General features: G+C 35.2%; 5 protein-coding genes and 1 non-coding gene across 7 annotated transcripts; 3 read left to right on the top strand and 3 right to left on the bottom strand.

Annotated features, from left to right (window-relative positions):
- Positions 1-9,397: 9,397 nt before the first annotated feature.
- On the bottom strand, positions 9,398-12,121 carry LOC143628152 (uncharacterized). Its single transcript, XM_077097812.1, has 5 exons — positions 11,669-12,121; positions 10,950-11,526; positions 10,196-10,452; positions 9,703-9,832; positions 9,398-9,648 (listed from the first exon to the last, which is right to left on the bottom strand). The coding sequence occupies exons 1-5, from the start codon at positions 12,119-12,121 to the stop codon at positions 9,398-9,400; spliced, it is 1,668 nt and encodes a 555-aa protein (XP_076953927.1).
- A 6,148-nt stretch (positions 12,122-18,269) lies between these two features.
- On the top strand, positions 18,270-19,972 carry LOC143628170 (uncharacterized). The gene is made up of 2 exons (XM_077097821.1): positions 18,270-18,479; positions 19,227-19,972. Exons 1-2 carry the CDS (start codon positions 18,320-18,322, stop codon positions 19,970-19,972), a joined length of 906 nt encoding a protein of 301 aa, XP_076953936.1. The 5' UTR covers positions 18,270-18,319.
- A 10,798-nt stretch (positions 19,973-30,770) lies between these two features.
- On the top strand, positions 30,771-35,418 carry LOC143628171 (calcium/calmodulin-regulated receptor-like kinase 2). Its single transcript, XM_077097822.1, has 7 exons — positions 30,771-31,096; positions 31,172-31,325; positions 33,548-33,674; positions 33,821-33,906; positions 33,998-34,069; positions 34,171-34,374; positions 35,093-35,418. Exons 1-7 carry the CDS (start codon positions 30,771-30,773, stop codon positions 35,387-35,389), a joined length of 1,266 nt encoding a protein of 421 aa, XP_076953937.1. The 3' UTR covers positions 35,390-35,418.
- Positions 35,419-37,195: 1,777 nt separating this feature from the next.
- Positions 37,196-48,952, top strand: LOC143628189 (uncharacterized). Of its 2 annotated transcripts, XM_077097836.1 has the most exons (16): positions 37,196-37,291; positions 38,087-38,205; positions 38,406-38,451; positions 38,672-38,744; positions 38,824-38,881; positions 38,976-39,071; positions 39,172-39,289; positions 39,363-39,629; positions 39,711-39,812; positions 41,155-41,512; positions 41,583-41,696; positions 42,351-43,170; positions 43,253-43,472; positions 43,557-43,676; positions 44,432-45,199; positions 45,919-48,952. In XM_077097836.1, exons 1-16 carry the CDS (start codon positions 37,196-37,198, stop codon positions 48,922-48,924), a joined length of 6,381 nt encoding a protein of 2,126 aa, XP_076953951.1. In that variant the 3' UTR covers positions 48,925-48,952. The 2 variants fall into 2 exon arrangements, with proteins under 2 accessions (XP_076953951.1, XP_076953952.1); XM_077097837.1 differs by lacking the exon at positions 44,432-45,199 and having other exon boundaries at positions 37,199-37,291.
- A 71-nt stretch (positions 48,953-49,023) lies between these two features.
- Positions 49,024-52,541, bottom strand: LOC143628172 (amino acid transporter AVT6A-like). Its single transcript, XM_077097823.1, has 5 exons — positions 52,115-52,541; positions 51,327-51,479; positions 51,039-51,242; positions 49,907-50,372; positions 49,024-49,180 (listed from the first exon to the last, which is right to left on the bottom strand). Exons 1-5 carry the CDS (start codon positions 52,539-52,541, stop codon positions 49,042-49,044), a joined length of 1,389 nt encoding a protein of 462 aa, XP_076953938.1. The 3' UTR covers positions 49,024-49,041.
- A 10,886-nt stretch (positions 52,542-63,427) lies between these two features.
- TRNAR-ACG (transfer RNA arginine (anticodon ACG)) lies at positions 63,428-63,500 on the bottom strand. Its single transcript has one exon. It is a non-coding gene; the product is annotated as a tRNA-Arg (tRNA).
- Positions 63,501-72,089: the final 8,589 nt, after the last annotated feature.

Here is a 72,089-nt window from a genome sequence, read left to right on the forward strand (position 1 = left end):
TCCGAAACAAGTCACTGCGTTTTCCTTCAGAAAGCCATTATGTAAGTTTATCCGTGTTTTCACCCCGAAAACAAGTGTAAGCAAATGTTTTGTGTTTTCAATCCATAAAACAAGGAAAATATTTTGTGTTTTCTTTTTGGAAAACAAGTATACGAAAATAGTTTTGTGTTTTCTCTCTAGAAAACAAATAGTAAAAAATTATGAACTCACCTTGTTTCGCGTGTAATAAACTTTTCTAAAACCAAAAGGATGCACTTGACTCGCTAACTGTTACCTAGTACAAGTGTTTAAATTATGAGAGCGTGTTCAACAACACATGACTCTAAGACCTACGTACGAACTCATTAACAAACTTGACCTGATGACTCGTTGGTGATAATAAGTAATGTCATTTGTACCAAAAAGTCCTAGCAAATATATCCACACATCATATCATGGAAAATCAACCAAGCAGTTATCATACAACTTAACTTATGATCATTTAGTTTACCATACAAATTCTAGCATGTACAAACAAATTTTATTCACTAATAAAATCATAGAAATAAATTTTACAAAATTTACCACAGTATCATATATGAATTAGATTTCTCAAACAAACTGTTCAACAGATGGCGCTGCAAAAATTAGTTTAATAGTTCTTTCACCTCATTTATCCAAATTATGCAATGCCAATTAGGTTGTCTTCTAGACTCATAATTCTAAGTTCCAGAAGTGGAACCAACCTATTTGGCTTTGTCAATCTCATGTTATGATGTCGGGGAAATTAGGTCAGAAAACATATTCCCAAATCAGATTTGACATCCTGTTTTGTATAAAGAAAAATACTATGATCCACTCATCCAAAAATTACAAACTATAGCATTAGGGAAACTAAACTCAAACAAGAACATATGGAACCAAGAATCGAAAAAACCATAAGAGTGTTCAATTCTGTCAATAATCTGATTTCAATTAAACCCTAACAAAATCATATATACCACAACCCTAACAATCCAAATCATCAAAAAACACCCACACACGTCTTATAGCATCTAAATCATCAAAAACTTTCATGTTATGGAATGTTTTACATCAGGAGATAAGAAACGAATCAAGAAAACTATAGTTAATCGACGAGTACTTACAAAAAATGGTTAATTCACATATGGACAATCTCTAACACTTCAAATACCATCCAAGACCTCCAAATCACCCAAGGAACTCTAGCTTTTCGTCCAAAAACGTCTTAGAATGATTATGGGGCATTTAGGGTTTCAAAAATCTTTTTTAAATAATTTTTTCGATTAGCCAGTCCCGGGAGTATTGCGGCAGCCGTGGCTACGCGCGACAAATTTTTTTAAATTATAGTTACCTAATCATGATATAATAATGTATGCACACATGCCTGATGTGATTGAAGTAGTTTAATATTTATTAACTAAATTAACTAAAAATAAACACTAAGTAATACTCTAGACTCTCTAAAATTCAACTAAACTACTAACCGGCAAGTCAACCGATCGACTCTAGTAAAGCTAAGTAAGTCCGGATATCGAACCCACGAGACTCTTTAAATTACGTTTAAAACAAGTAATTTAAACGAAAACAAAGTTTGTTATTAAAATACGATGATGATGAGAAAACTACCTAGGCTAGACTCCCTTAAATTTCAGTAATGACGTGACTCGGGAAAATATTTAGTTATGGACTGTGATCGTAAAATAGACACTTAAAAGAAAACCCGAATAGTACCCCTGACCCTTCTCAAGAGAAAACCTATGGATTTCTAACAAGTTTTAACGCACACCAGTATTAAAAATCAAGTTCGCTTACGGTCACCCAATTGTTTATAATTTAGTTCCTTTATATGAAATCCTACCTTACATCGCGGAAATCAAAGGCAACTTACTATACTTAATTGATTTAATAAACAATAATAAATAATCAACTCTAGACAGACTCCTTACGAAGAACTAAATCTAGCAAGATTAAATAGTAAAAACTTATCAATAATGTAGCACTTTACAGATTTTAGATTAGCAGCACACTTAGGTTTATTTAACAATATTATTCCTATGATCTTATCACGAAATCAAATCATAAAATAATCAAGAACACAAAGTAATTGACCTAGTAGTAATCATATCATATGACAAACAATAATCAAGGAAAACTATGGAATAAAACTCATCAAACAATCCTAAGCATCCATACGCATCAATTAATTATAGACAATCTTTTACTAAATCATAAAAACCATAACGTAAATAATCCCAAATCAAATCAAAATGTCAAGATAAGTTCATCATAAGCCTAGCCAGTCTATAACGTTTAGCATCTTAAAATTAAACGAAACAAACAAGTAAGAATTCATAGCGATAAAATAATGAAAACGAAAGAAATAACAATAGAACCCGTATTCTTCGCCTTCAACCAATATGCGCAACACCAGCTGATTCTTCGACTCCAAAGCTGCCGGAAACTCGTCTCGGTCGCCTCGGAACTCACCAAATTCAGATGAAAGATTAAGGTATGATTAATGGTGACTTTAGGGGTCTTTATATAGGCAACAAGGGTCCAAAAATAGGTTAAGACGGTTACGAAACGAAGATTCTGGAAGTCTGGACACCGCCACACCACGCCGCGCTGCGCGGCGGGCCTCCCCCCCCCCCCCCCCCCGTCGTGCGGCGCACCGGCCTAAGGGGGGATCTGGTTCGTTCTGCTGGTCCGGTTCACTTCCTGGTTCGGTCCGGTTCGTTTCCTGACGCGTCGGTTCTCCGTTTTGGCTTGTTTTTGCTTACTTTTTCTCGTTTTTCGCCCTCTTTTCACAAGAATTATAACCCGAAACCTAAAACCTAAAACTAAGTTAGTAGTATACAAATCTTACGAGAAACCGACCAAAACTAATAAAATATACACGGGATTAACGAATGATAAACGTTATATCAAATATTCCCACACTTAACCTTTTTTCGTCCCTGAAAAAGTCTCATTGCAACGGGATCAGAATCGGAAAAATACAGTCTAACAAACATATAGATTATCTTAAAAAAATTTTAGAAACAACGAAAAAAACTGCGATCACCGATATTGTTTTCCAATTAAGCCCATGACTTTGTCTTTACCGGGATAAGTAAGATCCAACTATTATTATTATTATTATTATTATTATTATTATTATTATTATTATTATTATTATTATTATTGTTGTTATTATTATTATTATTATATAATCTAGTGGAACCCACAGTCAAGACCCGCTTTATTTTAGATTTTACCGGATTAAACCACCCCAACTTGACTTAAACCTCATAATAGCAGATTAAAACATTGTTGCACATTTTTCATAAATAGCTAAGACGATCAAGGATATTGTTTATCCACCTAAATTTAAACATCAGAGTATACCAAGCAGCCATTAGATATGATTAAGGTTCAATTATTCAACTAACTAGCAAGTGTTCCCCACTAAATGACATACCCCCGTTATCAAGCAACACCTCGGACCCATTACCACACGTGATTTTACAAGTTTCCATTTGTCGGTTTACATACGTCGTGTCTCTAGTTGATCCTATTCTTAATAGTATGGGACACAAGTAAGAGGACCAGGTATGACTAACAGCAGGATGATCATTGGATCATCAAGATTTTACTTCACTGTAATTGATGTAAGTGAGTGTAATGATTGCAGTAAACTACGGGTTTATGCTTAAAAGCTTTTATGATTTAAATATCCGAAGATACCCAGATGAACAACCGTAAAAAGACCAGTGGTTTCCAAACCCGAGGCATCCCATCAATACAGGATTTAAGGCTATAAAACCATACGCCTATGCAGTGTTAACCACTAAAACTAGAAGTGCAAGTTTTTAAGTTTATATCACATGCTACACGGTATACTTTAACGTTTAAACCTACCCAAGCATCGTATGATAGCGTATTCAAATTTTCTATAAAATTCATAATTTTCTACAATCAAACTAAAAATGAGGCTTGAGTATGGCAGACTATTCATCTCATATTTTATACAGACTCAACATGTATCCCACTAAAAATCATATTATATCGTTTAAAAATCAACTATCAAACTGCCCTTTCATTCTCAAGGCTGAGCCTACCGACACATCCCAAGTTAAGTGCGTTTTCTTTAATTATATCTTATTATTAGTAGTTTGAAAAACCGATTCCCGATAAGTATCCTCATCTCTCATTTATAAGCAAAAAGAAACAAATTCAAAGGACATTTTTCAAAACTTTTTTTTATATAAAAACAAGTTAAAAAACATGTGTTAAAAACATGTGTTCCTATCCCCACACTTAAAATTTGCATTGTCCTCAATGCAGGAACGGAAACACGACTCAAAAATTAAAAAAAATAAAACCTAAAAATACAAAAATAAATAAGAACAAAACAAAGTAAAAAAAAAAAAGACTTAGCTGGTAATATGTGAGTGAAGTATGACGCTAAAGTCTTCTTCTAAAAATGCCCTCCATCTCCGAACGTGCTCAACACCCGGCATCTCTTTTCTCTCGTACACGAACGGAAGCGGCAACAATACAAACAATATCTAAAAATTCATCTTATCAACCTCGATAGATATTAAGCATTCAAAGTATGGAACCGGACCGACCAATCAAATATATAAATATGAATATAAGCAGCAAATAAATAATCAGAAAAGTATATTGCTCTAGCTGCTTCATCCCCACACTTGTATGTTGCATTATACTTCAAGGAGATCTTCACACCATCTTCCTGCAAAACTTATAAAAACTTAAAAATAAAGAAAAACTACAAAAACTACGTTAGTGACTCAAGGAAAAAATAAAAATAAAATAGAAATAAAAATAGGAAAGAATGTACAAACTCTGCATTTGACTTCTCACTCAAGAACCACGTGTGACAAATTAGTGCGACGGATCGAGGGGAGTGTCCTCCCTCTCGATTGATTCCTCCGGTCCTCCAAGATAGTACTTTAAGTGATGACTGTTCACTTTCCAAGACGTTCCATTATCTGGATTTTCCAACTCCACCACTCCATACGGGAAGACTTCTTTTACCAAATACGGTCCCGACCACTTCGATTTCAACTTTCCTGCAAACAACTTCAAACAAGAGTTAAATAATAGTACCTTATCTCCTTTCTTGAACTCTTTTATGCCTTTTAAACGTCGACCGTGTAACGCTTTCGTCTTTTCTTTGATGTTCAACGATCGAGAATATGCCGCGTCCCGAAGCTCTTCCAACTCATGAATCTGAAAATACCTTTTCCTTGCGGCTTCGGTAAGATCGACATTCACCGTCTTCAACGCCCAGTAACCACGATGCTCCAACTCAACCGGAAGATGACAAGACTTATCGTAAACAAGAATAAACGGTGTAGTACCCAACGGAGTCTTGTACGCGGTCCGAAATGCCCACAACGCATCATTTAAATTCTCCGACCAATCCTTCCGACTTGCCCCAACCGTCTTTTCCAAAATCCTCTTCACCCCTCGATTTGCATTCTCGACTTGACCATTCGTTTGAGGGTGATAAGCAGTAGAGGTACGATGAGGAACCCCATAACGAGCCAACGCCTTCTCTGTGACAATCGTCAATTTCAGGTTAACTCCGTTAACTCAACTCCGTCAATTCAAACTTAAAGATTACTGAATCTATAACGCACACCTCATTACATTTAAACTAGGGTTTAAATGACGCTTAACACTTACTACATGTGTAGTCTTTCGGGATTTGCACCGAAACGCAAACGAGTTGACGCAAACGATTGGTGAAAAACGAAAAACGTCAAAACAATAATTATGTGATGATTATGTGTTAGACTTATGTGTTATGTGATAACATTGTTATAAACGTTAATTCAATGTGCTAGATATAGTTAATTAAGTTAGAAAAGTAACATTTGAAAGTGGAGGGACCTAGATGTAACATGTTATTATTATTAATAATAATAAACCTAAAACCCTAATCTCCCTCTTTCCCTCACTAGACCGATCGGCCAGCCCCCCCCCCCTCCCCCTCTCTTGCGATCGCCATTCACACACACACATACAAGCAATCTTTCAAGCTTTTGATTGAAGATTAAGGTGCTAGGAAGGTATAAACAACTATCCTATGCATCCTCTATGCTTAATTTTCGATTTTCAACGGGTTAATTATAAACCCTAGGTCCGATTTCTATATGTTATTGTGTTCATATGATTTTTTTTGATTTGATGGTGTATTGATGATGATTTGATAACTAGAATTGATATTGTTACATGTTAATTGTTGTGTCATTGATTTTGAGATCAAATAAAACCCTAACCATGTATGTATGGTGTAATTGATATGCATGGATAGTGGTTATGGTGTTTAGAGTGTTATATGAACGGATTATGATCCATAGATGGTTAATATATTGAGTTTTGTTGCAAACAGTTTCTGGACAGATTGTGTTGTTGATGTTCAATTGACTGTATCTGGGTGTAAATGTGAAAATTGGTTGAGATTATTGATACTACAGTAAACTAGGTTGAGTCTAGTTTCTAGAGAATATAATTTGCAATTTTTGGACGTGTATAAGTTAACCTTTATGATTTTACAAAAACGTTGTGCAAAGCTGAGTTGTTAGACCTGCTGTTAGGTTGTTTTGTAAATGTTATATCTCATGAAATACGAGACCAATTGGGTTGGTTCCACTTCTGGAAGTTGACTTGTTGAGTTAGGAACCTAACCCAAGTGGTCTTGCACTTTTTGGATTTTTCATTTAACGGGAATTTCAAATAACATTCTGTTGCGCATAAATTTGACTATTGTGAGTTTGCTGTGGTAAATCGATCATTGTGAGAAATATATGCGGAATAAAAATAAAATAAAATATGTTCTGGAAACCTAATACATATATGCTTTTGTGATGATTTTTGGTAAATTAATTGAGATGCTAGGATCGGTGGAATAGACTAGTTTTACAAGTAGAATTCTGTCGTTAAGAAACTAGTTGCTGAATTTTGTAAAAGTTGCATGAAACATGGTATTTGCTAATTAATTGTCGTGTTTTGACCAAATTGCCCTTGAAGGGAATGATTGCTAATTAATTGTCGTGTTTTGACCAAATTGCCCTTGAGGGGAATGATTTCTAATTAATTGTCGTGTTTTGACCAAATTGCCCTTGCGGGGAATAATTGCTAGTTAATTGTTATGTGTTGACCAAATTGCCCTCACGAGGAGTAATTGCTAGTGATGTACATTATTAATACATGACACGTAAATAATTGCTCACACATGTAGTGTATCACAAATGTACTTGTTAAAGTCACACACGATTCACAAACGAAACACGAAACATATTGTGTGCATAGGTATTATGTGCCGAGTCTAGAGACTCGATAATAGTTCTGATACTTAGAAAAATCTCTTTGTTATTTTAGAACGCTAGAGAGAGTTTTTCTGTGACGCGCATCCTTTGGTGATTTATTTTTGGGAATTCTTCGCAAACAGTGAGTTTCACTTACCCCTTTTAAACTGTTTTAAACGCTTTTCACTTGGGGGAGATAACATACTCCGATAAACGCATTTAAGATTTTGTTAGTAAATTATATATCACTTGTAAAGGCTAAGTGGCAAACGAAACATTTGAAATCCTACACATCGAACCGGTTAATATTTGGAATAGCGAGTCACCGTTGAGTAGTACTACTGGGTTTGACAAACCCCACCCAACGCTAAACTCGACTGGAGGTCGAGCGGGTGTAATTTTGGCTAACACGTACCATGGTCTGGATGACCTGGTGACAAGGCACTTGATAAACAGTCAGCTTCGGTGTCGAACACTTAGTAATACTTGTTGCATAGGCTAGCTACCTATCGATATATAATTGATTTAACACTATCTGGTAACGCAAAACGCTTAACGCAAAACGCTTAACGCAAAACGCTGAACGCAAACGCTAAACGCTTTATTTTATATAAACTTGTGAACTCACCAACCTTGTGTTGACACTTTTAGTATGTTATTCTCAGGTAGCCGAGGCGGGCACGCGGTATAGGATCATGCATGGTTTTTGAACATTCTGATATGCAAACATGTTTTTAACTATTATTACTTGGGTTTTTAAGTCGTCCTGCGTGACGCAACTTTTGTCTTTTGGTTTTACGCTTCCGCACTTAATTTCATTTAAACGTTTTTATGGTTTGATTATAACTAATGATTCCTATCCTGTTAGTTCACACCCTCTGACGGTAAAACTCCGTTAGTGGAATTTGAGGGTGTGACAGATTGGTATCAGAGCCATTGGTTATAGTGAACTAGAAATTGCATGCATACTAGACTATAACCGCGACGACCCATTAGTTATAATGATACGCACTGCATATGTTTGTGTAGTCTTTGTTATCTTATCTCTTTACCTCTTTCACTCATACGCGCGCATACACGGCTTACCTGTAGGAATGTCGACGCCACCCTCATCATCATCCGATCCGATGACTCATGCTCATGGGAAGGAACCGCAGATACCTACCTCATCGCCACCTCGTGTAGTCCCGGAACTCGAATCTCCCGCACCGAAGAGGTATCGCTTATCCGGAGGCATGTACGAAGACGAAGTTAGCTGGGATGGGTACCCTAATATGATTAGGCGTATGGTTTATTGCGAACAAGTTCCCCCGTTACCCCACCCGAATCATCCTGCTTACCCCAACACCCTACCACCTATAACCGAACCTGTGGAGCGAGTTCTCGCAGCTGTTGTTTCTTGTTTGGAGCGTGATGTTGGTTACATGCGCTATACGAGAGCGAACGTATCCGGACTGTTAAAAGATGGAACCGAAACTAAAGAGGAAATTTCTCGCATGACAGCAGCAATGAAGGAAATGCAAGAGGCTAGTAATCAACAGATGAAAATTATGAGAAAGATGCAAGCCGAGATGATAGACTTGGGTTTTTAAGTCGTCCTGCGTGACGCAACTTTTGTCTTTTGGTTTTTACGCTTCCGCACTTAATTTCATTTAAACGTTTTTATGGTTTGATTATAACTAATGATTCCGATCCTGTTAGTTCACACCCTCTGACGGTAAAACTCCGTTAGTGGAATTTGAGGGTGTGACATTCTCCATGACGGTATTGCAAAAATGAGTTCCCCGATCACTAATAATAGCTCTCAGAATACCGAAACGAGTAAATAACTTCTTAAGGAACTTCACAACGACTCGTGCATCATTTGTGGCCAATGCTTGGGCTTCCACCCACTTTGACACATAATCAATCGCCATCAAAATATACTTATGACCATTCGATGTGGGAAACGGTCCCATGAAGTCGATGCCCCAAGCATCAAATATTTCAAGAATTTGTATGGGGTTTTGAGGCATCTCATTCTTGGATGAAATATTACCTGTTCTTTGGCACGCATCACATAGCTTCACAAATTATTCAGCATCTTTAACAATTGTCGGCCAATAGAACCCACTATCCAGCACCTTCTGAGTGGTAGCATGCGCACCATGATGACCTCCAGTCAACCCCTCGTGAACATGCTTTAAGATATCCCAACCTTCCTCTTTTGTCACACACCTCCTCAGAATCCGATCACCACCAATCTTAAACAAGAACGGGTCATCCCACACATACCTATTCACATCCCGGAAGAACTTCCTCTTTTGTTGCGTAGTCATACCCTCTAAAATAAAACCATTAGCCAAATAATTAGCAAAATAAGAGAACCATGACATACCTTGCTTCTCGGCCGCAACAAAATCGATCGACTCGTGAGGGAATGTATCTCCAATCTCCTCCTCACGCAACTCTTCTCTCCTCGAGTCCTCTAAACGGGATAGATGATCGGCCGCTACGTTCTCCGCACCCTACTTATCTTTGATCTCGATGTCAAACTCAGAAAGTAGAAGAATCCACCGTATAAGACGAGGCTTCGCATCTTTCTTCTGAAAGAGAAAACGCAAGGCTGCATGATCGGTAAAAATGGTGGTCTTTGAAAGCACGAGGTACGAGCGGAACTTGGCATATGCAAAAACAACGGCTAAAAGCTCCTTCTCGGTGGTGGTATAGTTCTCTTGGGCATCGTTCAACGTCTTGCTAGCATAATAGATGGAGTGCAAATGTTTATCTCTCCTTTGCCCCAAAACCGTTCCAACCGCATAATCACTAGCATCGCACATGAGCTCGAACGGCAAACTCCAATCGGGAGAACAAAGAATAGGAGCACTTACAAGCTTCTCTTTCAAATACATGAACGCCTTCACACACTCATCATCAAACACAAATGGCACATCTTTCTCGAGGAGTCGGGTCATCGGGCAGGTAATTTTGGAAAAATCTTTGATGAATCGCCGATAGAACCCTGCATGGCCCAAGAAACTCATGATCGCCTTCACATTCGTTGGTGGAGGAAGTCTACTTATAGTGTCAATCTTTGCCCGATCCACCTCAATACCATCTTTCGAGATCTTATGCCCCAACACAATCCCTTCAGTCACCATAAAATGGCATTTTTTTCAATTTAGCATCAACTTTGTCTCAATGCACCTCTTCAACATTTTCTCAAGATTAGCCAAACAATGATCGAAAGAATTACCGTAAACCGAAAAATCGTCCATAAACACCTCATGGATGTCTCTATCATATCTTGAAAGATGGCCACCATACAACGCTGAAATGTAGCCGGAGCGTTACATAGTCCAAACGGCATGCGACAGTACGCAAACGTGCCATGGGGACATGTGAAAGTCGTCTTCTCTTGGTCTTCCGGTGCAATGGGAATTTGAAAATAATCCGAAAAACCGTCAAGAAAACAATAGAACTGCTGACCTGCCAACCGCTCCAACATCTGATCAATAAACGGCAACGGGAAGTGGTCCTTCCGGGTGGCATCATTCAACCTCCGATAATCAATACATACACGCCAACCGGTAACCGTACGCGAAGGGATTAACTCATTCTTCTCATTCATCACCACGGTCATACCTCCTTTCTTCGGGACAACTTGAGTCGGGCTCACCCATGGAGAATCAGAAATCGGGTAAATCATCCCAGCATCCATCAACTTCAATACCTCCTTCTTCACCACCTCTTGTATATTTGGATTGAGACATCTTTGCGGTTGCACCACCGGTTTGTACTCGTCCTCCATTAAAATCCGGCTTGTGCAATAAGCGGGGCTAATACCTTGAATATCGGACAATCGCCATGCAATCGCCCCCTTATGCAACTTCAATACGTTTATCAACTTCGTCTTTTGTTCTTCTGTTAACTTGGAGGACAGAATAACGGGCAAGTTCGAGCCCTCATCAAGATAAGCATACTCTAAGTGTAACGGGAGTACTTTCAATTCTAACGGAGCGGGTTTCTCCACGGGACCCGCCTCACTCGCACAACTAATCTCATTTACCTCTATCATCTCGGGCAACCCCGAAATCTCAGTCAACTCATCACAAACCGAATCGTTCTCACATAACTCATCCTCACCCAAATCATCACAATCGACCAAACCATTAGTTCCCACGAGATCCGCACCACAAATGTAATCAAAACTTATCCATACCTGCAATAAAAGAGTTAATAAAATAAACCGAATGGCATGGACCACTGAAATCATCTTGATCACTTGGGTGCTTCATCGACCTCGCGACATCATAAGTAACATTCTCATCACCAACCCGAAGCGTGATATTCCCATCATACACATCGATAAGCGCCTTTGCGGTTCGTAAGAACGGACGACCAAGAATGATGGGAACCTTCTCGTCGGCTTCCATATCGAACACCACAAAATCAACTGGGAATACAAACTTATCCGCCTTCACTAGCAAGTTCTCAATAATACCTCGCGGATACTTAACCGAACGATCGGCCAACGATAAAGACATGCGAGTCGGTGTGAGCTCGCCTAACTCCAACTTCTCGTACAAAGAATACGGCATCAAATTAATACTCGCGCCCAGATCTGCCAATGCATGGCTCATCGCATCACTACCAAACAAAACTGGAATTGTAAACACACCCGGATCTGACAACTTCTCAGGTACACGGTTCAACACTACCGCCGAACAATCTCCCATGAGGGGAATCGATGACACCTCCCCCAACCTATCCTTCCTCTTCAACAGGTCCTTCAGAAACTTCGCGTACTTCGGCATGTGTTGGAGGGCTTCAATGAATGGGAGGTTGATCTTCAATTGTCGGAACATATCAAGAAAGTGCCCGTACTCCCGCGTATATTTCTGGTGTTTCGCGTGAGCGGGATCTGGGATACGAGCATGGTCAATCAAAGGTGATGGCCGGAGCTTCAACCGGCTTCTTCTCTATTGGCGGTGCAACTGGTGTGGTGTTCTACACTTTTACTGGTACTTCCATCTCGATCTCTTCATCCATCACCTCTTCATCTTCCACTTCAACTTCATTCCGTCGCACCACGGGACCCAAAATCCTACCGCTACGAGTAGTAATCGCCTTAATTTGAGCGGCCGGATTCTGCTGAGTAGATCCTGAAAGCTGTCCCTGAGGTCTTTCATTCAACTGTCGGGCAATATCACCAATGGTTCGCTGCATGTCGAGCATAGCTGATTGTTGATTCTTCAAAAGTAGATCATGGTCGCCAAGGGTCTTTTGAGTGATTTGATCTCTATTTAGGATTTGCTGCATCATTTCTTCCAATCTTCCCATACCACCACTTGAATCTTTCCCATTACTCGAACTTTGCTCATTAGAACTTCCACTGTTATACTGACCTTGATTTCGATTATAGGGAGCTTGGAAGCCAGGTGGCTCACCAGCCGGACGCCAATTCGAGTTACCTTGCCCTTGATTCTGATTCTGATTCTGATTCTGATTATGATTCTGATTCTTGTAGCTGTTCCAGTTATGATTGTTGTTGTTGTAAGCATTAGGGAACCTGTTCTAACCAGCCACAAAATCAACATCTTGATTATTCATCAGCGGGCAATCCAGCGTACCATGACCGCCCCTACACATCTCACACTTATCCACCTTAGTCTTTAACTCTTTTATCTCTCAGGTGAGATTCTCCAAAGCAGCAGCCATACCAGTATCCAGATTAACCTGGTGCACACCTCGAGCAGATGAGGGAGTACTGGTGACGGGATTGGAATTCCCGCCTCGTGGCTTCTTCGCGTACTCAGATTGCGCGAAACTTTCAAACATCTCGTTACACTCGGTCACGTTCTTTCTGTCCATCAGATTACCCCTAGCAGCTGTGTCAAACCTCGCCTGAGCCTTATAAGTAAGCTCATTATAAAACTTCTCAACAAAGGCCCAAGGGGTGAGACCATGTTGCGAACAACGAGACAGCAGATGCTGAAAACGCTCCCAAGCTTGGTAGTATGGCTCATCCGGCTCCATGTGGAAGGAGTGGATCTGATCACGGAGGCGAGAGGCCTTAGCAGGTGGGAAGTACTTCTTGAGGAATGCATTGTGAAGCACATCCCATATGGTGAATGTACCAGCATGTTGTGAATCGAGCCAAGTGGCGGCACGATCTAAGATTGTAAACGGGAACAAGTGAAGGAAGATCACATCCCGGTTAGCACCTTGCAAATTAAACGTTTTGAACACACGAGTAAGACGGTTGATGTGTGCCGGTGCATCTTCATCTTCACAGCCATGGAACTGATGGTGATTGGTGATATTGTTCATGACATAGGACAAGATCTGCCACGAGTAAGGGTTATTAATATCGGGGGCGACAATGGGTGAGTGATCTCCATGGAACCCTTCAAAAGCTTGTTCATATACGGTGCGGTTATTCTCAGCCATTGGAGCGGGTCTAGGACTTGGTGGTGGTGAATTTGCGGGTGAATTTGTGGGTGATGATTTCGGTGAAGTATCTATGGTGATTGGTTGCTTTTCTGACGAACTTGAACTTGACTCGGACTTCAACTGAGTAGGTTCAAAACAATTCAACGACAGTCCTTGCGAACGAAGTGTGGCATATACCTACAAAACGCACAAGACCGAGTAAGTAGTTTCAAATAAAACGAAAATAATAAAAACAAACTAATAATTAAAAACAAACTAGACTTAATTAGAATTCTACGACTCAAACAAAATGCAAACAAGTAGCACGTATGTAGCAAGTAGGTTCAATCAAAGCTAATAATGCAATTGCCAAGAGTTCCCCGGCAACGGCGCCAAAAACTTGATGTGCTTGAAGTAGTTTAATATTTATTAACTAAATTAAATAAAAATAAACACTAAGTAATACTCTAGACTCTCTAAAACTCAACTAAACTACTAACCGGCAAGTGAACTGATCAACTCTAGTAAAGTTAAGTAAGTCCGGATATCGAACCCACGAGACTCTTTAAATTACGTTTATTATCTAATTAGACTCGACTACAAGACACGACTTATTATTTATATTTGTTTGGGGGATTTTTATTTAAAATACTAATTTAATACTATGATTAAAAACTAATTAAGAAAACAAGTAATTTAAACGAAAACAAAGTTTGTTATTAAAATACGATGATGATGATGAGAAAACTACCTAGGCTAGACTCCCTTAAATTTCAGTAATGACGTGACTCGGGAAAATATTTAGTTATGGACTGTGATCGTAAAATAGACACTTAAAAGAAAACCCGAATAGTACCCCTGACCCTTCTCAAGAGAAAACCTATGGATTTCTAACAAATTTTAACGCACACCAGTATTAAAAATCAAGTTCGCTTACGGTCACCCAATTGTTTATAATTTAGTTCCTTTATACGAAATCCTACCTTACAGCGCATAAATCAAAGGCAATTTACTATACTTAATTGATTTGATAAACAATAATAAATAATCAACCCTAGACGGACTCCTTACGAAGAACTAAATCTAGCAAGATTAAATAGTAAAGACTTATCAATAATCTAGCACTTTACAGATTTTAGATTAGCAGCACACTTAGGTTTATTTAACAATATTATTCCTATGATCTTATCGCGAAATCAAATCATAAAATAATCAAGAACACAAAGTAATTGACCTAATAGTAATTATATCATATGACAAACAATAATCAAGGAAAACTATGGAATAAAACTCATCAAACAATCCTAAGCATTCATACGCATCAATTAATTATAGACAATCTTTTACTAAATCATAAAAACCATAACGTAAATAATCCCAAATCAAATCAAAATGTCAAGATAAGTTCATCATAAGCCTAGGCAGTCTATAACGTTTAGCCTAGCATCTTAAAATTAAACGAAATAAACAAGTAAGAATTCATGGCGATAAAATAATGAAAACGAAAGAAATAACAGATAGAACCCGTGTTCTTCGACTTCAACCAATATGCGCAACACCAGCTGATTCTTCGACTCCAAAGCTGCCGGAAACTCGTCTCGGTCGCCTCGGAACTCACCAAATTCGGATGGAAGATTAAGGTATGATTAATGGTGAGTTTAGGGGTATTTATATAGGCAACAAGGGTCCAAAATAGGTTAAGACGGTTACGAAACGAAGATTCTAGAAGTCTGGACACCGCCATACTACGCCGCGCTGCGCGGCGGGCCTCCCTCCCCGTCGCGCGGCGCACCGGCCCAAGGGGGGGTCTGGTTCGTTCTGCTGGTCCGGTTCACTTCCTGGTTCGGTCCGGTTCGTTTCCTGACGCGTCGGTTCTCCGGTTTGGCTCGTTTTTTGCCCTCTCACCGAAATTATAACCGGAAACCTAAAACATAAAACTAAGTTAGTAGTATACAAATCTTACGAGAAACCGACCAAAACTAATAAAAATATTAAATAAAATATACACGGGATTAACGAACAATAAACGTTATATCAATACCACATATACTTATATAACACATATACATAATCATTTATAATCGAATTCAGGTTTGCCATTTATCAACAACACGTAGACTTGTGTGTGTGACTCGTTACTAACTCACGTAAATATTATACATGACGTGTAAGATAATGGAGTTTGAGTTGACGTAGTTAATGTGAAAATGCAGGGTGTCACAATACCTGCGTTGCATAACTGATGAAAATAGTGGTGAAAGTAAGATGATTGTCACCAACGTCACTTCCCAAATTAGTCATTTGCAATGGTAGGACTAGTTCATCATGTTGCGGAGAACAGTCACATGAAGTACACATTGTTTTTCATTATCAATTAATAACGTGCACGCCTGACAAATTAATGGTAATGGTTGCGTCTTTAAGATGTTCCCTGACATCATCAAATATAGAATTAAGTCTCATAAGGAATGAATTAGTCTTTGTCACTCTTGTCTCTTCGTAATTGGAATATTTCAATGGAATATGCAGGAATAGTATACAAATCACTAAGTTTGTTCCAAATACATATGATCTTAGTGAAGTGTGTAGCAACATTATATTTCCTTGTGATATCTCACAAAGATTGCTTTTGAAACCGATAAAGTTGCTCACAATTAGCGTAGACTTGAGAAATCGATTCCATATTCAAAATATCAGTTGTGTTTATCACTCTTAGGGAAACCAAAAGAGATGACAACATATCAAAATGGAGAGAAGAAGATGAAACTGAATCAAAACTATATGAAATTCTATATATTCAAATTTGACTTAACAAATTGAAATTGAAATTGAAATTTAGTACTAGATTCAAATTCAAATTGACACAAACCAATGAATAATCGAATGGATTTGATTGAGGCGAATTGAAATAATTTAAACACACAAAAGGAACAAGATGGAGAATTGAAACAAATAAGATTGAAAATCAGTTGAGATCGATTAAAAGATACGCAAATTGAAATTGACTGAAATTAGAAAACAAACATTCGAACAAAAAGAGAAAACTAAGCTGACGAATCACATCAAATCAAATAAGATGAATAGGGTCAAAGATTTGCCCTAATACCATGTCTATTTGTGAGAAGTTAGGACTTCTGTTTATTTTCATCGATTCAAACAGGTTACAATTGTGTATGTATATACAAACGAACGACTAACTAACAAACAAAGTCAAATAACAGACAGCTATACGTATCAAACAAAGACCTAATCTTATCAACTTGGTATGGAAGATTCCTCATCTGCGATGCTCAAGAATGACCATCCGGATCAAACGTGTTGTAGTATCTGAATCAAACAACACCCTTATCAACATCTTTGCTGCGGATTACTAGCACTTCGTCAATAGTGAATTATGCTATCATATCACAGTATCAAACTCCATAGAAAGGTGGTTTTTACAATACGGCTTGGGCCTTCTCGGGCGCACATAGATACACATCGTTGACTAATAACTCATAACAAATAAATATAAGATTACAAAAAAAGTGATAATAGTAGGTCCCAATATTTTACAAAATGAGAAATAAAACTATAAAAATATACCTTGAATTTATCTTTAGACACGTGTAAAGATAGTAGATGGGTGAATGGCTATATATGTTATCTAAGAATGTTGAAAGGATAGCCATGACCATGAGCCATGGATCAAACCCTTAGCCTGACAGCCTCATGGAATTTGTGGCCAACTTAGCACCCCCGTGAACCATTTGGGTCCCATTTGCACCCTTTGGCGAATACCCGCAATCCCGCTAACATGCCAACAAAATAACATATAATTATTAAAGTTGGAAATGACAAATGACTATAATATACCATTAAGTTTACCTTTCTAATTATTTGATGCTAATATTCTTTTCTATTTACATAACAAAATTCAGAAATGATACATCATACAAGCTGAACTTTTGGTCTGTTACTTCCGAAGCTTTTTTCAAAAGAGTTTAACAGGTCATGCGTGGTAATTTATCAACGTTAAAGATCTATAATTTTGTTTTCAGTACGACCTATTTTACCATTCAAAAGGAAGTGTTGACGCAGCTTATTGTCCGGTTGCTCACATTTGTTTAGTATTAATATAATGTCATTATTTTATATATCAAGTAAGTCAAATAAAATAAAAATAGTCGAATAAAAGTAGTCAAAAAGAAAATATGGCTAAATTGCCTTTCATAAAATGAACGGAAGGTGATGTAGTTTCATAAATATGTTAATGATTTAGGGGCTGTACAAGATTGTCATACAGTCCAAATATATTATTATTGTATGATTTGAGTATATTAAAATTAACCAGTTACTTAATTTGAGTCGAAATACTCAGTTATTTATTACTACAAATTATATAATCCAACTAAATTATATAATAAAATATAGTTTTTTAACAAGGGACACATTCACATTCCCTCTGCCAGTTTAGTTTGGAGTTATCCTGGCTTTTGCATGACTCACATAATGAATCCAAGTCTCGTGAACTTCCTTCCCCTATAAATAAATTCAAATCCTCTTTCTTCAGCAGAAGATCGAATCACACAATTTCCAACATGTGTTCATGGGTTTCTTCATTCATTCTGCTTGTCGGCTTATGTTTCTCCCTCAACGATGTCTCCGGTGCAAGACACCACCACTCTGCCGCCATTCTTACCGGAACTGTGTACTGTGACACTTGCTTCCCACAACAAGTACCCAAGTCCACCATCTCAGGTTCGATCTTCTACTTTACCTTGAGCTCTTTTTATATATATATATATATATATATATATATATATATATATATATATATATATATATATATATATATACTTTTGTTTTGTTTAATTTTTGTAAACGAAGTTTAAAAATTATTATATATTATATATAACTTTTATTTATCTTTTAAGTTGGTTTATTAGTTAATTATTATTCCTTGGTGTAATTGAAGTGTGTATCATGTTGCTTGGCTAGCTAGCCATTAGCCAATTGCTAGTCTTGCATTTTCGTTCATGACTGAAATTGATCGTTGTTGTTGTTGTTTGTAGTACTAGAACAATTATTAAAATATTATCATTATTATTATTTGATCATAGCTCTATTATTATTATTATTATTATTATTATTATTATTATTATTTTCTGCAAACATATATGGTTTTAAGTAATTAAATACACAAGAATTATTATTCAACATTATTATTTGTTTCTATGAATTCGCTATGTGAATCGGTATATATAAAATTAATCTACAAAATGTCTAAGGAGCTATAATAATTGTTACAGTTTAAATCTAAAGTTAGTACAATAAAAAAAATGAAGTAGCTTAATAGAAATTTCTTTAATTCAAACTATAGATCAAATAATCACTTTTCTGTGCATGTTATTTATACATTTATTTGTACATTAATTTATTATGTTACTTTTTTTATTTGAACTTAACACTCAATCTTATTAATCATGTGTTAAATCATTTGTGTAGGGGCGACGGTGGCGGTGGAATGCGGTAGAGACGGTGAAAACCCGAGATTCCACAAAGAAGTCAAGACGAACGACAAAGGCGAGTTCGAAGCTAAACTACCAGGTTACGTCGGAGAAAACCTAGAGAAAGTTAAAGGATGTTCAGTTAAACTAATCAGCAGCAGCCAACCATATTGCGCGGTGGCCGCCACCGCCAACGCCACCTCATCCGATATCCATTTCAAGTCAAAGAAAGCCGGAACTCACATTTTGTCAGCCGGATTCTTCACATTCAAACCACAACTATGCAACGAGAAAAACGCCATAAAACAAGACTTACCACCGTTACCTATAGGTGGAAGTATGCTTCCTCCGCTTCCGGTTCCGGATATACCCATTCCGCCAGTAGTTCCGCAGCTTCCACCGATCCCCGGAGTTCCACCGCCACCCAATACACACCCAACACCATCAAAATCTACCCTCTCCGATCAAAAAACATTCGGGTTTCCGTTTCCACCGAACCCGTTTCAACCGCCAACACTCCCGCCACTCCCGTTCACGCCAGCACCGCCATCAGTGATTCCGCCTGTCTTTCCGACACCACCGCCAGCGCCTTTGTTCCCACCGCTACCATTGCCACCAGTACCGACTTTGATTCCGTCACCACCGCCACCGCCACCGCCCGCGTTCCCGATTCCTCTACCTCCCTTGCCTACGTTACCTCCGATTCCAGGAGTCCCTCCCGGGCCGCCATCATCCCGGCCTTGACTTAATAACATTAGTGTTATTGTTTAATTATGTTTTGAAGTAAGTTTTTTGTACACGTGTTATGTTGTTTTTATTATATATGACGCTTACTGATATCCATGAATAAATTTTACATTGAAAAAACTTGGTGGTATCATGATCATGTATGTTACTTAGCGATTTTGAGACTAATTGAGTGGCAGAAGTGGTAGTTGCACAAGAAACGGCGAAAGAGAACACATCACGTACCCTCTAAATCAACTGCTAAATTTATCCGAGTCTGTTATGAGATTGCGAAACACCTTTACTACACAGTGTGTAAATACTAATAATAATATTAATATTGGTACAAATATTGATAATATTAAAAATATGGGGCATGTTGGTGAAACCAAGGCACTGACAAAACTCAAGTATTGTCGTCCCAAGCGTTGAGGTGGTAAGTCGACTCGAATTCGGTCACGCTCATTACGATACCGGTACCTGAAAAATGTCGTGGACCAATAAAATGTTGCAAAGTAGCCAAATAAGGACACCAAACTTGTCTTTTATGCTTTCAATAATATGATTAATAATATTAATAAAAAATAAGAAAAAAATTAATTGTTTTTACATAGTGAAAAATGATGCGACTAATATATTATAAAATGTTAAAGAAAAATAGCAACTGATTTAAAATGTGGTTTGTATGGCTAATTTATATTTGTACAATTAAGTTTTCTTTTCATTTAATCTAAGAACCGGTAAATGTCTCCGTGCGTTGCGGCTGGAAGGTTGATGCACGTTAGCTCGCATGTCAGGGTAGGGATGTTGATAAAACATACTGTTAATAAGGTTTCTTCGCGCAGTACAGTAACTCTATTTTGAATAAAATTTATATCGAAACATAGGTAGAAATAGGGTTGTCTTTATAAAAAAGTAAGTTGTCATGAAGAAAACAAAAATATATTATATTCACACGTGTTTTGGTCATGCATTGTGTGTGCTCGGTATTGAATTAAATTTATATGAAGACATACATAGAGATAGTGTTGTTTGTATTCAACTTTAGACTAGCATTATGTTGTAAAAAAACTAAAAAGCATATTATATTTGATTCAGATCGGTTAATGTAAATTAAAATCAGTATGTCACAATTGTATATTCAGAATTTAAGAAAAAATAGTGTTTTAAATAAAACTGGGTCTTGAAGATGGTAATGTATAGGCATAGATACTTTTTGATTATAAGTTATAGTATTAGTTATTACAAAATGATTTTAAGTAAACATCAAAAGAGTTTATCTTTATCCACCAAACGAATTCCTATCCCATGTTACTCGGATGTCATTGGCTATTTCATTCTTTTGTCACCTTCGTCACAATCTGTGCATAGAAGGGTTTTGTTAGATAAATATTTGAGGCTGATCATTGTTAAGTGTGTTAGATTGCAAAATTTACTGCTTCGTAAACAATTTTTACTAAGCTTGAATAACCTCGGTCCAAATAGTGTTACAACGGCAATTAAAGGAATTAGAATATTAATCATATGCTAACAGAAACTTGCAGCAGTACACAAAAAGTTGCTAACTTAATTCTATTTAAAAAGAGTTGAAAATGACATACATCTTTCATTCAATTTGAGAATCCTAAATGCATTACTAATTATACTTCCAATCAATTTCCTGAATCAAAATTACATGTAAAATCACATGTTTGAAACTCGACTAATCCGATCCTGTTAACCCGAAACCCGACTCACCCGAACCTTAATGGGGTTGGTTTGTGGGTGAGTTTTTTTTAAGTCCGACTAACCCAATCCGGTTAACCCGAATGGGTTGACCCAATTAACAGCACTAATTACTGTGTATTGTGTTTTTGGTTATATCTGCTTCGTCATTTTCGTTTAGAATTATAGGTATTTTAAGCACGTTTATGTCTTTTGGCAAGTCAACTCTACCGTTAAGAGAATAAGATATGTGTATGGCACCAAATAACAAAAAACTTGAGCCTCCAATGAGAGAATGAATGATAATCATAGAGCATTAGTATTATGTAATATGAATAAGAGAATCAGAAGAGATCGCTTACATGACAGTCCACAAAGATCTTTTGGTATTTTGCTATCCATTTTTTTATAATCCTTGTATCGGCTGAGGCTTTAAACGTGCTTTGATGTCGCAGATGCGTATTGAGTTCAGTGCCATGTAATTTCTGTAATATTATTTTGCAACCTGTTAGTTTAAGTGACTTCGTTTGCAAAGTAAGTGATCGTAGCAAAAAATGCATACAGCGTATCTTTGTGTCTACAATTTGTGTATGTTATCATAGACTTTTATCAAACAACTCCAGACTCAGATCATCATCACAATTGCATTCCGACAAACGTCCGTTTTATGTGTAAGCCAAAGAATACAACAAATGAAGTACAAAGTACAACTCACTCCATACAAACGTTTAAGCACCATTGTGAAGGAACAACACAAACGTGAGTTACAACCAAACTTGAAAAAAGGCTATGAATAGTATCATGGCTGCAACAAAAATTGCCACACCAAAAACCAAACCATGTTTTTAAACAAAAGTTGCCATGCCAAACACTGAATCATCATCACAGCCACAAACCAACTTATCAAATCAAATTACCCCCAATATGTGTTTCGCCAACGCCATAGACGGCTAGGGTTTCCACCCATTAGCATCTTATCTTAGCTGTGGTGAATAGAGCCACAAAGAAGTAGTTTTAAATTCAGGTTTCGACCAATTAACATCTAATCAAAGACCCGATGAATGAAACCACAAATAACCCAGATTCATCAATAATAACAGTACATGCCAGTAGAGACATCACAGAGAAGCTCAGGACACCATGACTGTCTCAACTGCAGCAGCGACACACAATCACAGACCATATCAAACAGATAAAAGAACATCACATAAATAACTTGTTACCTTGCAACGCCGGAATAAAGCGAACGCATGCAACGACACCAATCGTCGTCGCCTCCAAAATCGAAGCCAGCAACAAACAACGGAGATCGTAAGGGAAAGCAGATTCCCAAGCCGTTATACCTCTGTCAACAGCCGCTACCAATTATTCCGAAATTAAAGATAACGGAAGGTGTAAGCCAAAGGATAGAATGGAATAGGTACATATCACTATGCGCACAATACAAATGCTAAAGCATTCTTGTAAAAGGAACAGTAGATTAGTGTGTGTTTAACAAGTTGTAATTTAAAATATATAATAACTAGTTATTCACTCGCGCGTTGTGAAACAAAATCGGTGGTTAAAACCCGGACGTTGTTGCGACGTGTCACTACGAATTTGGCTCGTACGTTGCTGATGTGCTAAAAGTAGTTATATGAAAACACATTAATCTAGACACTAAGTAATAAATTCTAGACTCTTAAACTTAACTAAACTACTAACCGGCAAGTGAACCGATCGACTCTAGTATAGCTAAGTAAGTCCGGATATCGAACCCACAGGACTCTTTAAATTACGTTAACTAGCTAAATTTAGACTTAACTACAGACACGACTATTTATCTATTATTATTAGGGGGTTTTACTTAAAAACTAAAATTAAACTAATTAATAAAACTAAAGACTTAAAAACGACTTAACCCTGGACTTAATTCAAATGATGACAAGATAACTACCTAGGCTAGAATCCCCTAAATTTCAGTTATCAATTAACCTGGGATAATACTTAGTTATGGAACCGGGATCGTGAAATAGACACCTAAGATAAAACCCGAACAGGACCCCTGACCCTTCTCAAGAGACACCTATGGGTTTCTAATAAGTTTTAACGCACACCAGTATTATAAATCAAGTTTCCTTACGGTCACATAATTATTTACAAACTAGTTCCTTTATATGAAATCCTGCCTTACAGGGCGGAAATCAAAGGCAGTTTAATATATTCAATTGACTCGATAGACAAAGTTAATCAGTCAAAACATAGACGGACTCCTTACGAAGAACTAAATCTAGCAATCCTGATCAACAAAGATCTATCAATAACCTAGCACCTTACAGCTATTTAGATTAGCAGCACACTTAGGTTTATTTGATTAAATAATATTATTCCTATGATCTTATTCAAAATCAATCATAAAATAGTCAAAGACACAAAGTAAATTACCTAACAGGAACCTATTATAATGACAAACAATATTCAAGGCAACTATGGAATAATAAAACTCAACAAACAATCCTAAACACACACATGCATCAATTTAATATAATTAAATCTTTTACTAGTTCATAAAACCATAACGATAAATAAATCCCAAGTCAAAATCAAACATCAACAAAGGTTCATCATAAGCCTAGGCAGTCTAAGGTTTTAGCTAACAACCATACTCAAGACCAAAAGATAATAAATATGTTCAAACAATAAATTCATGATGAAAACAATAGATTCAAACCGAATTATAAGGATGTTTGGATGAGTAGGTGTTGAACCCGGACACTCTCTACTTAAACCAAAGTGCTAGCTCTCTCTTTTTCCTCCTTGCCTTCTTTAAACAATAATAATAATGTGCCGTAAAAAATCAAACCTTACGGCAGCCTCTCCACTTAATTTTTTTGTTCCGCTTCCTCATCGGAAATAATGAGGTTTTATTTAGTTCTGTAGCCGCCTCCAATTGTGAGCCACCAGCCCATATTCTTTTCTTTCGGCCCAATCCACTAAGATGAATTATTTGTTTGTTGTTATGGTCCACTCATCATGTACACGTAATATATGCCTGATTGCGAAAATTGACACATGAACAACAATTATATAATCATTCATTTGAACTGAAGTAATTTAAATCAACTAGTGCATTCATGTTTAGCACTCCTTTATTTTACTCAAAACTATTATTAGGATAAATAATAGAATATACCAATATTGTATAATGTACGGAACAAATGTGACTTAAATAAAATAAACCGATCAGTAGTGTTATTATTAAGTTGATTCACTAGTTTTAGCTCGTTGTCTCAAGTTTTAGTAAAAGCACCCAATTTTAGCTTATTATCTCTTAGAATCTTAAACACCCACGTATGAACCAACAAAGAATAATATTCAATAAAAACTTGGCTCAAAAGCACTTAAAAGTGTTGGTAATAATATGTATATTTTAGGCCACATCAGTTGCAGCTAAACAGCGTTGGTAAATCCCGAGCGTTAAAACTCAAAAAAAATAAATTTGTTTAATAAAATTATACAATGATTAACTTATAAAAAATTAAAAAAATTCAAAATGATGTTTATTTGGTTAGGAAAACTCGGTGGGGGTAAGACCCAAGCGTTGTTTTGGGCCTTGAGGCAATAACAACACGTGAATTCGGTCGGACTCGGTTGCATTTGTTACGGTAACGGAAGTAATAAATAAATATTAAAAATTGAGGTGGACCAATGGGCGTCAGTCAGTAAAATTCAGTCGTTGATAAAAACCGAGCATTGTTGGTGCCGACCATTGAGGAGGTGAGTCTACGTAAATTCGACCCTACGGCGGCGAGTTGGCACAAATTTGGTCAGTGGCGGTTACATTTATTATGGTATCATAATTAAAACAAAACGGCAAAAAATATTAAATTGAGGTGGATCAATGGGTGACGTCGGTTGGTAAAACTCGATTGTTGGTAAAATGTGAACGTTATTGATCTTGGGTGTTGAGGCTATGAGTCTACTCAAAATCAGTCGGTTTCCATTATGTTTGTTATGATACTAGATTCAAAACAAAGAAAAACCAAAATAGCAAAAAATAAAACAAATTAGCATGGTCCAATACCATGATGCCATTTGGCCCAATCGTAGGATTGTGGCACCAAGAATCTTAATTATACTATAGTAATAATTTGTAAAAGAAAAATAATATATGTTAAAAAGTTAATTATAGAAATTACAAAGATATTAAATCGACTTGAAGATGAATGAAGTTAATCTTCAAAATGAATATCTATTATGGAGAGGTATTTAACTTGAAAGTTACATAACTATCCTTGAAAATTGAAAAAGCCTTGCAGATGTATGAAGAACTAACTGGTTTATTTCTAATACTATTTCATGAATAGTGTTATTACGAGATAACTATAATTTGATTTTTAATATATATATATATATATAATTTAAGAATGGAATGCGGTTTTCTTTCCATTATTTTATCTAATGGAATATAGTTTTCTTTCCATTCAACCTAAAAAAGGAATATAATAAAGGTCTGTGGGTGGAATCAAAGTGGGAGTTTGGAAGGAATGTCTGAGAATTCTTATTAAACGGTTAATTCATTTCGAATAATCAGAAATATTTCTTTTCATTCCTATTATTGGTGTATTTGGGTCTCCTAAACATTATTAGTCTCTTTGCAATTTGAATGGTATTCAACTAGCTCATCAATCTTATAAAAGAATTTCATGGACACTAGAGTTGGTATGGATTACATGGACGCCGCCATAGTTGGTACGGATTTCCCGGACACCGCCATAGTTGGTATGTCACTTTTTCTTTCACTATAAATAAATATACACATGCTTTTCAGTTTATCAAAAGTTATATTTCAATGGTGTAGTTTCTACGGACCAGCTTCGTCGCCATCATTCGCTCAGTCTTACGCATCTGCGGCAGCCGCATTATAGAATTGAAAATGATGACGATGATAATGACGATGAAGGTAAAGATGACATTGTGGAGAAAGACCATCATGGTGGTCAATGCCACATGTGTAATGAACAGAGCTAAATTAACTTTTTGTTGGAGTAACTCCACCCACAACGAAGCATATATCGCCCTCGGAATTCATGACAATTTGTGTACTTCCATTTTCACTAGCATCACTTCCGGTGTAGTGAGCAGCTGATCCAGAGTTAGAACATGAAGAAATTTTCCCCCCACACATAGAAGGATCCTAAACCTGATCACTCACGGCTGCCATTCTCTTCATGTTCATCTCGTATCCTTTAAGTCTATTGACTGCGTTTTCCGGTTCATACGTCTCAAAGTCCTTGTCATCTCTGATCATGACTGTGTACATTTCCCATTTCGGTGGAAGTGCATCTAGAAGCTTTTCAACTTTCTCTGTCTCATCGATTATGATATCAAAATTGTCAAGTTCAGTCATGAGATGATAGTAGCGAGTGATGATATCATCCAACGTTTCGTTTTTCATATACTTGAAAACTGAAAACTGAGTTTTTAACAACCTGGACTTCGAGTTTATTATGGACGCATTTCCTTCATATCTACTTTCCAAGGCATCCCACATATCTCTTGCTGTTTTGTATTTCTTAAAAGTATGTAGAATTTCTTGAAGTAAAGCCATTGTTATTGCAGCCAAAGCCTTTCGCCTTGTTCCATTTGAATATACTTCTTAAGTTGTTCTCTTCCTTCAAACGTGGTTGTAGGTGGTATGTAGCCATCTTGAATGCATACCCACATCTTGGCATCTTGCCACTTGGTGTACTGTTCAAACCTTTCTTTCCATTGTACAAAGTTCGTTCCTCTTAGAAACTTAGGTGCCTTAGTCGTGGAACCTGACTCAACTTCTATCTTAACCAGTTCAGTTATGTTTAAAGATGTCATATTAACCACTGAAAATTAATTAACCCTTTCCTTTTTTTTAAATACAACAAAACTAACAAATAAACCTATGAAGTACTGACACACCTAAATGCACCAACACTAACCCTTATAATATTTGTGAAGGTTATGGTGACAAACCCTTATAATTTCTGTGAATGAATATGTACCAAGTACAGTATGTAAAATAAGAAAGTGTGTATGTATGTATGTATGAAAGATTGATAGATTAAGTATGGAATGTATATCTCCGGATATGCATGTGAAAGATGGTGAATGTATAAATGTGGCATGTTAAACTAGAACTCACTCAGCGAAGCTGACTTTTAGTATGCACGCACGTAAATAGATTGAAGTAACTAGCTTGAGCAACACACATGGCAGAAGAGTAAAAAAGCTAACATCTGAAGAAAGAAATTGTTGTGATGTTTGAACTTAAAAGATACGCTTGAATGTTTATTTAAATTAGAGTTAAGTGTCATTTTAGTACCCATGGTTTGTTTAATTACGCAACTTTAGTACCGTATTTAAATTTATTGCAAATGACTACCTCGTTTTTCTAAAACTTGCAATTTTAGTACTTTTTCTAACCCCGTCTATTTTTTCCGTTAAGTCAAGGGTAAATTAGTAACTTCGATTATTTTATTTATTTTCTCTTTTGAGCTAAGTGTCATTTTCATACCTGTGGTTTCTTCTATTACGCAACTTTAGTACCTTTTTTTGAATTTATTGCAACTAGATACTTTGATTAGTTTTGGGTAGATATGCAAACCAAGTGAGGCATTACATATTACAAATACATGACTTAAGATGAAAAATAACCATGAAATGTATAACATATTTTTTAGCCTTCTGTTCTTAATTGTCAATTTACTTATAGTAGCTTAAGATCCGAGTTCATCTTAGCCATTTTACTTGCATTTTCTTTATGTGCATTGATTTTTTTTTTCAAAAGTTCGGGAATGATAACAGTAGCGCGGGGAGGGGAGTTGATCTGTTCATTTAGGGTTAGAGGTGATATTTTAATTGTAATATGTAACGCCTCTCTTGGTTTGTTTGTCTATCCAAACTAATCAAAGTATCTAATTGCAATAAATTAAAAAAAAAAGTACTAAAGTTGCGTAATTGAAGAAATCACAGGTATGAAAATGACACTTAGCTCAAAAGAGAAAATAAATAAAATAATCAAAATTACTAATGCACCCTTGACTTAACGGAAAAAATAGACGGGTTAGAAAAAAGTACTAAAATTGCAAGTTTTAGAAGAGTGAGGTAGTCATTTGCAATAAATTCAAAGACGGTACTAAAAAGTTGCGTAATTGGACAAACCATGGGTACAAAAATGCACTTAACTCTTTAAATTAAGAATACTGAATGAATCGTTGATGTTTTTACTATTCTGTGAAAGTTTTAATTAACTATGATTTTAAAATTGTGTTTATGAGTAAATTCAACACCAAGGTAAGGCTGTCGGGTCGGGGGCCTTGCAGTTCATTCAATTTAATACCCTTTGTTGGTATCAAAGCGCCAAGGGGTTATGGAATACAAGCGATACACTCAACAACACCGTTATATGATGCATTGCCCTTATTGCGACATGAATAAGCAAGATCAGAAAACAAGACAAAGGGACATGAAACAAAGAATCCATTACTAGTTGCTACTGCAAGGAACCGAGCCACATGATGGCCTCTTGTAAGGTAAAAGAATGTGATGAAGCAATATGATTAATCATAACCCAAGTTATGGGTATTAAAAGTTTAAACATTTCTGTCATGTTTCTATTTCTCCAACTAGTCTAAATATGAGCCTATCAAAATCTAGATCAGTCATTATCAGCATGACATATGTTGTGGCGTTTTTGTGCCTTCGTCCACATAGAAAGATATGCTGAGCATAGATGTGGACGATTGTTTATTTTTCTTTCTTTTTCTCATATTCAAAGTATAAGAAAATAAACTTACAATTACCTAATTAGTATAATTGAGAAGTTTGGTGCCACAAAAATGTTTTTTCTAGGCTTTTTATATAAGATATAGTTGTAGGGCAAAGTCATGATCAAACTTCTTGGTGGGATGACAAGTAGGACTCCTTTATTCGGTTTGTTATGGCCTTACCAGCGTTCGAATCTGACTTCAGACATTTGTGCCTTTCATTTTTTTTTGTTTGTAATGGTTATGTACCTTTAATGGTTTTTTTGTTGGTAATGGTTGCATTGTAGCATAGTGTACAAGGCTTATATGCATACCTCCAGACATTACATTCTTGAATTAAATTCAAACACCACACACATACATACATTAATGTACCCCAGACATTACATTCTTGAATTAAATTCAAACACCCAATCAATCAATCAATCAATCAATCATCCAATCCAGCAAGCCGTCTTTAGTTGAATCGGTTTCTCACAAATCACCCAACTTGATAATTCCAATTTCATAAATAATAAACCACTCGACCCAGTCTTCTTTCTTCAACAACTAACTCTCCGATCTTCATAATCCAGGTCAACATCCTTCCAATTTTCTTTTCTTCTGCAATTCTTGATTTTGTTTCTGGGTTTTCTAAATTATGGATCATGGGTTTAAAAGTTGTCAGATTCAGTTTGATTATAGGGAGGAGGTTAAAGGGATCAAGAATCATTATGTGTTTATTTGTTTTGATTGCTGACTTTGTATTGGTCAACCTTCATATGATCTGTGTAATGCTTAGGATGCCCTTTTGGTGTTATTACATAAACCTAGTATTTCTTGTCTTTATTACATTGTATATCATTATGTGGCCATAAATCATAATCACCTAGCTTGTTCCGTTTTCTTTATTTGTCATCAGTTTGGATGTGTTGTTATGAGAAAATCACTAAATTGACCCTTCGGTTATTTTGGTTCGGTTAAGTGGTTTTCCTGCGCACTCTTAATTTGAAGCTGTAAACTTGTAATAGTCAGTTTTGTGTTGTTTGACAAATTCTCTGCTTGACTAGTTCGGGTCAAAATAATATTATATTGAGGAGCAGGTAAGTAGTTGATACAACAAAATTGGATTATTAGTATAAAAGGGGAAACTTTATTAACTATCTGTAACCTAAAGCACTTCATGGTAACTAACTACCTGATTGTTGATACTCGTTAGCGTCGCAATAATCACCATGTCTTGTTATTTCTTCTACAGGAGTTAATTGAATAACTAAATTGAACCTTTTGATGACATTTGGAACCCGAAACTCGCAAGATGTTCTCTTTGATGCTACAAAGATATAAAAAACATGGCTCATAAAGCGGATTTAGTAATAATAGGAGTGTGTGTCGGTGTGGCGGTTGGTGTTTTTCTAGCAGTACTTGTATTCTTTGGCGTTAGATGGTACAAAAGGCGCGCGCATCTTACAAAATGTGCAAATGATCACAGTGCATCAACTCTTCCAATACGCCAAAACGGTTTACACACGAGTAACATTTTGAGTGAATCTTTTTCAAGCTCGGTGTCGGTTAAAGTTTCAACATATCCTGCAAAAACTTCACCTCTATCTAAATGGAACCGACACAACAAAGAACCGGTAGTTTCAGCATCGGGATTACCTAGATACTCTTACAAGTATGTCGTTTTACAAGCTTTAATCTTCTTTTAATATGTTTTTTTGGGCTATAATGACATTTATGCCCATTTCAGGGACATACAAAAAGCTACAAAAAATTTTACAACTATTTTGGGACAAGGGTCTTTTGGTCCAGTATACAAAGCAACAATGCCTGCTGGTGAAGTCGTTGCTGTGAAAGTTCTTGCTTCTGATTCCAAACAAGGGGAAACCGAATTTCAAACTGAGGTAATCACCGACTCGTTGTAATTTCTCAAATTACCTTTAGGCCCATTGGAAGATCTGAACACCCACGTGTTCGCCGAATCAGGATAGTTTAATTGCCATTAATTGACGTTTTTCATCATGTTGACTGATAATTAATTTTAAGTGATTCATAATGTTCACCGAATCAGAAAGTGCTTTAAAAAATAAACAGTGTAGAAATTTGGCATATTAGAAAGGTGGTATGTGATGGCTTCTGGTTATGTTGCTCCTTCTGTCTCAATAGAAAAAGAACCCAAGTCACATTATTTGTTTATTCATAAGGTGAGTGTTTGTGAATTGTGAGATAAATTTATGGCTTCTGGTTATGTTGCTCCTTATTTAGATTCAAGCGTTTTCTCAACGTATAGCGTGATTTACATTCTTATATAATGCTTTAATTTCAGTATTCAATAATTGACTTTGTAATTTTGGCAAACATGCCAAAATTATAATTCCTCTTTATAATGGTGCCTTTGTAATCGTTTTAGTCGTTCAGAATTCGATCAATTTTCTTCTTATTTGAGAATTGTTTTGTTGTTCTTATTTTCCTGCTTCCGCTCTGCATCAGTATTATCAAACTCTATATATCCCTATGTAACAAAATCATACACACAAATACAGAATCATTGTGAAACTACCTTTGCTGTTCAACTGGGATGGAGGGTAAAGTAAGTGAGAGTGTAAGACTGTAAGATAGAATTTGAGCTGAGTGGAGCGGAATATGACTCTGTCTTAGAAAAAGCTCACTTAAAGCTCAAGACTTGATTCTCAGCTAAGCAAAAACTCGAGTCTTTGCTAAGTTCGTAAAGGGTTTGTTCTTTCGGGCGTGTATGCTCTCATAGAAACCTTAGTCCTTACTTGGCTTGTATACAGGTTCTCTATGTATGCATTTATGGTTCATGCTATAACTTAGGTTAATAACAGTTATATCATTATTAAGTGGGTGGTATAGATCTGTGTATAATATATGATTTGTTTGTAATGCAAATGTTGTTATTATATATAGGGTTAGGTTCAAATAAGAAGTATGGTTTTCCTAGGAAGGCTAGGAAGGAGGGCATTTTGGTCCAATAATATATAAACCTTACAAGTAAAAAAAAAAAACAATTGAAAATCCTTCATCTTCTCTATCTTCTTCCCCACAGCCACCAACTCCACCGCCGCCCGCCGGCTTCTTCACCTGAGCCACCACCCTTTCTTCCTCTTCTCTACCTTCTTCACCACAACCACCTTCTCTGCCGCCGCCGCATTCTTCATCGGCACCCTCACCAGAAAACCATCTTCACTGGGAAATCGGGTTTGAATCCCAGAGTAGAACACCACTGCAGCTGGCTTCTGCTGTCACTTCCACCGTACCGCCGGGAAAGACGTCGGTGGTGGTAGTTGGGTTTTGTGACCGGAGACAAGTTGTGCCAAAATTTTCGGCGATACACGAAGATTCTGGCGAGGGACTGGTGCTTACCGCTTAGAGCAACGCCGGTGGAGCTGGTCATGGTGGTCCATTATTGTTACTGGTTCATTGTGTTTTTTTACCTTTAACTAGTTCATTGTGTTCTTTTCTATCAACTAGTTTAGGGTGTATTTTTAATTGTGTTTTATAGGTTATGATTGTTTTCTAGTTCATTGTGTTTTAGAAAAAAAATGATAGACTTGACTTGATGAGTAGACATAAAATACATTTTTTTATTTGTATTTTAAATCACTCGAATAGGTCAGGCAGGTGTTTGTGAAAAACGCTATTGTGATGTTAAACACAACGGAAAAAACGCTGTTAAAAGCACATTGAAAAACACAATTTTGGTAAAACACAATTACTATAACTTATAACACAATATATAGAAAACCCACTAATTTTCTTTTATTTTTTATATAGCAATATGATACTCATATTAAAGATAAGAAACGATAGTTATTATGGTGATTTTTTTTAAATGACGTATAAAAAATTATGGACCTTTTAAAATGATAGAGGGAATTAACATGTGTTTTGCATGTGGAGAGAGAAATATTAACAAATGCGTTATTCCTTTTATACCCTTCTTGTTTCACATTTGATTTCCCCTATAAACTGATCTCAACTATCCAAGTCCAAGATCAGTGGACTATAATCCTTCTTATCCTTCCTACAAAAAGCATACTTCGTATTATAACCTATCCCTTATATTATATATGCATGGTTACAATTAAGGATGGTCTTGTTGCAGGTATCTCTTCTGGGAAGGTTGCACCACAGAAACTTGGTAAATCTAGTCGGGTATTGTGTAGATAAAGGACAACGCATGTTAATATATGAATACATGAGTAATGGAAGCCTGGCAAGTTTTCTATATAGTATGTGGTTCTTATTGTTTTTACTCATTTTATACCACTCCACAATATATAAATAGTATAAGGGGCTTATAATGCCCAAAAATGGAAAGAAATTTGATTCTTTATTCTTATTTTTACAGCTTTTTATGTTCTAAAACCACATGTAGATGAAGAAAAACACGCATTGAATTGGCAAGAAAGACTTCAAATTGCCCTCGATATATCACATGGAATAGAGTACCTTCACGACGGGGTCCGCCTTTTTTCTCCCTTTTTGTCCTGTTTTATGGTTTTACATGTTGAACAATGGGTGCTTATGTTACATGAATATATTCATTGAGCAGGCGGTTCCACCCGTCATACATCGAGACTTGAAGTCTGCAAATATATTGATAGACCACTTAAAAAGAGCCAAGGTAAACATTTTGTTCAACCCATTTGCTTGATTTTCCTTATTTTATCCGTTGTGAAAATGATGCATATTTGAGTTTTGACTTGAAAATACAATATTAAATAGGTTGCTGACTTTGGTCTATCGAAAGAAGAGGTTTTTGATGGTAGGAATTCAGGTCTTAAGGGTACATACGGGTACATCGATCCTGTATATATATCCACAAACAAGTTCACAATGAAAAGTGACATCTACAGTTTCGGCATCATCTTATTTGAACTCATTACCGCCATTCACCCACAACAAAATCTCATAGATTATGTTAATCTAGTAAGTTATTACCATCTATTACTATGTTGGGTAATGGGTCAAAATGAGTCAAGTTGGCTAACTGGTCTCAAAACAAATAGGTTTAAAATGTTTCTTAGTATAAAAATACAAGACAGATTGGGATGGCTTCATGTCAAAACAAATAGTTTTAGAATGTTTCTTAGTATAAAAATATGAGACAGGTTTGGCTCGGATTTGAGCTCAAACCAAACCAAAAACCGAAATTTCGGTTTCGGTTTTTGGGCTCAGATTTTAGCTCAATCCAAACCAAAAACCGAAACCAAATGGTTTGAGCCAAACTTTTTATAATTAATAATTAACTCATTATTACACATTTAGATCTTAATTTTTTGGGCTACACCATTTATTATTTTCTTATAAATTATTAATATCGGTTTGTTCTGTTACTGTTCGCTTTGGTTTTTGGTTGTAGCAAAACTGAAACCAAAGTACCAAACTGAAAACTGGTTTTTTGAAAAGCATAAAACCAAACCAAAATCGTATTTTTTTTTGTGCACGCGCCTCTAGTAACGGGTCAAAATGAACCTCAAATAATTTTTTTTTCTTTTTGCTAATAAAATGATTTGTGTATATGCTCTCAATCCCAAATTAAGATAAACAGGCAGGTTGGATAACAGGTCAAAATGAATAGTTTTAGAATGTTTCTTAGAATAAAAATATTGTTTAATTTATTTTTATTCTTTTTGAAATATAAAAGGCAGCAATGAGCTCAGATGGGATCGATGAAATACTCGACAACAAGCTTGTTGGTGAGTGTGATCCTGAAGATGTTAGAAGCTTGGCTCGTATAGCACACAGATGCTTGCATAAAACACCAAGAAAACGACCATCAATCGGGGAGGTTTCACAGGCTATAGCCAGGCTGCAACAGAAGCGGTTGGTTAGAGAAGATAGTACAATGTCGTTTGCAAGTGAAGAGTTTTCAGGGGTTGTTGGGTTAATAGAGTTGCAGCAAAATCAGTTGAAAAAGATGACAAGCATTGCTGAATCTTAAAAGATTCAAATATGTTATTTGTAATTGTATGCAGTAAATTTTGGTGGAAATGAATGACTGCATTTGGGCCTGAGAATTTATTCTAGCAACATAAGCTTAGAAATTTAAGAAATTATTAAATTTTGCTAAATTTTCGGGTTGATGCATGTGAAAGATACCAATGCTTTATGTGATATCATTTATCCCTGAAAACAATATTTGAAAATGCCTCAAAACATAGCAATTCGTCATGTTTTGATTAGAATCAACTAGGGAGGTGTAAATGAGTACTATTTTGATAAATAGGTGTGCAGTCACTTAGCTCTTCTAAAAAAGTAATAATAATAATAATAATAATAATAATAATAATAATAATAATAATAAATTGTGTGAATCTCTCTCTCTCTTGTATAGATCGAGATACCACCTAATTACAGACATTTTAATTATCTAGATATCGTTTAATGTACGTTTTAACTTACACCCCATATGTTATGTCATTAGAAGTAAACAAAGTTACTTATCTATTAGAATATGGTATTGTCCTTGGCGATTAAAAGGAAAGTCATGAGCCTATTTATATAATTGTTGGCAGCATCAGTTAGAGCATTCTCAGTAGGTCCTCTATATTATTGTGAGTGGGTTTTCTATATTATATAGAGTAGTTGTTACTTGTAAGTGATTGTGTGGAGGATATAGAGAAACTTTTGTTGATGAGTAAATTTGGAGAAACATTGTTCACCTTATATAATTTTTTAATGTTTTTTGAAAGTGGTTTTGATTGGAGGAAACAGAAAAAGATAATGGGAATGCTCTTATACCGGTCAATAGCTCATAGTTTGAAATGCTAATATCCAATAAAATGAAAATAAGTAAATAAATAATAATTGAGTTGAGCTTAGACCGAACTGAAATATATAAAAATTTTGCCAAACCGAACACAAGATTTAGGCCTAGAACTTAACCCAAGCCAAGCTCAAGTCTAACGGAGTTGGGTCGCTTCACTCATTTTTACCCTAGGTATAACGATAAAAAAAACCATTTAATGTATCCAATATATGATTAAGCGATTAAAGAATGCCAAAAGAAGTTAATGTGCTCCAATGCCATATTCTAAATCACACGCAATGGACATATTCTAGATAATGTGTCCCAATGCTTAAGTAATCAGGGTCGACTTAGATTACATACAAGGTTTGGCTAAGGACACGTTCTCAATAAGGACAAGGCTTTTTTCTTAAAAAAAAACTGCGTATATAATTTTTGAAACTATTATTAGTGATTTGAGCTGAAAACGGCTTATAAGAAACACTCGTAAGTACAAAAGAAATCTGAAACAAGTTTATTAAACATTAAATAATCTAATAAAGTACTATTGAGTCCGAGTCTAATAATGAAGTAACCAGCAATCAATTTTGAGGGAAAAAAATTACAACAAACATTTATTATCTTGAATACTTGAAATCTCATAAACGAACTTCACAAATTAACGCGGATTTAACATTTTTACTTGTGTTTTTCTACGGTTATTGGGGCCGTCGGTTGAGTCTTACAAATGTTAAAAAGTTGTGTACAGATAGAACATAGTTGGAAAGCAGAATATTAATATTAATCTGGTAAAGACTGAGACGGTTGAGGTCTGCAGTCGTCATGAATGGTGAAAAAGGCTCCCAAAATGAAGCTATAGTCAAACTAATCAACTGTTTTAAGCTTTCATTCCAGATCACACACGATTCCATCTGTAGCCAAAGCTAACTCGCTTTTAGGGAACTAAATTAGGGCTTTTCTGATGAAGCTGATTATCAACTGAAAACTGGTACTGCAATTATGAAGGTAGGTATTGCCGCGAAGCTGATTGTGGATGCACTGCTGCAACGCTTTCTTCCACTTGCCAGACGCCGAATTGAAACTGCACAAGCACAGGTATTATCTTATCTATCTACATTCTCTTTTACTTTCAATTATAACCTCACCTCATAATAATTAGGTTTCCAATTAGAAGATTATTATTATTATTATAGTCATACAGGGTTCTAGTATAGTATCTGCTTCTACTTATGCATAGAGGACTTTAGTTTTAGATGGATCTAGCATATACATAGGTACAACTCATTATTCAAGTGAAAAAAAATGATTCGTTCGTTGTAGGCTAATGTGAAGCTAATCTTTTCAGGCATCTGTTATTATAGGTTTTTTCAAGGGCGTATCATTTCATGTTATGACTAGGGGCAAAACCGTAAACAAAGTTATTGATTATTTACTATTAGCTGACTTTTAACTGAGCTAACATGCTATATAATGTCACACTTAAAAGTAGCTATGAACAATGGACTGAGTTTCATAATGAGACTCTTGCTTCTCATTAAGTAAAAGACTGGTTTTAGTTAACATCTGCAGTCAACACCTTGAAAGTGGTAAGGGTGTTGATGCTAATTGTAAGGAAGTTATTGTAGTAAATGCTGAGACCTTGATTTATAATTGACCTTTACAATTGGGCAAAAGGACTAAGGAGCATGTGAAAGTTTGTTTGCACTTAGTTTCAGATTGATTTTTTTGTTAAAGTTTATGGCTCCTGGACGCTTCTATGGTATTTGTTTTGTAGCCATAAAAGAATGTTTTTATATTTTGTTTTGTGTGCGCTATTCTTTATACTCAAAAGTTGGTTCATATGAACGTTTTTTGATGATTTATTTCTTTATTAAATGCGGGAAACTACAGGATGGACAATACCTTAGGCCGTCAGACCCTGCCTATGAGCAAGTATTGGATTCCTTAGCTATGGTGGCGCGACACACACCTGTACCTCTTCTTGAAGCACTTCTACGCTGGAGAGAAACGTGAGTCTGTAAACTCTATTGTTATTGTGCAAACATGTGTCTTTGATGAATATTTTTTCATTTATACATGTATATGATTCATGGGTATTTTTTTTCTTTGATATTTTCACCGACTGGTTTAAGAGACATGCATCGCATGACTGTTTTTGTATGTGGTTTGACCATGTGATATCTTGTTTTTTTTTTTTTTTTTTTTTCAGGGAGTCCCCAAAAGGCGCAAATGATGCATCTACATTCCAAAGAAAGGTTTGTATGCCTTGACCCTGAAGGCCACTCTGGCTATTTACCTTGTTTAAGAATGCATCATTTAACCTTTCTGCTATTGATACCATGTTATTAACTGGAAAACAATAGATAGGCTAAATGTGTTTGATTAAATTCGAGAACAGCATGAACAAAACAGTGATTGTTCTGAGATTTGAATGCATCATCTGATCTTTAACTATTATCTCCCCTGATGGAGCAGCTTGCAGTGGAGTGTATATTTTGCTCAGCATGTATTCGCTTTGTGGAGTGTTGCCCACAAGAAGGACTCACAGGTTCAGCATCTGTATAATCAATTTCATTTTTTCTTTAGTTAAGTCATGATATCCTAAGGCTTACCGTCTGTGTCTACAGAAAAACTTTGGACCGGACTTGAAAACTTCGTGTTTGATTGGCTGATAAATGCTGACAGGTAACACCAAATTGGCTCTATAACTTTCATCTGCTTTCAATTTTTTTATCCAGATAATCGATCCACTACAAATTTGAAAAGTTGTTTGTTGCAGGGTTGTTAGTCAGGTTGAATATCCTTCGTTGGTTGATTTGCGTGGTCTCCTTCTCGACTTAGTTGCACAACTCCTTGGTGCTCTATCAAGAATCAGGTTAACCATACAAAGTTCTCAATTAGACACAGTTCCCAACTTATAAACCGTAAAAAGTTTCATATCTATGTACTCATTTTCATTTGCTATCCTTCAACAGGTTTAGCTCTGTAACTGAGCGATTTTTTATGGAACTCAATACTCGTCGAATCGATACCAGTGCTGCTAGAAGTGAAACCCTCAGTATCATTAACGGAATGCGCTATTTAAAACTTGGGGTACATTTTAATTTTATATATTTTTGAGAGAACAATAATACAATATACTAATCTAATATACACGTTTTGCCAGGTGAAGACCGAGGGTGCGTTAAACGCGTCAGCTTCTTTTGTAGCGAAGGCCAATCCACTTAATCGTGCACCTCATAAACGAAAGAGTGAACTTTATCATGCTCTTTGTAATATGCTGTCAAATATATTAGCACCACTTGCAGATGGTGGTAAAGGCAACTGGCCTCCACCTGGCGTGGACCCCGCGGTTACTCTCTGGTATGAGGCCGTTGCACGGATACGAGTCCAGCTTATGAATTGGACTGATAAACAGAGCAAGCATATAGCTGTAAGTTTAGTTACATGATTTTCTTATATTAGTTTTTATTACGAGTTTATAACAATGCTGGTTTTTGTTCGTTTATGTTAGGTTGCTTATCCGTTGGTGACTTTGCTTCTTTGTCTTGGTGACCCTGGGGTTTTCCTTAATAACTTTGGTACTCATATGGAACAACTGTATAAGCATCTTAGGGTAAACTAATTATGCCTATTTACCCTTTTATTTAATCAAATCATTATCTAGGCCTTTAGGGAAGAACTAAATTTATCCATTTACCCTTTCTTTTACCCAGATATAACTCATTTTAACAAAATGTATCTTTTTAGGTTATTCTATCAATTTTAGGTTATTTTATCAAGGCCTGTAAACGAACCGAACTTCCAGTGAACCGTTCGGCAGGGAGTTCGTTCATGTTCGTTTATTTAATAAACGAAAGAACATGAACACATGTCTAGTTTGTTTTATATATGTTCGTGAACATTTGTTTTTGTTCATTCATTAAAATTCGTTTTTGTCTATTCATTTGCGTTGATTTTTGTTTTGTTAGTTTATATTTTTATTCATTTAAATTTTCTACGCCCGTTACAATGTAGTCTAGTTTTATTAACTTTTTAGGCCCAACATGTTGTTTACATTTACTTCTAATCAATGTTGTAAAAGTAGGTTTACAAGGCCGAATACTCCCCGAGTACTCACTACAAGGTACGTCGAAGGGAGTTTCTTTAACTCCGCCTAGTTACTAAGAATCGATCAAAGATGATCAATCTCAGCTAGAATCACATTTAGTCGGTGGACTTGAGTTGATTTTGACTTAAAAAATAAAACATAATTCTTATTTCTATAATATTTAAGAACAAATATCATTTTTCTAATTAATGATTAGTAATTCTTAGAATAATTTATTGTGTATTTCTTCTATTTATATTGATATTTGCATATTTGTTATAAATATTAGTAAAATAATGATATTTGACACATATATAATATCCAAAAATTAATTTTCTTCATATTTATCATCTCCGAGCACTCCCCAAGTACTCTGAGTACACCCAACTCCTCAGTCGACCGCCTAGGGTCCGGCTAGCGACTTTTGCAACCTTGCTTCTAATTGGATTTAGCTCAGGTTTTGTTCGTCAATCTATGTTCAGTTGTGTTCATTTGTTTACTTTCGTGAACCGTTCATTTATACTTTTAGTGAACAAACATGAATACATTCATTTTCTTAATGAATGAACGAGAAAACTTGTTTGTTTATTTGCTTGTGTTCGAATCAGTTAAAGTTAAATGAGCACGAACATGCACCGTTCTTGTTTGTTCGGTACGTTTACGGCCTAAATTTTATCTGTTAGTTCCTTAAAGTACCAGAATTTTCCAAACACTCATAGCACCTTATTAATCAATTAAAACACTTGTCTTCTACAACTCATTTTATTACAATGATAATTTGAGTCCGACTGTTCAATATCATATAACTTTTGGAAAGACATCGACAGATATCTTTGCCAGATGACATAATTTAGGTTTATTTTGACAGGACAAGAACAACCGTTTCATGGCTCTGGACTGTCTTCACCGTGTTTTAAGATTTTATTTAAGTGTTCACGGGAATTCCCAACGACCAAACTGTGTATGGGATTACCTCGACAGCGTGACAGCTCAGCTTTTGACAACTTTAAGGAAAGGAATGCTTACACAAGACGTGCAACACGATAAAGTTGTTGAGTTTTGTGTCACTATGGCTGAACATAACCTAGATTTTACTATGAATCATGTAATATTAGAATTGTTGAAACAAGACAGTCTGAGTGAATCAAAGATTATTGGGCTTCGTGCTTTACTTGCCATTGCAATGTCTCCCACAAGCCAACACGTCGGCTTGGAAATCCTACATGGTGATTAATCATTTGTTTATGAAATTTAAATCCTTTTAAAGATCTTGTTTTAACTTTTTTTGTTTACCAGCTCATGACTTGGGTCATTATGTTCCAAAAGTTAAAGCTGCAATTGAGTCTATTTTGAGATCATGCAATCGGGCTTATAGTCAAGCACTTCTTACTTCTTCAAAGACAACTATAGGTAACTGTTATATAGCCGCTATTTTGTATGGTCATATTTCCTTTATTTATGTTAAATATATATATATGATATTATTAATATCGCTGTTATCGTGTATACGCATAATATTTGTCTTTACCCTATGGTCCTGAGTTAGGTTTCTTTAGCATACGGCTGACATGACCCGTTTTGTTAAAAAGGTCATCCTGAGTATGACCCGTTAAAAAGTGGGTTGACCTATTAATCCATTTTAGAGTTTTTACCAAAGTTAATATTTTGATTCAGATATGAAAAAGGTTAAAATTTGAAGTTTAATATTTTGATTTCTAATATTAAATGTAACTACTTTTAAAAGCGAAACTAATTTCCCTTTTGAACCTTTTTGTCTACTCTTCTCTTCCAACATTTTTATTTTATTAGTTCTATTGGGCAATTCGCCAGTTATTCCCATTCGCTTAATCTTATCTCGAGCTAAACATACAAAACCAAGTTTGTTAATTGGGAATGACATAAATACACGAAAACAATTAAAATAACACGAATTGCAAAAAGATCTGAGTAGTTGATTTTTTAAACGGTTACTAAGTTACTAGGTATTACTCATATTCGTAAATAAAGATATCATGGGTCGACCCAAAACATGACCTGATCTGTAACAAGTGACATTTTCTCCAGATGCTGTTATCAAGGACAAACCACAAGGATACCTGTTCCGCTCGGTTCTAAAGTGCATACCGTATTTGATCGAAGAAGTTGGTAGAACCGATAAATTAACCGAGATTATACCGCAACACGGAATAAGCATTGACCCAGGTGTCCGTGAGGAAGCGGTCCAAGTACTTAACCGAATTGTCAAACACCTTGCACACCGTCGATTTGCAGTTATGCGTGGCATGGCAAATTTCATTCTACAATTACCAGACGAGTTCCCGCTTCTCATCCAAACATCACTCGGACGCCTTTTGGAACTCATGCGGTTTTGGAGAGCGTGTCTCTCCGATACCGACATCGAAACAGATATTCCCCACGCAAAAACTGTGCAGAAAAAACTAGGGTTTAAAAAACCTTCGTTTCATCAAGGCGAATCGATAGAGTATCGCGCTTCAGAGATTGATTCTGTTGGTCTTATCTTCCTTAGCTCTGCTGATAGTCAAATCCGACACACGGCATTGGAGTTACTTGGTTGCGTACGAGCCCTACGAAATGATATACGCAACCTATCTCTATATGAAAGATCACATTTAACAAAAGATGAAGCCGAACCGATATTTATAATTGATGTTTTAGAAGAGAACGGGGATGATATTGTTCAAACCTGCTACTGGGACTCCGGGCGTCCGATTGATATTAAACGGGAAGCTGAGATGGCACCTCCCGAGGCAACGATACAGTCAATACTTTTTGAAAGCCCGGATAAGAATCGATGGGCTCGATGTCTTAGTGAGCTTGTTAAATATAGTGCAGTGTTGTGCCCTCAGTCTGTTCAAGAAGCCAAGTAAGTAAAGTTTTGTGTATGTTTTGCCTTTTCTTAAAATTGAAAACTGAAATTTGAAATTTGAGTATTTTTATATTGTTAGGATGGAGGTTATTAACCGACTTTTGTATATCACGCCTGTTGAATTGGGTGGAAAAGCTCATCAGTTTCAGGAAGCAGACAGTAAACTAGACCAGTGGCTGATGTATGCGATGTTTGCGTGTTCTTGTCCACCTGGCAGGGAAGGATCCGGTGCAGCAACAACACGGGATCTGTTTCGTCTTATATTTCCTTCATTAAAGTCTGGTTCTGAAGCACATGTTGTGAGTCCTAAACAACTTTATAGTTTATATGAACAAGTGGATGCGTTTTTTATCCCTTTTTATTTAATTCTTGTTACATTTCAGCATGCAGCAACAATGGCTCTCGGGCACTCGCATCTGGAAGTGTGTGAAATAATGTTCAGTGAGCTTGCATCTTTCATGGAAGAGATTTCTTTGGAAACAGACGGAAAACCAAAATGGAAGGTACGGAATATTATTTTTATATTATTATTATTATTAACATTAAGCGGGTTGGCTAACGGGTCAAAATGGGTTAGGTTGAAATGGTTCATTTATAGTATGGGTTTGGTTGAAACGAGTTAAAACAGTAATAAAATCTGAATCTTACTATAATAATTTAGGAAGCTTTATGCATTAGAAATAGAGTTTGGGGTATTTGTGTCCTGTTTCACCCATTTCCCTTAATAGATGATTTTTATTTGACCTGTTTATGATAAGTCACAGCTCATATCAAACTAGGGGTGTGCATGGGTCAGTTTTGGGCTAAAACCAATCTAAAACTGAAATATTGGTTTTTCGGTTTTCAGTTTGGGTCTGGTTCGATTTTTTTATTTGAACCTGAACTTTTTGGACAGAAAAAAAATGGTTTAAGATTATGAATTTGATCCTAAATTTTTTGTTATTTAACAATTAATTATTCTTATACATTTTAGGTAAAATATTTTGGTTACACTATTCATTAGCTTATAAATTACTAAGAATTCAAAATAAAAAATGAATATCCATAAATTGGGTTAGGCTCCTTTTTTTTGGTTTCAATTACATGCAAAACTGAAACTGAACCAAAAGTTTGGTTTTTACGAAAACATAAAACCAAACCGTCGGTTTTTGTTTTGGTTTGCTTAGTTTGGTTCGTTGTTTTTTTTTTAAGGATTTTTTGGTTTATTCATAAGTGTATGGTTCCAATTATATAACCATCCTAACTTGTGTTGATGCAGAGTCAAAAGCCTCGCCGTGAAGACCTCCGGATCCGCATTGCAAATATATATCGAACCGTTGCTGAAAACATTTGGCCTGGGATGCTAAACCGCAAGCCGGTTTTCCGTCTTCATTACATGAAGTATATAGATGAAACCACACGATTAATCTCAAGTTCACCTCCTGAAAACTTTCAAGAAATACAACCGCTTCGTTATTCACTTGCATGCATACTACGCTCACTGGCTCCCGAGTTTGTTGACTCAAAATCCGACAAATTTGACCAGAAAACCCGAAAACGATTATTTGACCTTCTCCACTCGTGGTGTGATGAATCCGGTACCACATGGAGTCAAGACAGTGCAAGCGATTACCGACGTGAAGTCGAACGTTACAAATCTAGTCAACACACTCGGTCAAAAGACTCCAACGATAAAATCTCGTTCGATAAAGAAGTAACTGAACAAGTTGAAGCCATTCAATGGGCTTCCATGAATGCCATGGCTTCATTGTTATATGGGCCGTGCTTTGATGATAATGCAAGAAAAATGAGTGGTCGGGTTATAGCTTGGATTAATAGCCTCTTCATTGAACCCACACCACGGGCCCCGTTCGGTTACTCACCCGTTGACCCAAGAACCCCGTCTTATAATAAATACACCGAAGGCGGTCGAGCCACGGGACGTGATCGGAATCGCGGTGGTCATGTTCGTGTCTCGCTTGCTAAAATGGCTTTGAAGAATCTTCTTCTTACTAATTTGGACTTGTTTCCCGCCTGCATCGATCAGGTCCGATATAATTTATAATATTCATTAAATGCACAAATGGTCCCTGTGGTTTGGTCAAAGTCACACATTTGGATACTAAGTTTTGAAAGTCACAAGTTTTAATTTTTTATGGTTCCGGTTTTTTAACAAATTTGGGGTTTAAGGCTAGGAGTGTGCGTCGGTCTGTTTTGGGCTCAAAACCAAGCCAAAAACCGAATCTTCGGTTTTTGAATTTTGAAAACCATATGTTTTGGGTTAATCAGTTTTTGTGGGTTCGGTTCAGTTCCGGTTTATTCAGTTTTGCCATTTGGGCTTAAAATTTTGTGTCAAAAAAAAAAAGAAAACTTGGTCCGAAATAATGAATTTGTGCCTAATTTTTTTGTTAACTAATAATTATACACACACACACATTTGGGCTAAAATAATTTACACTATAATTAAATTCTTATAAATTACTTATAATTTTAAATAGAAAATTAAAATCTATAACTTTTGGTCAGTTTTTTCAGTTTTTATTACATACAAAGCCAAAAATGAACTGAAAGTTCAGTTTTTACGTAAACATAAAACCAAACCCTCAGTTTCTTTTCGGTTTGGTTATTTTGGTTTGGTTTCTTCAGTTTTGGATCGATTTTTCCAGTTTAGTGCACACCCCACACCCCTACTAAACTTCTGTTAGGTTTCTAATATGTTTGGTGTATTGACTAGTATACCTTTAACTTTTTTCTCTCATGTTTCAGTGCTACTATTCTGATGCAGCCATAGCAGATGGTTACTTCAGTGTGCTAGCTGAAGTGTACATGCGGGAAGAGATACCTAAATGTGAAATTCAAAGACTTCTAAGTTTGATACTTTACAAAGTGGTGGACCCGTCCAGACAGATTCGCGATGATGCGTTACAGATGCTCGAAACGCTATCAGTTCGCGAATGGGCCGAAGATAAAATCGAGGGGTCGGGGAGTTACCGGGCCGCAGTTGTCGGGAACCTTCCAGATTCTTATCAACAGTTTCAGTACAAATTATCTTGTAAACTTGCAAAAGATCATCCCGAGCTGAGTCAGCTTCTTTGTGAGGAAATAATGCAGAGGCAACTCGACGCGGTTGATATAATCGCTCAACATCAGGTTCTAACATGCATGGCTCCATGGATCGAGAATCTTAATTTCTGGAAACTTAAAGATTCCGGGTGGAGCGAGCGGTTATTAAAAAGTCTTTATTATGTCACGTGGCGGCACGGTGATCAGTTTCCCGATGAAATTGAGAAGCTTTGGAGTACGATCGCAAGTAAGACCAAGAACATAAGTCCGGTTTTGGATTTTTTAATCACTAAAGGGATTGAAGATTGTGATTCAAACGCGTCTGCTGAAATAACCGGCGCGTTCGCTACATATTTCTCGGTTGCTAAACGAGTGAGTTTATATCTAGCTCGGATATGTCCTCAAGGGACCATTGATCACTTGGTTTACCAATTGGCTCAACGTATGCTCGAAGATAGCATGGACTCGCTTAGACCAACCGACAAAGGTGAACCGAACGCGAACCATGTTTTGGAATTCTCTCAGAGCTCATCAGTGGCCCAGGTTGCAGCAGTTGATAACCAGCCACATATGTCACCGTTACTGGTTCGCGGGTCACTTGACGGTCCATTAAGGAATAATACAAGTGGAAGCTTAAGCTGGCGACCCATGAGCGTAGCCGCGCGGAGTGCTTCAGGTCCATTGACTCCAATGGCTCCCAAAAACGTGGTCCCTGTGACCGCTGGGCGGTCAGGTCAACTCATTCCGGCTTTAGTCAACATGTCGGGACCGTTAATGGGTGTTCGAAGCGTGAATGGGAGTATTCGAAGCCGACACATGTCACGTGACAGCGGAGACTACTTAATCGACACTCCAAATTCTGAAATTGACGGTATGCATGGTGGGACCCATGGTGTAAACGCCAAGGAGCTTCACTCGGCTTTACAAGGGCATCAACTGCGCTCGTTAACCCATGCCGATATCGCGTTAATATTACTTGCTGAAATCGCTTATGAGAATGACGAAGATTTCCGAGAACATTTACCGTTACTTTTTCACGTCACGTTTGTCTCAATGGATAGCTCAGAGGACATTGTTCTAGAACATTGCCAACATTTGCTTGTTAACTTATTATATTCTCTCGCGGGCCGACATTTGGAGCTCTATGATGTTGAAAATAGTGATGGTGAGAATAAGCAACAAGTCGTGAGTTTAATAAAGTACGTCCAGTCGAAACGCGGGACGATGATGTGGGAAAATGAGGACCCGACACTGGTCAAAATTGAGCTCCCGAGTGCAGCGTTATTGTCAGCACTCGTTCAAAGCATGGTGGATGCTATATTCTTTCAAGGTGACCTTAGAGAGACGTGGGGAGCCGAGGCGTTAAAGTGGGCCATGGAGTGCACGTCGAGACATTTATCGTGTCGGTCCCACCAAATATACCGTGCGTTAAGACCCCGTGTAACTAACGATGCATGTGTCTCGCTTCTTCGATGTCTTCATAGATGTTTAGCAAATCCCGTCCCGTCGGTTCTTGGGTTCGTTATGGAAATTCTTTTGACATTGCAAGTAATGGTGGAGAATATGGAACCCGAGAAGGTGATTCTTTACCCGCAGCTTTTCTGGGGGTGTGTCGCCATGATGCATACCGACTTTGTTCACGTTTATTGCCAGGTTCTTGAGCTGTTTGCACGCGTCATTGATCGATTATCGTTTCGCGACCGAACCACCGAAAATGTGCTTCTCTCAAGCATGCCACGAGACGAGCTCGATAATAGCGTTTCCGACACCAACTTTTTGAAAACCGAGTCTGAAGCCGTTGGCGGGAAAGTTCCGGCTTTTGAAGGCGTGCAGCCACTTGTGCTCAAAGGGTTAATGTCGACCGTGAGCCACGGTGTGTCAATTGAGGTTCTGTCCCGGATAACCGTCCATTCGTGTGACTCAATATTTGGGGACCCAGAAACAAGACTCTTGATGCACATCATCGGGCTGCTCCCATGGCTATGTTTACAACTAAACCAAGATACGGTGGTTGGGCCCGCCTGTAATGTTTCAACAAACTTAGCTATTTGGTGTCGTGCAAAATCGTTAAACGAATTAGCGACGATTTTCATGGCGTATTCACAAGGAGAGATTAAAACGATCGACAATCTACTCGCTTGTGTGTCGCCATTATTATGCAGCGAGTGGCTACCAAAGCACTCAGCTTTAGCATTCGGGCATTTGCTTAAGCTTCTAGAACGTGGGCCCGTTGAGTATCAACGAGTGATCCTGTTATTAATGAAAGCGTTGCTTCAACACACGCCAATGGATGCTGCTCAAAGCCCGCATATGTACGCAATTGTTTCCCAATTGGTTGAAAGCACACTATGTTGGGAAGCGTTAAGCGTACTTGAAGCGCTTCTACAAAGTTGCAACTCCAAAACTGGGACACACAACCATGATCTAGTTTACGAGAATGGGCTTGGTGTAACCGAGGATAAGGTTCTGTTTCCTCAATCATCTTTTAAGGCTCGAAGTGGACCGCTACAACAGGCTATGGGTTTAGGGTTTGGACCGGGGTCCATGGCTGCACCAGCTAACCTTTCTGAGTCGGGTGTTTCACCTAGGGAGTTGGCTTTGCAGAACACGCGATTGATCCTTGAGCGCGTGCTGGATAATTGTGCACTTGGGAAAAGAAGAGATCATAAAAGATTGGTGCCTTTTGTGACTACTATTGGTAACACTTGAATCTTTTAAGGTTATGTATGTTGGGTACATTGGTTTAAGTTATATAATATTTAAGAACCGATACATATACAGAGCAAACAAGATAACAATCGAAAACACAATCACACTCTTTACAGTTCAATCGGTGCTTGGCCCATTCTTCTTGAACAAAGCCAATGCATCACTGTAAACAGCCACAACGTTCGAGAAAACTGCAAGAACGATCATGAAAACACACAAGAATTTGTCCCTCTTACTTGCTATTCCATACCGATCCCTGATATTTAAAACAAAAGTTATCAAGATTCTCTCTCGTGCAGGTTGTAAACGAGCTGAGTCAGACCTCAACTAATTTTGAGCTCTAATTGTAAAGCTCGAGACTGACTCGTGAGCAGTTATCAAGTTCGAGCTCAACTCATTATTTAATAACTAATTTATATGCATTTATATCTGTTTTTTTATATATATTTTAGTTATAATTATATATATATATATATTGAATATGTTATATAAATAAGATAATAATATGCTTATTATATAAGTGAAGCAGGCTTGTTTATTAAATAAAGCTTATTAGTCCCAAGCTTTATTTCTAAGGCTCAAGTTTAGCTCAAAAGTAGATTTCAAGTGGAGTTTCACTTGTTTATTGTTTAATAATTAATTTATATACATTTATAATTTTATACATAATACATATTATACAGTTATTTTTATCATATATTAATTATTATAGAAATATTTATTAAACACATTAAATTAAAATTATACAAATAATAGGCTTATACAAATAATAGGCTCTTTAGAGCTCACAAGTCAACTCAAGCAGTCAGATAAGTGTAGCACGGGTTCAGACTCGTTTATTAAATAAAAAAGGCTTATTTTAGGGTCTAGCTCATGTAAGCTCGGCTCGTGAAATGATCTAAAGTAGTTCACAAGCGGCTTGGGCCATTTTCACCTAGGCACTTGGGCACACAACTAAACTAAGTACACAATAACAACTTACCCGAGAGTGATGGCAGCTGGAAAGATAAACCCGATACAAACAGCAGCAGTTGCTCCGGTAAACTGAAAAGCGTCCCAAATGCTTGGAATGAAATTTGCACCCAGAAATATGAGCCCAATAAGACCAATCGTGATCGATGCAAATCTTAAATTATCCGAGACTAACGGGCCTTTACGTGGGAAAAGTAGGCCGTCCAAATTCAGTCTTAACGGGAAGAACACGATAGGAAAAATGAGCATCAAATGGACTGCGTAACTAACACGAACAGCATCGTTTAGTAACGAGCTATACGGGATTCCAAGATTTGTGTCAAAGTTTGCAAGTACATCATCAAGTGTTCCGCCCCCGAATAAGAGAAACCCGAAAAGGCTTGTCATCACATAAACAGAGGAACAAAGACTAAGCGACGTTCTAACAACTGATTTTATTTTAGTGTTGTCTTCAAGTTCGTTATCAATTGAGTGAACTGCAAAATATAAAACATGAAAATAATTAAACTAAATATTTTTTGATTTTTGGTTTTCACAATGAGTTCAGTTTTTTGGTTTCTCGTTTGAGCTTGAAAATGTTGAGCCGGAAAAAATGGCCCAAAATAATGAACTCGGCCTAGAACTTTCGACATAAAATTTTTTTGGCTAAATAAAGATTAACCGATTATTATGAATGTAAATTTTAAGGCTATACCATTTATTAATTACATAAGTCACTTTTTTTCTGTTTGGTTAAGTTCAGTTTTTGTTGATATAAAAATTGAACCAAAATGTTCGGTCTTTCGAAAAACATTAAACCAAACCTTCAGTTTTTTATTGGGTTCAGTTATTTCGGTTCTATTACTTCAGATATTCCGGTTACACTTTGGTTATTTCGGTTTCTCCTAACTTTAACGGTCGTATTCAGGTTGGCCTAACACGTTTAACTACCATCGACCCAATTAATTAACCAAGTCGACCACCGACCTGTTTAACCCAATTATTTCAACCCTCCAACCCATTTCACACGTTTATAACTCGAATACAACTCGTCAACACATCTACCAATTTGAGCAGTTAAGTTAAACAAGTTAAACCGGTCGTGTTTGGTTCATCGATTCATCTTGCCAACCTGACACAGTTAGCACCCTACGCATAAATACCGTTATAATGACAAATGTAAGCCGTGACAAGAACTGGGACAACAGTGAAGAGATTAAACACGGATGTGAAATCCACAATATCAGGAAACAATTTAGGCATCATAACACTTCCAGCTATCAATTTGAAGGTGGTAATTCCAGCAGTGATCACCAAAAACACTACTGCAAGTGCTACTGATAATGCAGACGTATATCTCAACGAATCTGCAAAAATAAACATATCGATTATCACAAACAAAATATAAACTTCGATCCATAAAACTTGCCAAATAATAACAAAATACCAACCAATGCGCTTTAGGCTTGCTAACGGGGCAAATATCCCGAGTGTAGTAACAAGAAGAACAAAGAACCGACCATTCCACCAGTGTTCGCCGAACCAACCTTGTATCACACCCGCATGATGAACACCATCTGAGGTTGTTCCAGATAGCACATCACCTAAAAAACACAATTTAAATCAAAATTAAAACCAAAATCAAACTTTATCTTAAATATATATAAACGGAACCTTTAAAAGCTCTCTGGTTGCTCCCTACATTCTCTCAAGCCACCAGATTGCTTTATTTGTAAATAGAGGTTTCTCATTCATTTGACCCGAATTAACTAGTATGAGTCTCACCAAACACAGATAACCCTTAAACGGGTTATAACATCTCATTAAATTATAAATTAATGTTACTAAATATTTGATATGTAAATCCTATAAAATATGGATATACTAAAAAGTAATATCCATTTAAAAAAAAACATTTTATTTATAATTAAGAAACAATTCTACAGTAAAAAAAATACATGGGTTATGGGTCACACCAAACCCATATAGCTTTTAAACGAGTTATAACATCTCATTTATTTGTGAAACGCTTTCATCATTAAAACCTAAGTATTATTAACTTCCTTACAATAAATAAAATTAAAATCCAAAAAAATATATAAATATTAGAAACGAAAAATCAAAATAACCCCCGTAATACGGGGGATAAAACCTAGTGTTAAATATAGTTGTCCAGTCAACACGGGAGAGTTGGATTACAAAAAGACTAAATTGTTACGAATTTGAAACCGAAACATACCGATAATAATCATGTAAACAATAAGCACACCAATGTTATTAACCATAACACAAACTTGCAACAATATTCTACCAACATTTCCAAAAGCATCACCCATGGCTCCTCCATACGAAACCGACCTCCCGGCCCGACTGAACCGAATCAACAGATCAATCGACGCATCGGTCAAAAATGCCATGAAAATTATCAAAGCGATTCCCGGTACAAGCCCCAGAATTTTCATGTTTGCAGGCAAAGCCATAATTCCAGCTCCCACAATGGTGGTTGAGAGATTAAACACTGCACCGGTAAATGAAGCTCCATTGAATTCCTCAAAGCCCGCTTCTTCGGTTTTCGTGGTGGGCAACAATGGCGATTTCTCGTTAACTGTTTGATTGCTGGTTCTTGATCTCGTTTCTTTCGCGTGGTTTCCGGTTCTAATTGTCATCTTCTGATAGTCAAAACCCTGGAAGTCAATCCAAATTACTGATATTATTATTAATAACTTCAAAATTGATCAAACTACATAAACCCCAGTTCAGGATTATTATAAGAAAAGTCAAAATTGAATCAAATGACTTGCAAAATTGATTGAATTACATAAAACCCAATCCAAGATTATTATAGGAGAAGTCAAAATAGAATAAAAATGACACTGCATAATTGATTGAGTTACATACAATACAACCCAGTTCAAGATTAGTATAAAAAGTCAAAATGGAACCTGAAAGCGTATGAATTGGATTACGAACAGTCAGTTAACTTGAATTGGATGTGGGTTTCTTAAACCCGGACTAAGAAGTTGGTAAAAATGGAAGAAAAACTGCGAGGCTTTGGATTGTGAAAATGAAGTGGGTTTATATATGTATATATATATATATATATATGCAGTGGGTTTAATTGAGTAATTACATAATAACAAATTAGGAGTGAAATTAAGAAGTTGGTTGAGTTGATGCCATCCACTGGTGTCGCTATCGAGGATGATGTGGCGGGAGTGAAAGAGTGAATTCATGCATGATGTTATAAGATGTGGCGGTTGTATTCCTTATTTTCTGAGAAAAATAATGTTTGTTTGAATCCTACGTGGTAACAATGTAAAACAGGACAAAAAGAACGACATATATGTCTCCATAAATACGATACAATTTTATTTTTTTTTGTCCTAAGGCCACAATTGGGAGTATCGGAATTAATATTCTAGAGGTAATAAGGTGTTTTTTTTCATCAACTTATAATTATAAATTTTTTGAAGGTGTTTGGGATTGCTTATATTGTGAGAGAAAAAGTTCAATAAGTTACATTTTTGTAATTTATTAACTTAATAAAAAGTTGTAAGGAGATAAAATAAAGAATCCCAAACACCCCCTAACTCTGGTCGAAATCCTATATTTAACATAAAGTTTGATCTTGAATACAAGAAAACAAAAAAAAAGATGCACATGAGACTACCCCTCAATCTATACTAAAAATCCCACCAACACGATTAGAGTTCCTAGACATACAAAGTATAAGATGAGAAAACTAATTCACGGCACCATACTCTTAGCTTGGTGGGTTATTTAAAAATATAAGAACAGAGTGGTTTTCTCAGGAAAAAAAAGAAACTGTCTTAGTTTCAACTATCTTTTCAACTATTCGTTTTGGTGGATAAGCAATAGAGAGAGCAAGTTATTAGTTATTATTAGCCTGATAGGATAAAAGTCCCCGCCTTTTTCTTGTAACTGCCTTTTATTTGCCGTTCGAAAGATTAAAAAAAACCATGTAATTCATCCAAAAATGAAAATATAAATCTTAAACCGTTTGTATTTGCTGATTTTCATTGTATAAAATTTTTAAGGAAAACCCATGACACATGCTCACATAAAATAACAAACTTATGTCTTGAGGTGTTTTTAATGGGAAAATTCCCAAAATAATCCCTTTTAGTGAGATAAGTTTTAAAATAGCCATTTTTTTTCAAAATCTTTTATAATTTGGACTGTCAAGATGCATTGGGAAAAGATAAGAATAAAGACGAGATTTCGAAAGAAAGTCAGGTAAAAGACGAGATTTGGGGAAATAATGTCGGTAAAGTTCAAATTATTTGTAATCTTGGAGCAAAAGTTAAAATTTTTCAAAAACTTTTTTACTCAAAAAAACCGTCTTGAAAGACTGTTTTTTTATGTTTCCTACTTTTCCCGTCCAAATTTTCAAATTCTTGGAAAATTATATTTTTTACAATTATACCCCTGAACCACCATCACCACCTTGAACCACCATCACCGACGCCGTTGGCCCCACCCCATCACCACCACTGTCACTACCACCTTAGCCCGCCCAGTCTACCGTCCACAGCCTCGCCGGAGCCGCCGCAGCTGCTGCTGCTCACTCTGCCTATGGCTCACCTTCACTCTCCTCATCCTCATAATTATATTAAAAACCATTAACCACCATGCGTTCACCACCACCATCACAACTATCTGGAGTTTGTGACTCATGACCCGTTTATGTTTTTTACTATAAAATTGTTTGTTAATTATAAATAATATCTTTTTCTTTTTAAATTGGATATTAAATTTTAGTATATCCCTATTTTATAGGATTTTCATATCAAATAATTGTTAAGGTTAATTTTTAATTTAATGAGATGTTATAACCCGTTTAAGTGCTATTTGGTTTTGGTAAGACCCATACCCATGAATTTGGGTTAAATCAATGAGAGGCATCCATTTAAAAATTAAGCAATTTGGTGGCTTCCATAAAAGGGGGGAGCGACATGTAGGATTTTAGGGTCTTCGTTTACATTATTCGTTTTTAATATATTTATATATATATGGATTTTAATTTTATTTATTGAAAGAAAGTTAATAATTAATATACTTGAGGGTTGATGATGAAATGGTTTCACAAATAAATGATATGTTATAATACTGTTTAAAAGCTATCTGGGTTTGGTGATACTCATTACCCGTTTATTTTCTTTATTATAAAATTGTTTCTTAATTATAAATAATATTTTTTTAACATAAATAGGATATTAATTTTTAGTATATTCTAATTTTATAGGATATTCATATCAAATATTGATAAGATTATTTTTTAATATAATCAGATGTTATAACTCGTTTAAGAGTTATCTAGGTTTGGTGAGACCTTTACCCGTGAATTTGGGTCAAATGCGTGAGAAGCCTTCATTTACAAATAAAGCAATCTGATGGCTTGAAAGAATGGTTGTTTTACATTTTTTGTTTTTTAATATTTATTTTTTGGATTTTAATTTTCTTTATTTTAAGAAAGTTATACTTAGAGTTTGATGATGAAAGGGTTTCATAAATACATAATATGTTATAATCCGTTTAAAAGCTATCTGGATTTGGTGACCCATGACCCGCTTATGTTTTTTACTATAAAATTGTTTATTAATTATAAATAATATCGTTTTCTTTTTAAATCGGATATTAAATTTTATTATATTCCTATTTTATAGGATTTTCATATCAAACAATTGGTAATATTAATTTTTAATTTAATGAGATGTTATAACCCGTTTAAAAGCTATCTGGTTTTGGTAAGACCCATACCCATGAATTTGGGTTAAATCAATGAGAGGCTTCCATTTAAAAATTAAGAAATCTGGTGACTTCCATAAAAAAAGGGAGCGACCACATCTCGACACGTAGGGTTTTAGTGTCTTTGTTTATACATATTATAGATATATTCTGAATGGCTAAACTTTTTTTTCTTTCACTTTTTATATGCATCATATTAAATCACAGTCCATAGACCGTTTCGATGTCTTTTGAGATATATTTTAATTTATGTGCATCTTTTAAGTTTTTTGTGTGAGACGTTTTATTAGTTTATATATATACTAGGTTTTATTTCTCGTATTATGGGGTTGTTTTATATTTTTCGTTCTTTAATATTTATTTTTTGAATAAATGATATATTATAACCCGTTTAAAAGCTATCTAGATTTGATGGCTCATGGCCCGCTTATTTTTTTTCTTAATTATAAATAATATCTTGTTTTTAAAATACCGGAAAGTAATTTTTAGTACATCCCTATTTTATAGGATTTTCACATCAAATATTTGGTAAGATTAATTTTTTAATTTAATGAGATGTATAACCCATTTAAGAGATATCTGGGTTTGGTGAGACCCATACCCATAAATTCGGATAAAATGCGTGAAAAGCCTCCATTTACAAATAAAGTAATCTGATGGCTTAAGAGAATTTAGGTAGCAACCAGAGAACTTTTAAAGGTTTTCGTTTATATATATTATACGGATAAATAGTTTTTATCCTCTCGTATTATAAGAGTTGTTTTACATTATGCATTTCTAATATTTATATATTTTTTAGATTTTAATTTTATTTATTATAAGTAAATTAATAATATACTTAGGGTTTGATTATAAAAGGATTTCACAAATAAATGATATGCTATAACTCGTTTAAAAGTTATCTGGTTTGATAAGACGGGACCTGCTTATTTTTTTTACTATAAAATTGTTTCTTAACTATAAATAACTAAGGATTTTACCTAGCGCAGCGCGCCGGGCAGGTTGGTAAAACATAAGTGTTGTTGGTTCCGGGCATTGAGGCGATAAGTAGACAAGAATTCGATCGGTTTCGTGTCGCGTGTTAAGATATCATAATTAAAAACCAAAAATAAAACAAAATAAATATAAAAATTGAGGTGGACTAACAGGTGGTGTTGGTCAGTAAAATCTGGACGCTGGGAAGACCCGAGCGTTGAGACGGTGATTGTACGCATTCGACCTGTTTCCGTCACGTTTGTTACGGTACCATAGCTAATAAAACATTGGCATTTAGTTGATTTTCATTGCGTGCATTACGGTATCGGATTTAAAATATAATGCGGTGAGTCTACATCAATTCGGTCGGTTTCCGTCACGTTCGTTAGGATGCCATAACTATAAAAAAAAATAAAATTGACATTCAGCCAGTTTTCGTTACGGTACCAGAGCGAAAAAACGGATAATATAAAAATTGAGTTGCACGAATGGGGTAGTCTCCGTCAGTAAAATGGTAAAATTCGAGCGTTGTCGGTAGGCATGAGTCTAGGTAGAATCAGTCGGGTTCCATCATGTTTGTTATGGTACTGGAAGCCAATTAAAAAAAACCCACAAAATTTGACGTTTGGTTATTCTGTTATTTCGTTATGATACTATAACTAAAACAAATAAAATTGAAAAAAAAACAATCGACAAGTATGGTGCCGTCAAATGGCCCCATCTGGGCTTAGTGGCAACAAATTTATCAATTGTTATATATATATATATATATATATATATATATTTTAAAATTGGATATTAGTTTTTAGTATATCCATATTTTATAAGATTTTCATATCAAATATTTGGTGAGATTAATTTTTAATTTAATGAGATGTTATAACGTGTTTAATGGCTATTTAGGTTTGGTGAGACCCATAATACATAAGAGCTTTTAAATATTTCGTTTAATAATAATAATAATAATTTATTATTATTATTATTATTATTATTATTATTATTATTATTATTATTATTATTTCTTGAAGTTAGGATATAGTTTTATATTACAGGTTATAAGAGGTTTGAAGTAAAAAATAATAAGATATGTATTTGAAATATTGATGTGAAAACGATATTAAAAAAATTGTTTGGACAAAATTATCGCGTGAAGCACTACAATGTATAATTTAGATTATAAAACTACAAATGTATCTATAATTAAAATATTATATTGCAAACGTGGACAACTCATAAAAAAAATTTAAAAAAATTGTAAGTTTATCCTTTTAAGAGTCCATTTAACTTATATCTAATAAAAATATAAAATCAAAGATCAATCGGTTAAGCGATAGTTTCATGATCTTTTCTTTTTTTTTTTTTTTTTTCTGAAGATCGTGGATTTGAGTCTCGCCTAGAGCGTTTTGTTCTAGGTTTGAGTCAAGGGTTTTCCTAGTTGTGGATTTCTTCTTGGGTAGATTGGACATGTTCAGGGGCGGACCCACATACATTCGATCGGGGTCCCGGGACACCAATGTTTTTTGAAAATTACATAGAGACGGAATATTAAATTTTGTATGGACCCCATAAAAATTAATACTTGTAACCTATACTATTAAAACTGAACTGGTCTAGTGAAAAACCCCTTACTTTTTCTTTGAGAGGTTGCAAGTTCAAGCCTCACCATACTATGTTTTTGTTCTTTTTTTTATATATCCTAGTCAATATTAGTTATTTAGTTTGGATATTTGTGTTTTTCTTTTCTTATATCACCCTACAACATATATAATGGCAACATGAGTTTTGCATATTATTTTATTATTTATCTTGTGTATGTATATATTATAATTAATCATTTATTGTGTTAAAGTTATTTTTTCAGGTTTTGGTCATGTATGTAAGACTATATATATAACTTTCTTTTATGTTTTTCGAGTATGAATAAAAATAAGTTAAAAGTCAAATCTAAATCCTTTCTACTTACTCGTTTCTGATGACACCATATTTTCGTGTTTTATTATGTTCCTCGCCTCGACCCGACCCAAATAACGAACGACCCGAAAATTTTGCAAACTAAAAAAATTGGGACCCCGGTGACAAAAAATCCTAGGTCCGCCACTGGACATGTTACCACGCTTTGTTTTTTGGACAGAAGGGTGATCCATTTGTTAGCGTGATCAGTGATCTCGGTGTCATGAATTCATCGGTTCCTTTCATATGAGTTGGCTACTAATTAGTCCGGTGTTTTTCTTTTCTTTTCTTTTTTTTTTATATGAACTTGCAAATTGTGGGCCGCATTGAACTTGAACTTTCGAACTAGATCAGGATTGGATATGGTTGAACCCAACTTAATCTTAAATTTTGGTTGCTCCTATCCTATCTACAGAGGCGAGAATGAAAGAATACTTTTATTAACATTTTGAGGTAAGTGAAAACCTTTTATAAAAAGAAAAAGTAATATAATTTTCATTTGGTATGAGAATCAAGTATGAAATGGCAATGATCAATTTTTTTTCTTGCCGGTTCAAAATTTTTATTTTTTTATATTCTTATATTTTTTATATATCATTACCACACATCAAAGAAATCTTTAGGTTAAAAATCTAACTATACTATTGAAAGAATACATATTGTCCACATAGCATTCAAAACCCTTTATATATGATATCAAATAGATGTCATGCTAGCTATTTTCTATTATATCATAACCTATGATCCATCTAACTATATTATTAAAAAAAAAGACATATTGTCCACATGACATTCAACTAGGTCCTATACATAGTATGCCAAGTAAATGTCATGTCAGCTATTTCTTATTAATCATGACATATGATCTATTTTCTTATTATAACCCATGATTTCATGACAGCAAAACTTTGTAAAATTTTGAGAAATAAATTATTGTATAATATGGGTCTTAAACCTGATACCTCATGTTTCATATTAATTATGCTTATCAACTCCACTTAAAATGGTAATTGCGTTAGATTTTTTGACTTCACATCTATGAACATGTCTTCTCTTCAACTGTATACTATTCAAACGATTTATATCTATTTTTTAGTTATTCTTATTAACCAAAATCAAATAATTATTATGTTTTAAATTTAATTATGTAAAAGTATTCGTTCTTATAAATATGACATTTACAATTTATTAAAATATAACACACACACATATATATATATATTACGGTTTATTTATTTACCACCTGTGTTTAATGCGGGTAATTAACGTAATTGACACTATAATAGGAAACAAACTTCTAATATTAAATTATATTTTATTTAATTGTTTAATTATTTATTACATGATCATGTTTCTGATCCACAGATTAGTAAACTAATAACGTGATTGGTTAAGAGCATTTTCAGCTCGTTCTCTATTCATATCCATATAATGATATCAAAAATTAATCACTACTCTTTGTTTCTTCTGTTCAATCAAATAATATTCTTTTATATATCTGTCATTATCTTTTCTCTCTTTTATAGTCATAAATTTTTTAGAAAATATTAAAAAATTATATAATGTGAAAAATATAACCCCAAATTTAATTTTCTCATATATCATTTTCTATTTCCTTTACTCACGACCACTTATTATTATTACCATACCATATAACTATTAATTTATAAACTCACTCACATAATTATAGAACATGGTCTAAGATTGCTTTAAAGACTAGTTTGGCTTTAGAAGCATTTCATATTAGTTCATCAACCTCCTTTCTGTTGCATGCTTAGTTTTTTGACCGGCATTTTTTATACTACATATGAAGACGTTAATTTCTTAGCACTTCAATGTTAAATGCCTTTAATTATATTATATCACGCTTCATTTCTACGAATTTTTGTGGTAAACTTCAAATAAATACACATGCCAGGTTTTAAATTACAAAGCGTATGATGGATTTAGGAAATTACATGTGTATGGATAACATATGATGAGTTTTGGGACTGTACTGAGAATTTTGAATTTTCAATCTTTTATAAGCGGATGAAATCTGCTATATAAAAAGAGAAGACATCATTAGTATTGTTTGGGATGGTGAATGAGTCATCATGTGAACGAGCCTAGGAGCCGGGCATTTGGGGGCTATCCTCCTTCCTTCTTACTTGACTTCCAATTTCTTTCCCAAACCATGTTTGTAATTCGCTAGATTCTCAGAAGCATTTGTCACATTTGTTGGTATAAACGGTGCGACATTTGCCACATTGTTATCCCCAAGAAAGAGAGAGACTTTCTATAATTTGTATTTGAGTGCCTCCTTTTATGGTCATTAATAGGGCTGTCATAACATATCGGACACGATATGATAAGACACGATGATCTGTTGTGCTAAACACGAATACGAATAATATATGTGTAACGAAACCAAAATATTCAAAACGAGCATAAAAGTCTTAATTAATAGATAATCCATAGCATATTTGAAACAAAAAACCACAAATTCGTAACATACTTGAAACAAAAGACGACAAATCCATAACATACTTGAAACAAAAAACAATATAAACAAAGCATAGCATCCATAAAAAATGTAATATCGGGTTTTGACAGACATTAATGAAATGTCGTTTGTAAATATGACTTTAGGTTTAAGACTTTAAGAGTGTATATATATCTATTTTTTAAAAATAAAAATCTACACAGGTTACTAACAGGTTAACAGGTATTTAACATGTTAGGGCATGAATTTAAACATGTCTTAAACAGTTCGACCTGTTTAAGACACGAAACATGTTAAGCTCAAATTCAAAGTTGTTAAACCCGTGTCGTGTCGTGTTAGTATGTCCGTGTCATAAATTGACAGCCCTATTCATTAACGAGAGCAATCGACAAACCAAGTCTCTTTTGGAATCCCGAATATGCCAATAGTTTTAGTAATCCAAATGCCTCTCTACTAGTACTAGGGGTGTTTAAGAAATCCGAAATCCGAAAAAAACCGAAATCCAAACCGAAACCGAAACCCGAATAATCCGATCCGAATTCTTAATCGGATAGTTGGATCGGATCGATCCGAATATCCGAATAACTAATTCGGATTCGGATCAAATTCGGATATGGATTTCAAAAAATTCCGGATAGCTCGGGTTATTCGGATATCCAAATAATCCGAATATATAACATGTTATTAGTGTATATAGCCAAGTCCATTAACATTTACAATAACTTTATAACCATAGCTTAATTATTTATTCAATCAACCTAATACACCATAGACAAAAATGTCATAAGACTCCGTCGTTATACTCTCTAACACTACTTAACTTCCTTGTTCTTGTAGTGTTTTATTTTTATTTTCCAATTTTGTATGTTTATTTAATAAAACTTAAGTTTGTATATTTGTTATACGGATTATCCGAATCCATCCGAATTCAATTCAGATCGGATTCGATTTGGATGTATTCGGATCGGATAGGAACGTCCCTAATTTGGATCGGATCGGATTTTGGATAGGCTTCCAAAATTTTCAAATCCGAACAATCCGAACCGAATAAACCGAATAACCCGTTATCCGATCCAATGAACACCCCTAACTGGTAATAGTTGCAATAACGAGAATTACACTATTTATTTAATCAAAATTATGAAAGAAAAAAATTGAAAAGGCTCATTTGAATCAGTATGCTTGATAAAAGGAAAAAAGAAAAGTACAAGTAGAATCAAAGTATACTTGTATCCTAATTACAAATTGCTTTTAAACATGAATTCTCCTAAATTACTTAAAATCCAGTTTTGACTTGAGATTCCCTTCCATGTTACCAAGAACAAGTTCCAACTAAACCAAAGACTTTATAATCATTTTAAAATAACACCAAATGGAACTCCTGATACTCATCTCCCACCTCGTAATCGTCGGTTTTGGATATGTGTAACAAAATATATTCGCTCGTTTTACATGTATATATAAATTATCTATTGTATCCAGTATATGAAACCTAAAGTGTGGATTTAAGAAATCATCATTCTCCATAGGACCATTTCAAAATATTGGGGTTCTAGACTTGGTTTCTCTATTTCGTTTTTTTTTCTTTCACTTCTTCTCTTTTGTAGGCCTCCATTTACAAATTTTTTTTTGCGTATATTTATTTTGAGGGTCTATTTTTACTTGTGACAGAGTGTATTTGGAATCTCAAAGATGGCCTTGCACAACAAGCAAATTCAACAATGCTTTTACGTACTGGGTCTGTTCTAGTTTCGAGCACTAAGGTGCCCCATGTATCCATTGTCTGTCTAGTATTAATGATGTAACCTATCACATAAACAAATCAAGAAGATAACACAAACCCGTCATTCGTGATTAGGACGTAAGTATCCTTTAACAAAATTAACCTTTCAATCGAAGGCAACATTTCGAGTTTATTTACCTTGCAGAATTGGCTCTTTCACAAAATTAACCTTTACTAATTATACATATAAATGTATATATAAAGTTAATTAGTATTTTGTTATTCTCTTATTTTTCAGGTTTATCAAGTTATATGAGTATATTAAATAGTGTAATTAATATTGAGCTATTTTGAATAATATACTTAATTTATTTATGAATCAAAGTAGAATTTAGGTCCAGTTTGAAAGCATATAAAATTTATTCAGTAACAAAAAGCTAGCAACGAATTGAGGTAAGCTTAAAGCCTCAAGCGACCTCGAGCCAAGCATGAAGTCATTCAATAAACGACATGCGAGTTTAAATAGATTTGCGAGGTTACACAATACAATTCTATTATTTGTATGATACATCTTATTAGCTAGTCTTTTAACATGATAATTGTAAAAATGAACATGCGGATTTACTAAACAAAAAAAAGAATTAAAAAGCAGACTCCGCTGGGGATCGAACCCAGAATCTCTGGTTTCGTAGACCAGCGCCTTATCCATTGGGCCACGGAGTCCTTTTTGTTATGGTTTATGTTTTTAGTTACTTATAGTTATTTTGTGCCAGCTATATGTGGTTTTAATTCTGAATCGAATAATCAAAATCATGAACCATGAGCCAAAACTGAGGATGCCATTTACGATAACGTAAAAAAAGGGTATCAATTCCGAGCAAGTGAATTAAACCACGAGTTGGTGTTTTGCCTACCATATCTATTTTTATGTAGCAAACCGACGACATACGTTTTTATACCTTTGTCATCAACTTTTAAGTCGTACATTTTAATAATTCTGCAATGTTCATTTTGAAATTCTTTTTTTCTTTTCGAAATTGTGGTCATTCTTGATCGTGTAAGTTTTGTTGTGCATTATAGGTGTGACCTAGGATATGCATTCCCCATCATTGGAGCCAGGCAAAACACAAGGTTCGGTATCATATAACACTAGATATTTATGTATTATTTAGTATTTGGTATTCGTTTTTGTGTATAACTACTGTAGTTAAACTTGTTTCTTATAGTGAATGCTTTAAATTTTGAAAGAAGAGCATCTTCATATCACTTTGAAACAATAACCGTTAAAGCAAATAGTTTACTCTTTAGATTTAAAAAAAAAACAAAGTCATGTATATATTTTCACTAAAATAAACTTACTTCTGTAAACCTAATATAATTTATTTCATTTTAAAATCCTCTGTTTTCTTGATAGAATATTTTAAGTCCACTAAACAAATTTCAAATCATGAGATAACATTCTTAAGATAATGTAACATGAAGTGCATTCTTAAAGCGCTATTCGATAAAAGATGATCGTCTTATATTCAAATGCTTTGAGCTTCGAAGTCAAGCGTAAAATCCTTGTCACACAAAATAAAATTTGTATAGTACCTCGTTATATGTTCTCGCTACCGACTATAGCTATTCAACTATTCGTCTGTTGTAGGAACGCCATATTTTTAATGACTTTTTGAGTGACAAATTCAAAATTTTTCTCAGTAGTGGGGTACGGTCAAAATAATTACAACAAACTGCGATTTGGAAAAAAATGACAATGGTGGGCTGAAGTTCAGTTGGGCCTTACCCATCTGGGCTTTCCCTTGATTTTTTTGGGTGTATAGTGAAGACTGAAGAGTGTGTTAAGTCACATAAAATCAAAATGTAGATATTTGCACTTGAAGAATAGATTGATGTTATTTTTTATGTAGACTGTTAACTGCTGTTACCCATAGGCATTGAGTTGTAGTATCAATGTGCTTACTTAATACTTGATAGAATCAATTAAAGCACTTAAAATTAGGTTAATTTAGTGATTAGGTTGCATATTGGTTCTAATTAGTAGTTTGCTTATATAAATTAGCTCCTATGCATAGTTAACATGTAGCATACATAATTATGGTAGATGTGTCAAAATGCATGGCAAATTGTACGTATTTTAATCCGCAAGATAAAGATGCACAGAAAGCTTTTACCTTAGCCGTGACGATTTGCTTTCTTTCAACCATTAGGAAGCGTCAACTCAATATTAAGAACCTGATTCCCAAACGGCATTGTATGTAAATATAATCTCTCAGTTTCACATTTTTTTTTATCTAAAATAGCCTGCCCTTAGTCGTATCCCTTATTATGAGAAACCCATATCTTTGTGCCCATGGATCCTTTATGGTGGTAACGTGATAGTTAGAGCTTTGGTAAACATACCATACAATACCATAGGTTTACGGCGGCCTAAAACATATCACATGACTATGCTCAATAATTGAACATAACTTTCAGAGACATATATTTTGCACACATTTATGTTACATCTATAAAAATAATAACCATGCATCATTATTCAAGAACATTGGTATTTTGAAACAGTTTTGTATCGATTTTCGAAACTAGCTTATATACGCATTCACCTAATGCGGTAATATGTAGGTGTGCGTTTAGGTCAACCACCCAAAAGACTTAGAGAAAGAATAATATGCATCGCAATGGAACAAACATGAATTGCAGTTGTTTAACTTGTGTTAAAACTATAGTGCTTTTAGACTAGATTTTGTACAAAATTTATATACCAACCATTATTTTAAATAAATACATGTACTTAATCCTTCTCAAAAGTATCCCGCCGTATATTATAATACTTTGGAAAGTAGTTTGTTAAGTACTATATGTTGCATCATAAAAAGGATTCATAAAATATGAAAATCACAAAACCATAATCTTCAAGATCCCTTTCTCTTTTCTTACGATCTTTATTCTTTTTAGTGCGTGTGAGAAGACGGTCCATTTTGACCCCTTTTACCAGCTGAAAAGAGTTTGCATAGTTGACAGAAATGGTCCCTCTACTTTCCATCTCTACTAACTTATTTTTCAAAGGGTTGGGAGGTTTTGAGTTCAAGTCCCGAGATAACAAATGTTCACCATTCTAAGAAGAAGATAAAATAAAGTCTAATATTATCTATAAAAATAGGATATGAAACATTGTTATCTTTTACATAATTTCTAGACGTTATAGATTATATGATCAAGAGCAACCATTGTTCCAGAACCCACTTATAGTTCAACCATAACATATCTTAGAGATAAAACAAGTCTGGCAGATATAGAGATACATTTAAATAAATGAATATTGGTTTTAAATAATCTTAACTATATTCTATTGGTAAATATCAGTCACAACTTTACACTTACCTACTGACAGTCCCAACTATTGGTGTATTTGTTTCTAACGGTCCATGACTAATGAAATGTTAACTTTGTTAGTCTGATGCTTATGTGGCGCTATTTGTTATCAAAGACTTGCTTATGTGGCAACACTATGTGGCATCTGTCTCATTATGTGGCATTGACTAGATTTTTCAACCAATTAATTACTATATTATCATTGTTATTAAAAAAGTAATTGTTAGAGTTTAAAAAATTAATATAAGGGGGGGCCCACCATCCACACACTCTCACTCTTCCTATCTCTCTCCCGTATAACACACACCACATAACCTCCATTTTTTCCGGTCACCACCACCATTAGCAACTGGCCACCGACGCCGTCATACTCCTAAAAAATTATTCTTCTTTTGATTGCACCTACGCCCACCACCACTTTATTGAAAGAGCTTCGGAACCCTAAACTGCCGGATCTCCGCCTCGGAAGGCTGTAGCTACCATACGGTCCTCACTTGCTGGAATTCAAAAGGCCGATTAATAATATCATCGGCCAGTACGGCAGGGCCCATCTATTTCTCTCTCTAAGACATTGATTAAACGTATGATTCATTCGAATTGGCGAGTACCAGTGCTGGAAAACATGAAGGAATCGTTGAATTGCTGGTCCACATAAATGGCAAGATGGCGGAGATGAAGGTTTCTATTCCGATGTTATGGTTTGATTATTTGAAGTTACAGAGCTTCAATTGTAGTTAGGCTTCAATTTTAGGGCTTCAACTATTCGAAGTTATGGAGCTACAGCAACCAACTATGGTTCAGACGATATTTGTGGCTGAAATTTAGGGAACCAACAATATTTGTTGATGTGGCAACATGTCTAACAGTGGCGATGCAAGGGGCTGGTGGCAGCGGGGTGGTGGGTGATGGTGGTGGTGGCGGTTAATTGTAGAAGAGAGAGTGGGAGAAAGGCTGCTATGTAAGCCGCCACATAAGCAATTTTTGACAACTAAGCATGCCATGTAAACATCAAACTAACGGAGTTAGCATTTCATTAGTCAGGAACCGTCAGAAACAAATACCCCAATAGTTGAAACTGTCAGCAGGCAAGTGTAAAGTTGGGACTGATATATATCAATAGGGCATAGTTGGGATTATTTAAAACCAATATTCTTTAAATAAATAAATCTTGATAAGTATCACATTGATTATCATAATGATCAATGTTCAGTGTTGAAAGATTGCTGATATTTACATTATGACAACCTTTGTTGTTTAAACAATGTGATTGATTGCATAATGAAGTTAGGAGCACAAAAAGGTGTTTAACTAAACCATCATAGCTCTATGGAAAGCAACAAATCTTATTCACAGTGGACCGATCTCTCCACACAATGTATCGTATTTTAACTCATAATCATTGAGTAAACCTTAGCATAATTCAAAACTAAAACAACGTCATAGGTATCGACAATGTGAATCATCAAGGTTCACTTCTTTTTCTTAATTGGATTAAGAGAATCTCAACTTAACAACTCATGTTGGATCATCTACATCCTTTTTTCTTATAGTGATATTAGTGCCATCTAGCTATAAGGTGTAATTGAAATGTACTTAGTAACCAATATGAGAAATCATGCATAATCAAACTTAAAACAAATCATGCATATGAGAAAGCCCCGCTCTCAGAATCACAAAGTTGTGCAAAAGTTGCATAGAATTGATCTTTGATAGTGACTAAAGATTAGTAGTAAAATTGTCTTCGAAGGTTGACAACAACTTTCTTCATCGGTAACAACTTTGGTACCAATATCAACTATCATTTGTAGCAACTATGTTAATTAGCAGTACAACTGATCAGTAGCCAAAGTGATTAGCAACAACTTGCTTTTTATAATGAACAAGTATACTAATATAAGTGTCCATTGATATTTATGACAAATATAACCGTCAAATGCCATGATGTTTCATGAAGGGCTACGATAATTCATCGCACCACTTGACACTTTTAAATAGAAACTGAGTTTGTCAAACTTTAGTATGAAATTCTTAACAAATTTCACATCTTTCTTGATCTCTTTGGAAATTATTTGATTGAATAATCGTGAGAACTAGCAAAATAATTAAATATGAAATTGTACATAATTTTAAGGAGATATCCGAATTATCACGATTAACAAATCCAACATTTTGTAGGCGTCACATTTTCATACTTTTAATTTTAGTGTACTATAAACTAGCTAGAAAAACGGAAAATTCAATTAATTATAAATTATTAATATGAAATTCACAAAAATGTTTTAAGTATATGCCCCTATCAGTTAAAATGGCACACCAAAAATTACGAGCTTGATTGTTTTTTGTTTTGAGTGCCTTTCTAGTTTGCGCTTTTAAAAGTATGGTTTAATTACAATTTGTGAAGAATGAATTACATAATCCTTTTCTAATTAAATAAAATGTAGAAGATCATTGAAACTTACAATAGCTCTTGATCTCTAAACGTTATACTAAAACGAATTATAAAAAAGCATGAACAATACAAGACATTCATATATAGAAACCTTTTCTAAAATTGGTTAGAAGATGCAGAATTGCTCAGTTTTCAATGGATCAACAAATTCATTGAAAATGATAAAAAAGGGTACAAAATAAACACAAAATCAAGAAGGGTTATCAATGTCCAGAGATGAGGGTGCATACCATCTTTAATATATATGAGCGTAGCACAATAGGCCCTAGCTCTTATGTCACCTTTGGGTGGGTATGCATGGAAAATATGTCTCTTTACAAAGTTGATCAATGATCATATCAGTATATATAATCAAAATAACATGACAAAATACTAGTCAAATATATATCATTTTGACCTACGGCTTTACAGGCGAAGATCTTTCTTTAGTTCACCCACCTCAAAATGCCGGAGTCAAGGCCACAAAAGCATGTGTTAAAAAGTGTGAAGAGTCAGTTGTAGCGGAGAAATTGTAGGGACCGTTATTTACTTATACTATTAAAGCAAAACAATTATTTCTCATGTTATTTATGTTTGGCAAAACTAGCTAGCTGTAGCTGTAAGCTGGTGGCTTGAAACTGGTAGCTGTAGCTGGTAGCTGTATTTAGATGTTTGGCAGAGTGCTGGAGCTTTTAACAAAATGTATAAAATGACCAAAATTGGCATAACTAAAAAAATAATATTAAATGTACTTATTTTGGAAGGTTATTTAGTAATTAAAAAACCAAAAGCTTGTAACTTTTTCTAAACGCTACTAGTAGGAGCTTCAAGCTTTAAGCTTTTTCGCATAACCTAAAAGCTTCAAGCTCCTTCAATCAAACAAGTCTTTTAATTGAGTATGAGCATTTTCTTAAAAACTTGAAGTTTGAAGCCTCTAAAAGCTTCTAAAAGCTCATTGCCAAACATACAGAGTAGCCAACTAGGATGGTAACTAATACAGTTACCATTAATAGAATTACTAACAAAGTTACAAATGTAATTTTAAGTGTTTTATTAAATGAGATTTTTAGATATTTATGAATTATAAAACTTTATTTATCATTATTTATATCTTATGAATCTATAAAGTATGTTATTACTTATATTATTAAATTTATCATTTTTATTATATTTATTTTAACCACCCATGTATTACACGGGCTATATCCTAGTAGAATAATATAAAAACAATATTTTACTAAGGTGGAACTAGATTAGTGTCTCGTGTAACATATGATTAGTGTATCGTGTAACTTAAATCGGTTAATTGGTTGTGCATGTAAGAATGATAGGAACTAGATTAATGTCTCCAACCCCTAAATCCGCGACTAACAAAACGTACAATAAAACCTCACAACAAATTTTAAACACTAAAAGTGTCTATCCTATCATTCCCATGCAACTTAAATCGGTTAATTGGTTGTGCATGTAAGAATTACAATGTGACCTCACGGCCATAAGCGTCTGGTGGTTTCGCCATTAGAAAGAAAACAAATATAGTGCTTGGTGTTAGTAAACAATGGTTCAGGTAGAAAGGGGACAACGTTGGCTTTGTATTTATAACGCGGCCCATTTTTTACCAGATTCATTTTGTGCCCACCGTAGCAGAATTTTCTGGATCCGCCTCTGTATATGAGTGAAAATTATAAAAAAACATCAAATATACATATATGAATTACATAATGAAAATTATGATTTTATAAATGATTAGGTATTACACAATGAATAACGAATGGGTAATTGCATTTTCAAAAATACATAGATTAGTAAGAATAATTTGTATTTTAAAAGAAATCAAAATAGAAGGTTGTGAATCCAAACCTATTAAGGAGATTAGCATCAATCCATTATAGTTGAGCTGGCAAGCCGTAAACCTTTTACAAGCAATGTAGTGAGTTTCCACCAACAACATATTTTTCATTTTATTAATTTGCTTCAAAACCATAAAATGGAACAATTTTATTTAACCAAAATAGACAATGAAGTGAAATCTGTTAAATTGAAAACTTGTAAACTTGACATCATATATAAAGGACTTAATTGAATGTCATGTGAACAATAAATCTCATTTTAATAGCATAATTACACTTTGGTGTAGAATGAATTACAATTCCATTAATGACCTGAAGTCTAGAGATTGCTTGTATTAGATTATATTACAATACAGAAAAGAAAGAAAAGAATAAATTACAATTCTTTTGAAATGAAAGTGCTACAACTATATCAAACAAGAAACAAACAAAATAGAATATTGTGATTGAGGATCCATATTCAACACGGATCTCATAAAACAGATTGCGGGTCTCCCAAGAAAATCCGTTTGTTTCCTAGGTTACAACAGCTGAAGTAGTGTGTACTGTCAGGAAAGACAAAAGCACCCGAATTAGAGCTTTAAACTCAAAAGAAAAGGAGACGAAGTACTTTAAGATTCTATCTAAAAAAAACTAAGTCTTCTTGCTGTGTTTTTTGCTGCTGATGTGTTGGATATGATATGAATGTGGTCTAGGCAAGTCTTTACAACTCACTCTTTAGAGAAAAATAAAGACTTTTGGGTTGCGGTAAATTATTTAAAACCACAATAAATTTCACTAAAATTCTTCGATGCCATTTATTAGTTTTAATAAATTCTCAACTAAGCCCCAATCCTTTCATATTCTTGCATTCAATGTACGAGACCAGAAGTCTGAAACATATTGCAATTACGTTGAAGAATCTTCTACTGCAACAACAGTTCAGGTGGACGTACAAAGGATCTTTCCTCTAGCCATATGATCATCCTCTATTGCTGATCAACTGATCCTCAACAGATCGTCTTCTGGTGTCGACTAAAGATACTCTAGCTAGATAAATATCCTCCGTTGCTGACCAAAGATCCTCTGGCCATGTGAACAAAAGAATAGTTTGGTGGTCTTCGAAGTGGCTCACGTGCGCGAGTGCAAGTTATATAAACCTTTTAAGGTTTTGTCTCTCCACCAGTGTTGGACAAGTTCCCACTTCTTCCACTTTACATTGTTAAAGTATTTAATAGCTTTAACATTCCAAACACCCCAACTTCGAGCATCGTTATCTCATTCATCTTAGCTTCATTTAGACGTAGTTTGGTTTGCTGTGGAGCACTCACAACATAGAGCAAAAACGTAATAGGTAGCGTGCAAATTAACCGCAGTTATATTATAACTATGGCCAAAATACAAAAAAATGGTTTGATACTTGGTGAAAAAATTCATTTTTTCACACTTTTTTCCAACGAAAATCAACACAAAGCAACAAATTGTAGCATCATGTAAACATTGAGGTCTTTTATCTGGTAGGGTGTTCATCGGTTCGGCTTTAGGTTTATTCGGGTTTGAAAATTTTTGGTCGAAACCGATAACCAAATCAAATAAGCATACTTGTTATTAGAACTTGATTTGGTTTCGACCGAATAACCATTAATTGTTATTAGATTGGGCTCGGTCAAATAAGATTGT

The sequence above is a fragment of the Bidens hawaiensis genome, unplaced genomic scaffold, assembly GCF_021521415.1.
Source record: "Bidens hawaiensis isolate Kalapana, Puna unplaced genomic scaffold, B.hawaiensis_p1.1 tig00004838_1, whole genome shotgun sequence".
NCBI classification, from domain to species: domain Eukaryota; kingdom Viridiplantae; phylum Streptophyta; class Magnoliopsida; order Asterales; family Asteraceae; genus Bidens; species Bidens hawaiensis.

What these genes read in the sequence shown, in the direction of transcription:
- LOC143628189 (XM_077097836.1), top strand. Translation starts at nt 37,196, where the DNA reads ATGAAGGTAGGTATTGCCGCGAAGCTGATTGTGGATGCACTGCTGCAA. An exon ending in CATCTACATTCCAAAGAAAG is followed by an intron (nt 38,452 to 38,671) that starts GTTTGTATGCCT and finishes CTGATGGAGCAG; the next exon opens with CTTGCAGTGGAGTGTATATT. An exon ending in TTCCCGCCTGCATCGATCAG is followed by an intron (nt 45,200 to 45,918) that starts GTCCGATATAAT and finishes CTCATGTTTCAG; the next exon opens with TGCTACTATTCTGATGCAGC.
- LOC143628170 (XM_077097821.1), top strand. Translation starts at nt 18,320, where the DNA reads ATGTGTTCATGGGTTTCTTCATTCATTCTGCTTGTCGGCTTATGTTTC. An exon ending in ACCCAAGTCCACCATCTCAG is followed by an intron (nt 18,480 to 19,226) that starts GTTCGATCTTCT and finishes TCATTTGTGTAG; the next exon opens with GGGCGACGGTGGCGGTGGAA.
- LOC143628171 (XM_077097822.1), top strand. Translation starts at nt 30,771, where the DNA reads ATGGCTCATAAAGCGGATTTAGTAATAATAGGAGTGTGTGTCGGTGTG. An exon ending in AAACCGAATTTCAAACTGAG is followed by an intron (nt 31,326 to 33,547) that starts GTAATCACCGAC and finishes GTCTTGTTGCAG; the next exon opens with GTATCTCTTCTGGGAAGGTT. An exon ending in TCATAGATTATGTTAATCTA is followed by an intron (nt 34,375 to 35,092) that starts GTAAGTTATTAC and finishes GAAATATAAAAG; the next exon opens with GCAGCAATGAGCTCAGATGG.
- LOC143628172 (XM_077097823.1), bottom strand. Translation starts at nt 52,541, where the DNA reads ATGACAATTAGAACCGGAAACCACGCGAAAGAAACGAGATCAAGAACC. An exon ending in AGCAAGCCTAAAGCGCATTG is followed by an intron (nt 51,243 to 51,326) that starts GTTGGTATTTTG and finishes TTATTTTTGCAG; the next exon opens with ATTCGTTGAGATATACGTCT. An exon ending in TTACATTTGTCATTATAACG is followed by an intron (nt 50,373 to 51,038) that starts GTATTTATGCGT and finishes TATATTTTGCAG; the next exon opens with TTCACTCAATTGATAACGAA.
- LOC143628152 (XM_077097812.1), bottom strand. Translation starts at nt 12,121, where the DNA reads ATGCCGAAGTACGCGAAGTTTCTGAAGGACCTGTTGAAGAGGAAGGAT. An exon ending in CCGCAAAGGCGCTTATCGAT is followed by an intron (nt 11,527 to 11,668) that starts GTGTATGATGGG and finishes CTTTTATTGCAG; the next exon opens with GTATGGATAAGTTTTGATTA. An exon ending in AGTTGTCCCGAAGAAAGGAG is followed by an intron (nt 10,453 to 10,949) that starts GTATGACCGTGG and finishes TGGTGACTGAAG; the next exon opens with GGATTGTGTTGGGGCATAAG.